The 72,089-nt window shown below is 36.8% G+C and overlaps 1 protein-coding gene across 1 annotated transcript; it reads left to right on the top strand.

The window, feature by feature from the left end:
* The first annotated feature begins 26,070 nt into the window (after positions 1 to 26,070).
* LOC117701322 (zinc finger Y-chromosomal protein 2-like) lies at positions 26,071 to 71,690 on the top strand. Its single transcript, XM_076706220.1, has 8 exons — positions 26,071 to 26,216; positions 43,870 to 43,957; positions 56,583 to 57,131; positions 61,146 to 61,292; positions 62,117 to 62,254; positions 65,383 to 65,532; positions 66,845 to 67,075; positions 68,097 to 71,690. The coding sequence occupies exons 2-8, from the start codon at positions 43,897 to 43,899 to the stop codon at positions 69,278 to 69,280; spliced, it is 2,460 nt and encodes an 819-aa protein (XP_076562335.1). The 5' UTR covers positions 26,071 to 26,216; positions 43,870 to 43,896; the 3' UTR covers positions 69,281 to 71,690.
* The last annotated feature ends 399 nt before the right edge of the window (positions 71,691 to 72,089 follow it).

The raw sequence follows: 72,089 nt of genomic DNA, 5'->3' as shown, positions 1-72,089 counted from the left end.
AAATCTGGATGAAATGGACAATTTTCTAGATAGATACCAGGTACCAAAGTTAAACGAGGAGCAGATAAATCATCTAAACAGTCGAATAACCCCTAAAGAAATAGAAGCAATCATTAAAAACCTCCCCACCAAAAAAAGTCCGGGACCAGATGGTTTTAGTGCAGAATTCTACCAGACCTTCCAGGAAGAACTAATACAAATTCTCTTCAAACTATTCCACAGAATAGAAACAGAAGGAAAAATACCCAATTAGTTCTATGAAGCTACAATTACGCTCATACCTAAACCTCACAAAGACCCAACAAAGAAAGAGAACTACAGACCAATCTCCCTTATGAATATCGATGCAAAAATACTCAATAAAATTCTTGCAAACCGAATCCAACAACACATCAAAGCAATCATCCATCATGATCAAGTAGGCTTTATCCCAGGAATGCAGGGATGGTTCAATATTCGGAAATCCATCAATGTAATCCACTACATAAATAAACTCAAAGAAAAAAAACCACATGATCATCTCACTAGATGCTGAAAAAGCATTTGACAAAATACAACATCCCTTCATGTTAAAAGTCTTGGAAAGATTAGGAATTCAAGGTCCATACCTAAACATAATAAAAGCAATATACAGCAAGCCAGTAGCCAACATCAAACTAAATGGAGAGAAACTTGAAGCAATCCCTCTAAGATCAGGGACTAGACAAGGCTGCCCACTCTCACCCTACCTATTCAATATAGTACTGGAAGTCCTAGCTAGAGCAATTAGACAACAAAAGGAAGTCAAAGGGATACAAATAGGAAAGGAAGAAGTCAAAATTTCACTATTTGCAGATGATATGATAGTATACTTAAGCGACCCTAAAAACTTCCACCAGAGAACTCCTAAACCTGATAAACAACTTCAGCAGAGTGGCTGGATATAAAATCAACTCAAACAAATCAGTAGCCTTCCTATACTCAAAAGATAAACAGGCTGAGAAAGAAATTAGGGAAATGACACCCTTCACAATAGCCACAAATAATATAAAATATCTTGGAGTGAATCTAACTAAGCAAGTGAAAGATCTGTATGACAAGAACTTCAAGTCTCTGAAGAAAGAAATTGAAGAAGATCTCAGAAGATGGAAAGACCTCCCATGCTCCTGGATTGGCAGGATTAATATAGTAAAAATGGCCATCCTGCCAAAAGCAATCTATAGATTCAATGCAATCCCCATCAAAATTCCAAATCAATTCTTCATAGAGATAGAAAGAGCAATTTGCAAATTTATTTGGAACAACAAAAAACCCAGGATAGCGAGAACTATTCTCAACAACAAAAGAACTTCTGGGGGAATCACCATCCCTGACCTCAAACTATACTACAGGCAATAGTAATAAAAACTGCATGGTATTGGTACAGAGACAGACATGAAGATCAATGGAATAGAACTGAGGATCCACAAATGAGCCCACATACCTATGGTCACTTGATCTTTGACAAAGGAGCTAAAACCATCCAGTGGAAAACGGACAGCATTTTCAGCAAATGGTGTTGGTTCATCTGGAGGTCAACATGTAAAAGGATGCAAATCAATCCATTCATATCTCCTTGTACAAAGCTCAAATCCAAGTGGATAAAAGACCTTCACTTAAAACCGGATACACTGAAACTAATAGAAGAGAAGGTGGGAAAGACCCTTGAATACCTAGGCACAGGGGAAAAGTTCCTGAACAGAACACCAATGGCTTATGCTCTAAGATCAAGAATTGACAAATGGGACCTCATCAAATTGCAAAGCTTCTGTAGGGCAAAGGACATTGTCAATAAGACAAACTGGCAACCAACAGATTGGGAAAAGATCCTAACCAATCCTACATCCGATAGAGGGCTAATATCCAAGATATACAAAGAACTCAAAAATTATACTCCAGACAACCATATAACCCTATTAAAAAATAGGGTACAGATCTAAACAAAGAATTCTCAACAGAGGAAACTCAAATGGCTGAGAAACACCTTAAGAAATGCTGCACATCCTTAGTCATCAGGGAAATGCAAATCAAAACAACCCTGAGATACCACCTCACACCAATCAGAATGGATAAGATCAAAAACTCAGGTGATAGTAGATGCTGGCGAGGATGCGGAAAAAGAGGAACACTCCTCCATTGTTGGTGGGATTGCAAGCTGGTACAACCACTCTGGAAATCAGTCTGGCGGTTCCTCAGATAGCTGGACATAGCATATACCCAGAAGATGCTCCAACATGTAATAAAGACACATGCTCCACTATGTTCATAGCAGCCTTATTTATAATAGCCAGAAGCTGGAAAGAACCAAGATGTCCCTCAACAGAGGAATGGATACAAAAAATGTGGTACATCTACACAATGGAGTATTACTCAGCTATTAAAAATAATGAATTCGAGAAATTTTTAGGTAAATGGATGGATCTAGAAATTATCATCTTGAGTGAGTTAACCCAATCCCAAAAGAACACACAGGGTATTTACTCACTGTTAAGCGGATGTTAGCCCCAAAGCTAGGATTAGCGAAGACCCAACCAGCAGACCACATGAATCTCATGAAGAAGGAAGACCAAGAGGGGATGCCTCAGTACTACTTAGAACGAGAACAAAAATGCTCAAGGGAGCAAATACCGGAAACAAAACATGGGACAGAAACTGAAGGAGGGGCTATCAGGAGACCACTCCACCTCGGTATTCATCCCATGTACAGCCACCTAAGCTAAACACTGTTGTGGATGGCTGGAAGTGCATAATCTGAGGAACATGATATAGCTGTCTCCTTAGAGGTCTGCCAAAGACTAACACACTCAGAGGACAATGCTCACAGTTAACCACTGATATGATCAGGGGTTTCCCAATAGAGAACTTAGAGAGAGGACTGAAGGAGCGGAAAGGGTTCGAGACCCCAGGAGGAAAGCAACAATACCAAAAACCAGAGCCCCCCAGGGTCTAAACCACCAGCCAGGGAACACATAGGGAGGGACCCAAGACTCCAGAGGTATATGTAGTGGAGGATGGCCTTGTCGGGCATAGGTGGGAGAGGAGATTCTTGGTCCCATTAAAAAAATAAACACAGAGTGAGGGGGAATGTGAGGGTGGGGAGGGGATAATTGGGGGGGTAGGTGCGGTCACTGCCTCATAGAAACATGAGGAGGGGGATGGGATGGGGGGTTTCTGGGTGGTGGGAGGAAGGGGGGTTAGGGGATAAAACCTGAAATGTAAATATTACAACCAATTTTAAAAAGGGGGGGGGAAAGAAAAGTTAGAACCAACATCTTTAAAAAAAATGTCAGCCCCGGGGGGGGGGGTGAATTTTTTTTTCTTTTTTTCCCTGATACTAAAACTTGTTCTGAGAATTGTATATTGCAGAATACACAGCCTTGGTGTATCTACTCATCAAGTATACAGAGCAGACCTGCCCAAACCTCCGATGTCCTGGAATTCCATCTGGATTCAGTGAAGACACAGCATCAGAGGATTATCAACTTACTCTTCCCCCCACCCCTCTTCTAATATCTCAACACCCGTAATCAGCCTGAAGAAGTTACAGAAGAGTCAGCGCCCCTATTCCCTGGGCTTGGGGACTAATGTGGTTAATAATGGTCTGTCTTTCTAGGGAAAAGTAGTGGTTTTGTTGGAACAGGGAGGATTAGTTAGGACTTATTGCACAGCCATAACCTATTGGTACAATCTGTATAATTATTATCAAGATGAAGTTATAATTTCTTAAATGGTACAAAATTTACTTTGACCTCAAATTTAAGGTTTTCATTGGTACGAGCTCCTTATTAATATAAAAGTGAGATGAATATTGATACGCTCATGGGCAATGTGCTTGTATAACACATTTAGGAATACAAGGCCTAGACCCAGTCCTTCCTTAACTTTTTAACTGATTTGGGATGGTTAACCTATGAGTTAAGGGACTATAGCAAATTTATAGTTTTGAGTTAATTGTTAGGAGGTTAACCATAGTTTATTTAGAAATAGCCAAGAGGAGTGAACAGACAACAGTCCAGGTGACCTTACATGGATAGTTGGTTTTCAAAACGTCAGAAGTCCATAGAATTGACGCTACAAAAATTTATATAAATGTCCATTCTGATTAGAGACCTGTCTGCTCCTGACAGCTTCCTGTTGTGGATTCTAAGAAGAAATTGAGCATCCTTGGAGTTATGCCAGTTGTGTGGTGACAGCCACTAGGCAAGAATTGCCTCTTTCCATCTACAGACTAACTACTGTCCTGAAGAGGACACACATGCAGAATAGTCGACTGATTATATCTGCCCAGACAGAGTAATCAGCCCTTAATAATCCTGCATCACTAAGGTCTGTCAGATGACTCTGGGCCAGAAGGCTGAAGATTTGATGCTCCAGCGTTCAGTAGTATAGGGGCTTTTCAGGTGTTCAGAGGTCTCTATAAACTGGCTAAGTTTTAGAAGCTATGTTTAGTGCTTCCTATAACTTCAGTTAACTCAGTCATTCTGGATTTCTGACGGGGTTGAAGACCCATAGTCTCATAGCCAATCCTGGCTATTTACTTTGAGAGAAAATATCTGAGTACATAGTTTTCAGCTGACATTCATTATAAAGCCAAAAAAAAAAAAAAAAAAAAAAAAAAGCCAGGATCAAAAGTAAGTGTTTTAGTTAGAAGAGATGACAGAGGTTCTGGTTAGTCAACAAAATGATGGACTGGGTATTAGAACTATCTTATACCTCACTAGTACAATTAGGAATAAGTATGCTCTAATTGTATTTTGAGAGAAAAGTTTTACTTTAACAGGAAGAGTGATATGTAGGAGGAGCTATGCGGGAAGGAGCACTGAGAGGAAGAGATGGAGTAAGGAGAGAAGATGAAGGAGAGGAGAAGCTAGGTGATGAGAGAGAGAAACAGAGAGGGGGCATGGAGGCAGATGTTCACAGGTCTCCACCAGTCAAAGATAGTCTTTATATCTAGGTTGGGTATTGGATTACCCTTCTGATTGAGCAATACCAAACTTGTAAATCCTTTGATTAACATTTAAAAAAAATTGTATAAAAGCAAAAAGGAAAGGGGGGCATGGGACAGGGGTTTTCTAGGGAGGGGAAATGGGGAAAAGGGATGGCATCTTAAATGTAAATAAAATAAAATGAAAAAAAATCAAAAAAAAAAAGAATAGAGGCCTAACAAGACCTGAAGAATGACAATATTAATTGACATGTTAACTAGGAAGGAGAAGTCATACAGAATCTCAACACTGGACACCAAATATATAATGACTTCTGCAAGTGGAACAACTACTCTTTTCTAGGAATGAGCTCCCTAATTGGTTATTCTATACAAAGTTGCCATCAATGAAATCATATACACAACACTTATAGACACACACACACACACACACATGTCTGTAAATCCTTATAAAGAAAAAAGCCATCAATTTTAGAGAAAATGAGTTATGTGAGAGAGGGTTTAGAAAGAGAATAATGGAAGAAGTGGTATAATTATATTTAAGTTAGAATGAAATAAGAATAAATGATAATAGTGAAGATAACAAAAAACATCCTCTTTTCCATTCTCTTTCTTAAACTATAAGTAGTTTTGGAAAAGCAGTTCAGAAAAAGTCTTAAAGTTGAACTGTTTATTAAGGAATATTGGAAGCTCATTCTCTATGAAGAAAGACAACTTACATTTCAGAACTCAAAATGTGAAAGCCAAAAAGAAATACATAATATAGAAGGCAATCTTCAAGATGTATTATTTATCAAATCATATTCTACTGTAATGGTTAGAAATTAGCTCCATTTCAAAGTTAGTTTCAAACGCAGTTACTGTTGCAGGTAATATTTAAAACAGTGGCTCCCAATCTTGCTTGTTCCGACTAGGCTAGGACTGAGGTCATGAGCAGCAGTGTGTTCTTGCTGCTGCCTCGGCTCAGGCCACTGGCTCAGAAACACTGGCCCTGATACCCACAAGATGCCAGCGTGGGAGATGGCTCTGCTAATCTTCCACACTGTCTCCAGAAGGTTGGGCTGAGCCCAGACCATCCCACCATCCACACAGTACCTGGTAGAAATGAGACTCTCATGGTTAAAGATTGTCCAATAGCTTTATATATTGCCAGTAGCCATCCCTGATGTGGGTGAGAGGAGAAGCAGCTTCTTCTTTCTTCTCCTCCTCTGGTTCTTCTTGAGGCAGCCCCAGGGGAGGGAGAGGTTGAAAGTGGAAGAGAGTCGTCGGGGGGCCCGGGGTGGGGGTAAGACTTGGTCTTACGAGATTCTGGGTAAAGCCTTGGGCCTTACAAGATTTTTAGGGTTGCTGTAATAAAAGTTGTACTTATGTATGCTAGAAAAGTTCACTTACTACTCTACTGTAGCTGACCTGCCATCCTGATCCTGTGGCAAGAAACTGCCATTTCCAGCACTTGCATCTCAGCCCTAAAAACAACAAAGGGTTAAGTAAATAGCCTTGTACTATCCTAAAAACCTCTCCTGAGGGCAAAAAGACCTCAGGCTTAGATGATTAACACCTGTAGCCTAACAGCAGAGGAGTAGGCAATGTGGCCTTTGTTCTATCTCAGCAGGAACTGCTGGGCTCTAACTGCTAGCCTAAGGCTACAGGAAGAAAAGATACTTAGAAAAGTTATTATATAGAGTTTATTACTAAGTGTAAAAAGTTTCCTATGAAAGCCATCTAAGGGGAAAAGCTGAAAGGTCCTAAGTGGGGAAAAAGGAAAACTTCTTTTCTATTTGGGAAAAGGGAAAAGCTATTCTATCTCTATTCTATCTTCTATTCTAACTCTATTCTCTATCTAACTATTCTTTTTTTTTCCAAAATGCTTTATTTATCAATATTTGTATAAACATATATACTTATACACGTATACATATATAACCAATAATTAAACAATAAGATGTATTCAAAAAGTATGGGGGTTGGGAAAAGTGGGAGGAAGGACAGAAATGGGAAAATTATGTAAATACAGTGCTCATATATGAAATTCTCAAAAAGGAATCCAGTTTTTTAAAATGTTCAACAGATTAACTAACATTTTACAATATGAAAATAAATATGACCTATAATTATGTTAAAGAACATTTTAACTCACTACAAACTTTGATGTTTAAAATGAGATCAATAAAGATTATTTTACCCAGCATACTAACAAAAACCACAATAACGTTTTATAATTCAAAGTGTTTCTGAGAACAAGAAAATGGATTGTCAGGACCTAAGTCAGCAGAACAGCAGAACCAGGGGAACACTGTGTGTGTGTGTGTGTGTGTGTGTGTGTGTGTGTGTGTGTGTGTTTTATCAAATCATAATTTTTACTTTTTAACACAGGGGTTATAAACACAAAAATACAAGTTGTGGGGAAGGGGATGACACAGGAGCATAGATGTTCAGGGGGAGTACAGATATCTTTCAGAACAGGGTATCAGCTGGGTGAAGGTTCAGGGGTCAGGTCACTATGACTCTGCCTATGCTTCACTTGTCCTTATCTAAGTTGGTACTATCTGCCAAAGGCTGCCCATTTACAAGGTCTATGACTACTCAGGCTGGTAGATTTCAACAAAAGCTGCCTGTTTACAATACTTTATAGCCCTCTGTTTCAGTGTTTTTTCCATAGAGACCCAAGACCTTGTGTTAGCAGGCATGTATGTCAGGCCTATTGCTGATTTTAGGCTTACGGCTGATTTTAGGCCTTCAGTATATAAGCAGGGCTGCCCCTGACATCTCCTCCCTTCTCCAAGTATAGAAGAGCTATGGAGATTCTAATCTTGCCAAGGCAGGGATAGAGGCCTGACCTCCAGTAATTAAAGGGGACCTTGTAATGGCTCCGGTCCTCCTGTTGTTGTTCAGTGAGGCATGAGGGCCATACCCGTCCCGATGTCTTTTTCCTGGAGAGGGGATACTTTTGACATCAACTCCTATGCAGTCAGGCTTGTCCCTCAGGGAACCCAGAAACATATTTTTAACTTTTTTTTTTTAATATTCCCTCACAGCCTAAGCAAGAATTCAGATCGCCAAACAGAGGGGGTTCTGGGTGGCCCCTCTCTGCTTGGTCTAGGGGTGGAAGTCCCCTCTTTTAGGTTGGGTGGAAATGGGATTTGGGAACACCCTGGATAGAGTAACAACCTCATCTTGAATCTCATGGTCTCCCATAGCTAACTTAATGTATCTGAATAGATTTTGCTATCAGATTATCTATCTTTTGTTTCACAAAGTTAGTCAGCCTATTTAAGGCCCAGGGACCAAAAGAAATAAGCAAAAATAACCCCATTAATGGTCCCATGATGGAAGGGAGTAGGGTTGACAATCATGGAGAGGTTGAAAACTAATTCTTGTACCAGCTCTCATCTTTCTCTTTCTCTCTCTGTCTTTTCTCAAGACCTTCTCTGGCCCTTTTCATGCTCTCTTTAACCATCCCCCTGTATTGTCTATGTAAAAGCAACATTCTTTAAGGGCTGTACACAGTCTAGAGCTGTACACAGTCTTTTCACTTGTAAAAGAGTAAATCAAGTCCAATAAAGTCCTTCACAATTCTTGGAGATCACTTCAGACAATGAAACGAGGGATTTCTTCAGATTAGTAATGGCAATCTCTACCTATTTGACGTCCTTGCCATTGGCCCATCGAAGGTCTGAGTAGTATAAGTCCAGAGGGCAGCATCAGGATTAGATCTTCCAACAGCAGACACGGTGGGTGATTCATTTTTACCTGGAAAGGAAAAAGAAGGGAATTCTCAGGGAAATTTCTCTTCCCTGGATGTCAATTGTTATTCATCTTATTTATAATTGGGCTTGGTTTGTGGAGGTATCTATTTAATTCATTTATCTTTTTGGCGGCCATTTAGTTGTGCCTTCTGTGGTATCAAACAGTCATATCAATCCTTGGCCCCATATATCCTGGCCATTCCATTTAAGGGTGTGAGGGTCCTTCCACATGGTTGTGGCATAGTTTTTATTGTTCTCAGAAATGCCTGAGGCAATCAACAGCAGATTTGAGGTGAGCTTTCAGTTTTAGAAAGTTAAGAGTAAACAAGGCATGCTCCTTCCACCCTCAGAGAGTCATAAAGACACTATTTAAAGAAATATAGCTCTTTTAAATGATCTCTTTTATCAAAGGACTATTATAAAACAGCCAATAATTAATCAATCTATATAATATATCAATTAGTGATAGATTCTTCTACTTTTTGTAAAATTACTCCTCTTTTGTCAATTAATTGTTGAAGGAAATTAAGATTTGCATCTCTCTTAAGAATATTAAACAGAGACTTAAATTCTTTTGTGAAGAGCTTAAAATAAGATCTTAGCCAATAATCATCTCCTGGAAGCTTTTGAAAATCGTTTGAAGTAAGTCAACTATCTTTTTTTTTTTTCCAGACCCATTATCTGTTATTTTTTTTTATCGGATATTTTACTTATTTACCTTTCCCTGTTATCTCCTGTTCCTTTCTCTCCCCAAAACCCTTTATCTTATATTCCCTCTTCCAATTTTTATGAGGGTGTCCTCCCATCATTCTCCCAATCCCGTCTCCTTGCTCTCACATTCCCCAACACCAGGGATCCAAACTTTCGGGGACCATGGCCCTCCACTTCCACTGCTGCCTAACGAGGCCACCCTCAGTTACCTATACAAGTGGAGCCATGAGTCCCTCCCTTTCTGTTCTCAGGCTGGAGTTTTAGCTCCTGGGAGCTCTGGTTGAGTATTTTGCTACTCCTTCTATAATAAAACCAAAGCACCCACATGTGTCTATGCATTGTGTCTTAGGTATTGTGAGCTTTTGGGCTAATATCCACTTATCAGTGAGTGCATGCCATGTATGTTCTTTTGTGATTGGGTTACTTCACTCAGGATGACATTCTCAAGCTCCATCCATTTGCCTAAGAATTTCATGAACTCATTGTTTTTAATAGCTGAGTAGTACTCCATTGTGTAAATATACCACATTTTCTGTATCCATTCCTCTGTTGAAGGGCATCTGGGTTCTTTCCAACTTCTGGCTATTATAAATAAGGCTGCTACGAACATAGTGGAGCATGTGTCCCTGTTGTATGTTGAAACATCTTTTGGGTATATGCCCAGGAGTGGTATAGCTGGGTCCTCAGGTAACACTATGTTCAATTTTCTGAGGTACCGCCAGACTGATTTCCATAGTGGTTGTACCAGCTTACAATCCCACCAACAATGGAGGAGTGTTCCTCTTTCTCCACATCCTCCCCAGCATCTGCTGTCACCTGTGTTTTCAATCTTAGCCATTCTGACTGGTGTGAGGTGGAATCTCAGTGTTGTTTTCATTTGCATTTCCCTGATGACTAGGGATGTTGAACACTTCTTTAGGTACTTCTCAACCATTCGAGATTCCTCAGTTGAGAATTCTTTGTTCAGGTCTGTACCCCATTTTTTAATAGGGTTATTTGATATTCTAGATAATTTCTTCAGTTCTTTGTATACCTTGGATATTAGCCCTCTATCAGTTGTAGAATTGGTAAAGATCTTTTCCCACTCAATTGGTTGCTGCTTTGTCCTATTGACAGTGTCCTTTGCTTTGCAGAAGCTTTGCAGTTTTATTAGGTCCCATTTGTTAATTCTTGATCTTAGAGCACAAGCCATTGGTGTTCTGTTCAGTAACTTGTCCCCTATGCCCATGTGTTTGAGGCTTTTCCCCATTTTCTCTTCTATTAGTTTCACTGTAGCTGGTTTTATGTGGAGGTCCTTGATCCACTTGGAGTTGAGCTTTGAACAAGGAAATAAGTATGGATCAATTTGCATTCTTCTACATGTTGACCTCCAGTTGGACCAGCACCATTTCTTGAAAATGCTGTCTTTTTTTCACTGGGTGGTTTTAGCTCCTTTGTCAAAGATCAAGTGACCAAAGGTGTGTGGGTTCATTTCTGGGTCTTCAATTCTATTCCATTGATCTTCCTACCTGTCTCTGTACCAATACCATGCAGTTTTTAACACTATTACTTTGTAGTATAGCTTGAAATCAGGGATGGTGATTCCCCCAGAAGTTCTTAAATTGTTGAGAGTAGTTTTTGCTATCCTGGGTTTTTTGTTATTCCAAATAAATTTTAGAATTGCTCTTTCTATCTCTGTGAAGAATTGAGTAGGAATTTTGATGGGCATTGCATTAAATCTGTAGATTGCTTTCCGCAAGATGGCCATTTTTACTATATTAATCCTGCCAATCCAGGAGCATGGGAGATCTTTCCATCTTCTGAGATCTGTTTCAATTTCTTTCCTCAGGGGGCTTGAAGTTTTTGTCATACAGATCTTTCACTTGCTTGGTTAGTGTCACACCAAGGTATTTTATATTATTTGAGACTATAGTGAAGGGCGTCACTTCCATAATTTCTTTCTCAGCCTGTTTATCCTTTAAATAGAGGAAGGCTACTGATTTGTTTGAGTTGATTTTATATCCAGCCACTTTGCTGAAGTTGTTTATCAGGTTTAGGAGTTCTCTGGTGGAAGTTTTAGGTTCACTTAAGTATACTATCATATCATCTGCAAATAGTGAAATTTTGACTTCTTCCTTTCCTATTTGTATCCCTTTGACTTCCTTTTGTTGCCTAATTGCTCTGGCTAGGACTTCCAGTACTATATTGAATAGGTAAGGTTAGAGTGGACAGCCTTGTCTAGTCCCTGATCTTAGTGGGATTGCTTCAAGTTTCTCTCCATTTAGTTTGATGTTGGCTACTGGCTTGCTGTATATTGCTTTCACGATGTTTAGGTATGGACCTTGAATTCCTAATCTTTCCAAGACTTTTATCATGAAGGGGTGCTGAATTTTGTCAAATGCTTTTTCAGCATCTAGTGAGATGATCATGTGGTTATTTTCTTTGAGTTGATTAATATAGTGGATTACATTGATGGACTTCCGTATATTGACTTCTTCCTTTCCTATTTGTATCCCTTTGACTTCCTTTTGTTGCCTAATTGCTCTGGCTAGGACTTCCAGTACTATATTGAATAGGTAGGGGGAGTCATCCCTGCATTTCTGGAATAAAGCCTACTTGATCATGATGGATAATTGTTTTAGTGTGTTCTTGAATTCTGTTCACAAGAATTTTATTGAGTATTTTTGCATCGATATTCATTAGGGAAATTGGTCTGAAGTTCTCTTTCGTTGTTGGGTCTTTGTGTGGTTTAGGTATGAGCGTGATTGTAGCCTCATAGAATGAATTGGGTAGTGTTCCTTCTGTTTCTACTTTGTGGAATAGTTTGAAAAGTATTGGTATTAGGTCTTCCTTGAAGGTCTGATAGAATTCTGCACTGAAACCATCTGGTCCCGGACTTTTTTTTGGTGGGTAGACTTTTAATGACTGCTTCTATTTCTTTCAGGGTTATGGGACTGTTTAGATGGTTTATCTACTCCTGATTTAACATTGGTAACTGGTACTTGTCTAGAAAATTGTCCATTTCACCCAGATTATCCAATTGTGTTGAGTATAGGTCTTTGTAGTAAGATCTGATGATTTTTTTAGATTTCCTCGGGTTCTGTTGTTATGTCCCCCATTTTCAGTTCTGATTCTATTAATTTGAATATTGTCTCTCTGCCCTCTGATTAGTCTGGCTAAGGGTTTATCTATCTTGTTGATTTTCTCAAAGAACCAGCTCCTGGTTTTATTGATTCTTTGTATAGTCCTTTTTGTTTCTATTTGGTTGATTTCAGCCCTGAGTTTAATTATTTCCTCCCGTCTACTCCTCTTGGGTGTATTTGCTTCTTTTTGTTCTAGAGCTTTCAGGTGTGTTGTCAAACTGCTAGTGTATGCCCTCTCCAGTTTCTTTTTGTAAGCACTTAGAGCTATGAGTTTTCCTCTTAGCACTGCTTTCATTGTGTCTCATAGGTTTTGATATGATGTGTCCTCATTTTCATTAAATTCTAAAAAGTCTTTAATTTCTTTCCTTATTTCTTCCCTGACCACATTATCATTGAGTAGAGTATTGTTCAATTTCCATGTGAGTGTGGGCTTTCCCTTGTCTTTGTCATTATTGAAAACCAGCCTTAGACCATGGTGATCTGATAAGATGCAGGGGATTATTTCGATTTTTTAATATCTGTTGAGGCCTGTTTTGTGAACAATTATATGGTCTATTTTGGAGAAGGTACCATGAGGTGGTGAGAAAAACATATATTCTTTTGTTTTAGGATGAAATGTTCTATAGATGTCTGTTAAGTCCATTTGGTTCATAACTTCTGTTAGTTTCACTGTATCTCTGTTTAATTTCTCTTTCCTTGATCTATCCATTGCTGAGAGTGGGGTGTTGAAATCTCCCACTATTATTGTGTGAGGTGCAATGTGTGCTTTGAGCTTTAGTAAGGTTTCTTTTATGAAAGTGGGTGCTCTTTTATTTGACGCATAGATGTTCAGTATTGAGAGTTCATGTTGGCTGACTTTTCCTTTAATGAGTATGAAATGTCTTTCCTTATCCTTTTTGATAGCTTTAAGTTGAAAGTTGATTTTATTAGGTATTAGAATACCTAATACCTAATACCTCCAGCTTGTTTCTTAGGACCATTTGCTTGAAAAAATTGTTTTCCAGCCTTTTACTCTAAGGTAGTGTCTGTCTTTGTTACTGAGGTGGGTTTCCTGTATGCAGCAAAATGCTGGGTCCTGTTTGCGTATCCAGCCCATTAGCCTATGTCTTTTTATTGGGGAATTGAGTCCATTGATGTTAAGAGATACTAAGGAGAGGAGATTGTTGCTTCCTGTTATTTTTGTTAACAGTGGAGGTGTTGTTTGTGAGGTTATTTTCTTTTGGGTTTGTTGAAAGAGGCTTACTATCTTGCTCATTCTGGGGTATAATTGCCTTCCTTGTAATTAGTGCTTTCCTGATATTATTCTTTGTAGTGCTGGGTTTGTGGAACGATATTGTGTAAATTTGGTTTTGTCGTGGAATATCTTGATTTCTCCATCTATGGTAACTGAGAGTTTTGCGGGTATAGTAGCACGGGCTGGCATTTAGGGTTCTCTTAGAGTCTGTATGACATCTGTCCAGGATCTTCTAGCTTTTATAGTCTCTGGTGAGAAGTCTGATGTAATTCTGATAGGTCTGCCTTTATATGTTATTTGGCCTTTTTCCCTTGCTGCTTTTAAAATTCTTTGTTTTGTGCATTTTGTGTTTTGATTATTATGTGACAGGAGGTATTTCTTTTCTGGTCTAGTCTATTTGGCATTCTGTAGGCTTCTTGTATGATTATGGGCAACTCATTCTTTAGATTAGGGAAGTTTTCTTCTATAATTTTGTTGAAGATATTTATTGGCCCTTTAAGATGGGAATCCTCACTTTCTTCTATACCTATTATCTTTAGGTTTGGTCTTCTCATTGTGCCCTGAATTTCCTGGATGTTTTGTGTTAAGAACTTTTTACATTTTGTGTTTTCTTTGACAGTTGTGTTAATATTTTCTATGGTATCTTCTGCACCTGAGATTCTCTCTTCTATCTCGTGTATTCTATTGGTGATGCCTGTATCTATGACTCCTGATTTCTTTCCCAGTCTCCCTTTGTAATTTCTTGATTGTCTCTACTTACATTTTTATATCCTGGATGGTTTTGTTCAATTCCTTCACCTGTTTGGTTGTGTTCTCTTGTAATTCTTTAAGGGTTTTTTGTGTTTCCTCTTTAAGGGCTTTCGCCTGTTTATCTGTGTTCTCCTCAATTTCTTTGAGGGTGTTACTTATGTCCTTCTTAAAGTTTTCTATCATCGTCATTAGAAGTGATTTTAGATCTGACTCTTGCTTTCCTGGTGATATGGGTAATTCAGGACTTTCTAATGTGGGAGAACTAGGTTCTGATGAAACCAAGTACCCTGGGTTGCTCATGCTTGTGTTCTTGCGCTTGCCTTTAGCCATCTGGATCTCCTTGGTGCTACCTGAGCTGCCTCTGGCTGGAGCCTTATTTTTCCTACTATCTTGGTTGTGTCAGAACTGTTTGGGATGGGTTTTGCTGCTGGGGTTAGAGCTGAGGTCCAAGATCTGCTCCATGCTCAGGCGGAAACAGGAAGGAACCAGTGCTCTGGGCCAAGAGTGAATTCCTGGGTCCCTGAGGGTCCTGATTACTCCCTATTTGGGTAGAGTATTGATGTCTCCTGACCTGAGATATTGTCCAGGTTAGAACTCCTGGGTGCCCTGCCACCTCTGGATTTTGGAGGTTGGGTACAGAGCTATCTCCTGGGATCTGCTCTGTGCTCGGGGGCCCAAACAGGAAGGAACCGGTACTCCTGCCCAGGAGTGAATTCCTGGTTCCCAGTGAGTACCAGTTACTTTCTATTTGGTGTGAGTGTTGCTGCCTCCTTACCCAAGACACTGCCCGGGTTAGAGCTCCTGAGAACCCTGTTTCCTCTGGGTTCTGTGAGATTGGGTGCAGAGCTATCTCCCGGGATCTGCTGAGCACTCAGGTCCAGACCGGAAAGTACCAGTGCTCCGGGCCAGGAGTGAATTCCTGGGTCCCTGTGTGTCCCGGTTACTCCCTGTTTGGGGAGAGTGTTGCTGAATCCTTACCTTAGATACTGCCCAGGTTAGAGCTCCTGATAGCCCCGCTTCATCTAGGTTTTGTGAGGTTGGGTGCAGAGCTGCCGCTGGTAATACCACTCAGTGCTCAGGCCCAGACCTATCTAACTATTCTAACTCTCTCTCATCTCTTTGTCGTCAGAACTTATACATCTTTCAGAGTACATGATCACATGTTACAAAGTTCATCACAAGTTCACACAAAAATTCAAATCATATAATTTGAAATAGAAGTTTACAACAGAGAAGGTTTACATGAATAGCCACTAGGAGTAATTATCTAGCTAGACATTCTGTCTCAGCTCCACAGGTTTGTGGAAAGTTTGAAACTATAACTTAAGAAATTAGTGAAGTTTTGAATAGATAAACCCAGGCAATATTTTCTCTTCTGTCCTAGTACCTATAATAAATCTTGAGTTCCCTTTTAGTGACCTTAAGTTAATTGTTTTACAACCTCTTGGAATGCACTCTGAGCAGGAGAATTTCTGGTTATTATCTACGGGTAATAAACTGTTAACACTTGGGAGACTGACAGAGTTCTCATTGCAGTTTTGACTATTGGAGAGGGACCTAATAGCAGTCCCGTTATAAAAGAGCTTAATAATCATTGATATAATTTTACGAATTCTTATAGGGTCATCATTAAGACTTAAGAAGTCATCTATTTGTCTATATAGCATCATTACAAGACAGTACATCTGTGTGGATCTGCAGAGATCTGCTACAAAGGGGTATGCTACTGCTTAGTGATTGTTGCATATGTATAATAATAATAATAATAATAATAATAATAATAATAATAATAGGAAAAGCATATTAATAGCAGAAAATTTTCTTAAAATACATCCGCCACAGCCTTGCTGAATGGGGCACACTTGTCACAGATTACATAATAATCTGAGGCAAGCCTTTCAGGATGATCACCTGCTAATTATTAGCTTTTCCCATTATGGCTTCTGGCAATATATTTGGTAATGCTCAAATACCAAGATGCCCACAAAATTAGGGGTGTTTCCCAATTAGCTAACCTAAATATAAGTTGTTAACCAGGACTGTGCATGGCCATCCATGGCGCTGCATCTCTCTTCTTTAGCTTCTCCTCTTCCTCTCCTTACTCCTCCCACCTTTGCTCCTCCCAACTTTCGGGGTGGGGGTGGGAGAAATATGCTGCTACATATCACCATTCCTGTTAAAATAAAAAAAAATCTTTCTCTCAAAATACAATTACAGCACAACTATACCAATTTGTATCAGTAAGGTACAAGATAGACCTAATACCCAGTCCATCATTTTGTTAACTAAGTAGAACCTCTGACATCTCTCCTAACTAGAAGACTTAGTTCTGAACCTAGCTTATGTCCTGGGTTTAGAATGAGTGTCAGCTAAAAACCATCCTCTAAAATCTTTTCTCTCAAAGTAAATAGCCTGGGTTGGCTATGAGACTATAAGTCTTCAACCCCATCAGAAATCCAGAATGACTGAATTAATTGAAATTATGGGAAGCACAAACCATGGCTTCTAAAACTTAGCCAATTTATAGAGACCGCTTATTACCTGGACAGTCCCTTATTTCAAAATGTTGGAGCAACTGATCTTCAGACTTCTGGCCCAGGATCATCTGACAGACCTTAGTGATGCAGAATTATTAAGGGCTGATTACTCTGTCTTGGCAGATATAATCAGTCGACTATTCTGCAAGTATGTCGTTTTCTGGACAGTAATTTGTCTGTAGATGGAAAGAGGCAATTCTTGCCTAGTGGCTGTCTCACCACAACTGGAGTAACTCCAAGGATGCTCAATTTCTTCTTAGAATGCAATACAGGGAAGCTTTCAGGTCTCTAATTAAAATGAACACTAATAAAGAAATGTTTGTAACGTCAATTCTGTGGACTTCTGACGTTTTGAAAACCAACTATCTGTATAAGGCAATCTAAACTGTTGTCCATTAACTCCTCTCAGCTACTTGTAATTAAAATCTAGAAAACACCCTAACAATAAACTCAGAGCCATGAATTTGCTATAGGATTAAAATCTAGAAAACACCCTAACAATAAACTCAGAGCCATGAATTTGCTATAGGACCTTAACTCACAGGCTAACCATCTCAGATAAGGTAAAAAATAAATAAATAAATAAAGAAGGACCGGGTGTAAGCTTTGTACCCACCAATTTTGACTTAATAGAAGAAAATATACCAATGAAACCTTTGAATTTGAAATCAAAATAAATTTTGTACCATTTAAGAAATTATAACTTCAGCTTAATAACAATTATACAGATTTCTACCAAACAGGTCATGGCTATGTGATCAATCCTAGATCTTCCTCCCTGTTTCAATAAAACCATTACTTTCCCCTAGAAAGACAGCTTCATATTAAGCACCTCAGTCCCCAAGCCTAGGGAATAGGGGCACCGACTCTTCATTAACTTCTTCAAGCTGAATTTGGGCGATGAGATATTAGAAGACGGGCAGGGGGAAGAGTAAATTGATAAGCCTCTGACAATGTGTCTTCACTGAATCCAGCTGGAATTCCAGGACATCAGAGGTTTGAGCAGGTCTGCTCAGCTTGCTTGATGAGTAGATACTGTGTATTCTGCAATATACAATTCTTAAAACAAATTTTAACATCAAAATAATTTTTTGTTTGAATTCTGGAATCTAGTCTTCTGGCAGCCTGCCTCTGTCATCCATATAATTCTGGGAGGTAGAAATATCTTAATCGTCTCTTCTGAAAACACACAGACAAAACCTTTTTTCCCAAAACAGATTATCCTTGAGCCAGTAACCAGAAAAACCTTTATCTTGACCTCTTCCCCAGAGGAAAAGTAAAACCACAAAACTGAAAATCATACCCATCGTGAAAATAAAATCAATTTAATTACTAAAATACTGTATGTGCCTACTCTTAGGCTTTCCCTATTTTGCCAAGCAGGAAATGAACCCAGAATTCCCGTGGGGCCCGTGCTAGACAGAACCCGCGTCTCCTGTGAGGCAATATAACTTCATATCATCTGAATACACCTGATTTACACTATCCTTCTGTTCGGCCCTCTGCCAGAACTGTTTTTTATTTCTACCATCTGTCTGTTTGGCTCTGTACTCCAGAGCAGCTTCCACTTATACACTGTACTCCGTAGTCTAGAGTCAGTGACAACTTTCCCTAAGTTCCAAACCTCGGGCAATAATCCCCACATGACTCAGACAAATCTGTTTATAAATCTTTCCTAAAAGTAAATAATCCCTATATTGTAACTTTATACTTAAATCAGTAACTGCTCCACAACGGAGGCTTATTTACTTAGCTCTCTTGACTCAGAGAAGCTAATAAAGCATACCTGTCTAGGCACAGAGCCACAGACAAATTTTCTCTACCTATCTTTATTCTGAACCTCAGGTGAGATTCCCCACATGAACTGGACAAAACTGTTTCTAAGTCTATCTTAAAAAAACAAATAATCTCAATTTAAATCACAGTTCAAATCTCTCTGTTCTAAATGTAAGCTACTTTCCTCTTTTCTTAACAAAAAGCAACCTGCTTTTCCTCACAGCAGGGGAGTTCAGCTGCAGGTTTTGTTGTTGTTGTTGTTGTTGTTGTTGTTGTTGTTGTTGTTGTTGTTCAGTGTTCCTGTGCAATTAGTCACATGATTTATCTCAGCACTTACTCACTTTTTTTTTTTTTTTTTTGAAAAAAATTACTCTCGGGTAAAAGAGACTTAAATTTCTAGTGAATTCATGTCAGACATTGGTCGCCACTTTGTTATGGGACCCAATCTGTCTTGTGGTACGGGCCATGATCTTCTGGACTAGGCAAGGCCTTGGCTACAAGCATTGGCCAGAGACACCAGCTCTGCCACCCACAAGACACCAGCATGGGAGAAGGCTCTGCCAATGTTTCACGATGTTTCCACAAGGTTGGGCTGAGCCCAGACCATCCCACCATCCAAGCGGTACCCGGTAGAAATGAGACTCTAATGGTTAAAGATTATTCAATAGCTTTATATATTTGGTAATGCTCAAATATCAAGATGTCCACACAATTGGAAGTGTTAACTAATTAACTAACCTAGATATAAGTTGTTACCCAGGACTGCTCTCTGTACATGCATGGTCATCCATGGAGCTGCATCTCTGCCTCCTCAGCTCCTCCTCTTCCTTCTTGTCTTCCTCTTTTTACTCCTCCTTTTCCTCTCCTTACTCCTCCCACCTTAGCTCCTCTCAACTTGGGGGGAAAATATGCTGCTACAAGTTACTATGTGAAAAAGGAAAACCTAGGAGTCTGTAAGACCTGATTCTTATCCTGAAGATTGTTAACCACAGGATGTCTGGACCATGAACCTAAGGGCAGGTCCATAAGGAGTTGAGTCTTCACAGCAATCTAAAGAAGAGATTGATCCTTTAGAGACACTTACTGTGTGTTATCCTAACATATTAACCAGATTTTTATTCTGAATCTGTTATTTTGACTGTGTCTTGCTCAGAAACTAAAAACAAAACAAAACAACACCCCCAAACATAATGCCTTACACAGCCAAAAAAATAAAAAAATAAAAAAAAAAATCCCTGATTTGAGACAATTGTCCTTTTTGCTTTTAAAAACTCCAATCCCAGCACCTCTTGCAAAAAAAAAAAAAAAAAAAAAAAAAAAGGACTGTCAGAACAATGTTTAAAAGAAATAAACTTTTTTTCAAGACAGGATTTCTTTTGTGATATCCTGGATGTCTTAGACCTTGCTCTTTAGCCAGGCTGGCCTGCTCTAGAACTCAGAGATTAATTAACCTATCTTTGCCTCTGCTTCCAGAGTGCTGGAATTAAAAGTATGTGCCACTATTGCCAAGCCATATACTTGTTTTTTATCTTCACACTGAAAGAAATTTTGTCTGGTGGGGTCTTTCCCTGGTGGTCTGGAACTCTGCAGCATTTTGGAAGTCCCAGAGATATATGCCTGGTAGACCAGATTCAGGTTCAAGGATTATGGGGATGCCTGAGATTTAGGATCCCAAGGAGCCTGCAATAGTGACTTCTGGAAGTGAAAGAACAGGTGTTTTCTAGCAAGCCCCCTAACTGGCTATAGGAAGACAGGACTGGAGTTTTTAAAAGGAAAAAAACAACCATTGTCTCAATTTTGGAACTTTTTGGCTGTGTGAGACAATATCATGTTTTTGTTTTGTTGTTGTTGTTGTTTTGTTTTCCCTTTTTGTTTCTGAGCAAGAAACAGCTAAGTGAGATAACAGATTCAGAAGAAGAATCTGGTTAATATTTTAGGATAACACATAATAGACATCCAAATGGGAGCAAGTCCAAGCTGGACTTAATAAATTCTATGTTGGAACCTAGTCTGTGACTATCAAAATTTGCTAACTGGAAGCAAAACAAAAGTAAGAACTGCTGGTCGATATTTATCTGAAAATTAGACTGATTGGAATGATGTATTTTTCTGTTTTGAAGTCTGGAAAATGTGGACAGATCCCCAGTCTCTGGGCAGAAAAGAAGTTGTTATCTTGTAATCTTGTTTAGGAACAGTTGGGTGTATGAAATAGGGTAGTTACCTGTTTGTGTTTATCTTACCTCCTGTGACTGCAGGAACATTCTTTACTTTTACTATTTAAATACTGTAGATCTGTGTTTTCTGGTATGCCATAAATTTGTGTCAGTTGTGGGAACAAGCACGGAAGAGAGTGAGGGAGTTATTGCAGCTGCAGCATGCATGCTCTTTAACAGCAAGTCTCTCAGTTCCCTCCTGCATCATCTTATGTCTCTTCCCTGGTCTCCAGCTTTCACCACTTCCATATCACCAGAGTGGGACAATCAATGCTGGTGTCCCATCATGCTGTCCCTATGGGTACTATAACCCCTGACTGTGAGAAGTCTTGCACACTCCTGCCTCACCCAGACCTAGAATCCTATATCCATAGTAGCTACTACCACAGCTGCAGCCACTGTCACTGGCTGTGACCTTAGCTGCTGCTTGCAATCTCCTACTTCCTTTTAGCCAGGGCAAAGAATTTTTCATCTCTAAGCCTTCTTTTTACTCCACTTTCTCTGGTCCCTCTCCATTGTTATTGGACTCGGTTTTACAGGGATTCAGCATCTTTTAGGTGTGCATACTACTAGGTATCATGTATTATTTTTATACTGCTCTACTTTATTAAAAGCTGACTCTAGGGTAGGATTATGGCCACCTGATCTATAACAGAAAGACAAAACAAAATGAAAAAAAAAAAACAAGTAAATAGTGTACTATTCCCAATGGAGATTATTGTCACTCATCTCATATTCTATTTGGTTTTATTTACCTCTTCAAGACCTTTGCTGAAGCATATACTTTATCTTGAGATTTTTTTAAATTAAATTTTTATGTAAGTTTATTGTATATGGCTAAAAGTCTGTAAAATCTTCAACAAAGATTAGCTTCAAATTTATGACAAAAAGATAATTAAAAATCTTTACATAGGTAATCATAGTTTACTATAGAGCCTGTTGGATACATAACTTGTGAGAACAGACTTTTGCTAAGGCTCATAGATGTCCCACTTGTCTACAGATACCTGTTAACTGCATTTCTAAAGTGGAGATTTTAGTACAGATTATAAACAACAATAATAATGATGTCCTTTGTAAGTTAGAACAAATCATGTAAACTTCAAGGAGTCATGACTTGGACTCACTTGTCAGAGGTCAAAAGTACTCCTGTCATGTCTATTAACAGCTTAAGTTTCCCTGACTATTGCCGATTCCTGAAGGGGAAGATCCAAATGTAAGACTTTCTTTTAAGTTGCTTCACTTTACCTTCTGTTTCTACTCTGTATCTATTCCAAAGATTTTCACTCAGCTGATTGACACCACTCAGGAATCAGCTAGACTACAAACTGCTCCAAAATGGTCACCAGCCGTGGACTTGCCGAAAGCTGATATAAGCTAGTCCAGCCAATGTGACTGTACCTTGTCTCATCAAGCTGTATCAATAAAACAGATGCTTCTGATGGAATTTCCTACCAGCTTGAGCTTCTGCTTTAGGCAAGCATTCTAGACTGTTCCAACATTTCCTACACTTCACTAGCCCTTAGATGGTCTGTCGGAACCTGGGTAGTGAAGCAGATGTGTTTTGCGCCTCCCACCCTTAGCTAGCATTTCAGCCTTCCTAGACCCTAAAACAATGATGTCCTAATTTCAGTTGAGAAGCAGTTACAGAAGAGAATATGCCACCCCTTATCTTCCACAAAGGCTGGAATTTTTGGCCAAATGAATCTAGTTCCCCTCTGCCTGAGAAAACTGCTCCATTTTCTTTGTGTGTGCCTGTTGGCATAGCAGGACCCATATAGGCTTCCAGGTATCTTTAGTATAACAAACATCTGTTAAAAATCAAAGATTTACAAATGCTGCAAAAAGGGACTACTGAGATTGGAGGCTAAGATATAATTCAATGGGCTAACTCCAGGTTACCAAGTTTTACCTGGATAGGACATGTTTGTTTGTTTGTTTAATATCTAGCTCAATTTGCTATGTATCAAACACTGACATCCTTAAACTTAAATTTCCCAGATTGAAGTCATTCTCCTAGAACCAATATAAGGAAGTACTAAATATTAGCTCTGCCTTAAATATTAACAAGAACCAATAATTTAATTCTGATGACAAAATCACAGTAGGGAATGTAATGGTTAAAAACTAGGTCCATTTCGACATGTGCCTCAAAGTAAGTTACTGTGTAAAAGAGAAAAACCTAGGAATCAAGAGGACCTTATTCTTCGCTAATGATTGTTAATCACAGTATGTCTAGACCATGATGACTCTAAGGTGAGGTCCATCAGCAGTTGAGTCTTGAGAGCAATCTAGAACACTGATTTTAAGGGTCCCTTCTCTTTAGTATGTAATTGTTATGCAAAAAATATTAACCTGATGCTCATTTTGCTTCTGTCATCTCACTTGACAACACTGCATATAATATATAAAAGTAATTTTAATATAATTATTTTTATTTATTATTTTATTATATTTTGACATAATATTTTTATATAATACATACGTATATTATTTTTATATAGTATACATTTTATTGAGATATATATATATATATTATGCATATATGTATATATGCATTATATATATAAAATCACCGAACAAGCAGTGGTTAAATGAGATGGCAGAATATACATATAAATTATATGTGTAATGTACGCCTTCAGAAGCAGAAGAAAACTCAGAGTCCATTATTGCTACAGTGGTATTTAAGAGTTAGGCAATACCCTCCTGCTCCTGCCGGCATTTGAAGTTGCAGCACAAGACAGGGAGCCAAGGATCTAAGCGGCAAGGAAGCGAAAGAGGGGGAGGTGCATGGGGAGTGGGACGTAGTGCGTGGGGCAGGGTACGTGGGACGTTGGGCGTGGGGCGTAGGGCGTGAGACGTGGAGCGTAGGGCGTGGCAGGGGTCCGTGTGGGTGGGGCATGGAGAGAAAACGCAAGGACCGGTGAGCTTCAAACGGTCGTTCTTCATTTTCTGGCGTTCTGGGCAGGACGGTGAGTTTAAGGTTTAACGGTTGGTTGTTTGCCAACACTCTGAGAGTGGGGCTGCTTTTTTGTTAGCTACTAAGTCCCTCTTCCTTCTTTCCTTCCATCAGCTAGAGCCGGGGTCCAGTACTCTGAGGAAAGGTTGGCCTGCAGCACTTGCCGTCAATGCTTACCCCTTTACAGTGGTCTGGTGAGTTCTGGGTTTGGTCACAGCCTTGGGCCTAGTGTGAACTCTGTACCAGGTTTCTGGCCTGTTCTCTGGTATAGTACATAAGTTGGCGTTCCCTGCTAGGTCTCTTAATTGTGTAGGCTGGAGAAGGCTGCAGTTAGGTCGTGCTGCAGCAACGGCCACAGCAAGTGGCAGTAAACAGGCAGCGGTTGGGGCAAAAGAGGTCTGGTAGATGTACAGGGGTCCTACTTTCCCAGTTATGGTACAGGAGTGAGGTCTGATGAAGAGTGCCAGCCAGGAGGTAAAGGCCCCGGCCCCCGCCTGGTTGCTACAGGCATGCGTGGGAAATCGGTGGTCGCGAGGCAAGATGGCGGCTGTTTGGTACCTGTTGGTTCAGGAGAAAGGAAGTCACCATTTTTAATGTCGGCTTAAGACGGAAAACCCCTCTGTAGGCTGGATGTAGTAGAGCTTGCTGCAACAAGGGATACTGTATACCTGGTACTTTAGGAACGAATGGATTTCTTGGCTGTGTCATCTTTATGGCAGCACCATCATACTGGTTCAGCCTGTTTACTACCAGGCGAATGTAGCTAGCTTCTAACACTAAAAGTAGAACTTTATAAAAACAATATTATTGCTTTTGTTCTCTAAAACAGAAAGCACAAACACAAACAGGAAAGCACAAGATGAGGGAGAGTAAAACTCAGCTTTCCAGTTTATTCGAAACTACTTTCAGTAGGGCTGTCGAAAGTCTTACTGTTTGAAGGAAGTCTTTGGGGAAAACATGTGTTTTCAGAACTTAAAGTAATGAATATATATGTGGTTTAATGCTAGAGTGTTTATTTTCATTTTTAAAGTCTTAACTTTACTCAAAGCATTTTTTTTCTTTTACATACTTACATATTTTGCTGGAAAACCGGAATCCTGTGTTTGTTCACTATGAAAAAAGATTCAGCATCTGTCTGTCTTCCAAAGTTCTGTGCTGAAATTTCATCGGAAAAGAAATCTCCCATCAAGGAAATGGTTCTGAAATAGGATGGCCTTTTCATAAGCTTACTTAAAGGATGGGAAAGGTTTTGTCAAGTAGACAAAGGAATAGAGGAAATAATTTAACAAACAGAAATCTCTTCTGAGAACAAATCTAGTCTGTCTAGAGTTGATTTATAGGTAGGAGTACTGTATAAATTTAGACCAGAAAAGCCTGTAGTTAGGAAAGACTTAATGTCCGCAGGCTTGTTTGATATTCACATAGTTCGTGCTAAAACCATTTCTGGATCCATTGCAGGTGTGACAAAGTTGAGTGATAACGGGAGCTAGTAGTAAATTGCTATTATTGTTAAGTTTTTTTCCCTAAGAATATTGCTTTTTAAGTGGTGATCTTTCTTAGAGGTTAACTCTGTTTTTTTTTTTTTTCTAAAGTAGTATAAGTGAAGTACCATAAGTATTTCATACTTGAAATAGTAAGAGTTTATCTTTGTTGAAAATACAGGGATGATTTGGAAAGTTTTTTTAATTGTTGAGAAATAAGTTAGAAAAAACAATGTTTCATTGTACTTTAAAGTCTCACTGATCTTATAATCATTTATTACTTTTCACTTATATTTTTAGATGCTTTAAGGATGACCTAGGTGTTGAAGTTTCAAAAAAAAAAATAATGTGAATGAGTGCTTATTTCATACAATTTGTGATTTAAAAAAAAAGTTTTCTGTTTTCTTAGGTTGCAGGGTTAAAGTAATGCTTCATGAGATAATTCAAGTAAAACAGAATTCTTAAGTCATTCAAATCATGGTTTAGAAGAGGGCATTGCAAAGGGCAGACTAGAAGCAAGTTACAAATGTGTTATTCGTTGGCACTTGCTAATTTATTCTGTTTGTTGACTGTAGAAGTAGTTTCTTGATATCTTGGCAGCTGAAGAAGCTTAAACAGAAGAATTTCATGTTGCACAGTACAAAAGCAAAAGGTGTTTCCAGTACAGCCATTATGAGTATGCAAGATTAAGATAAAATTAAAAGCATACTTTTTATGTCAGGTAAGAGTTTTAAAAGATATCTACAGAAATGCTTACATGTTTATTTTAATTGTTCTTGTTGTTGTTTAAATTATAAATGTTTTTCGATCAGGTTGGGGGGCCTTAATAATTGGGAGAAATTACTGATGAATTAGTTCATTAGACATTGATCTTGTTAATTGGTGATTTGTAACTGTGTGCATTTGCAGGTGCATATGTGCATGGAAACATGTGAATGGATATGGCCTGTGTGTATAGAGAGATAGAGTATAACTCAGGTGTTGTTTCATTATCTTGCTTTTTTCTTTGATCTCTCATAGTCTTTCCAAGTAGGCCAGACTAGCTAATTTAAGCCCCACTTTTCCAGCTCTGGTATCACAAATGTGTGCCATGTAGTCTCTTACTATTTTAAGGTAGATCTAGGACTCAAACTCTCAAGGCAAACACTTAACGGAATGAGTGATCTCTCCAGGTGCCATTTTTCACTTTTTATTTAGATTATTTTAAAACATGCTCATTTACTGGTTTTGAAGTAGTTTGTGCTTTTTATAATGGCCTATACACCAACTCTTAAAATAAATTTCAAGACCATTACTTTTCCATATCTCCCTAATTAAAATAATTTTTTTAGGAAAGCAGAATTTGAGGCTGGCTTCAAAAATGAGTAAGAAAAAGGGAAATTTTTCTTACAACCTAGTAAATTTGTTGTTAGTATAGTTTAAGCTACCTATATTTGATTAAACAGCATCTACATTTTATTATTTACTTATTTTTGGTCCAACTTAAAATGTTCTTTAGCATTATGTAGTTAAATTGCATATGGGGCAGAAAAAGGAGATAACCTCAAGCCCACTGTTTTCATTAGGTGGCTACATAAATTGGGTATGATTAGCAAATAAATATTTCAAGTTTGTATTGCCTGTTTGGTTACTTAATTTCACTTGGAGAGCTGTTTAAGTTATATTTAACCTTCTCCTGGTCTCCAAGGTTAAATAAATAATTAAGAATCTAATAATTATTTGACCTTCTTAGTTGTTTATATTTGTTTGGGTTTTTTTTCACTATAGTGTTTGCTGTCTCTAATTCATTATGTAAATTATGCTGGTCTCAAAATTGAGGCTTTCCTGCCTGTAATATGCTGAAAGTATTTTTTATAAGCATTTTGCTTTCCTCTACAGTCTTTAAACTGCCAGGACTTAAATGAACATTTACACGGTGTGAAATAAATCAATAGCTGTGTAGGATTTGAAACAAGAGAGTAAAAAGTATATAATTTTAAATGTACAAGAGAAGACCAATTTATGGACTTTTGGTATTTTACTACATCCATGTACTTAAGCATATTTATTAGCTCTTAAAGCTTTAATATCGTTAATGAAAATTGAATTGGTAATATCTTAGGTGAAAATGAAAGAGAATTTATGCATATTGTTTAATATGGATTTTCCCACATAGATAGAAAGTGACAGCTGTTTTTTTCTTTTTAAGATTATTATATGCATTACTCCTTCCTCTTTCCTTCCTTCAAACTCTACATTTACCCCATCTGTTAGCCTTCAAATTAATTTTTCATTGTTTGTGTGTGTGTGTGGGGTGTGTGTGTGTCTATGTCTGTGTCTGTGTCTATGTAACTTCTGATGTTACTAGAAGACACAGTTTCTGAGCAAACTCTATGATTCTCAAGCCCTTACTTAGGCTGTCTTCCACAATATTTCCAAAACAGGTGTGAAAGTGTTTTGAAGATGGATCCATTGGGATTAGAATCCATGACTGCATCTTGATTGGTTCTGGTTTTCTGATTTATTCTGGTAGTAATTTCTTGATTTATTCTGGTAGTAATATCCTTCTGTTGTAAAATGAACTCTTCTTGATGAGAGTTAAAGGCTACACTTGTTTGTATTATAAAGACAGAAGTTCATAGATTGTTGTAGAGATAATGCTGGTGTAGTAAGTTAACAGAGAACTCCTCTAATAACTATGATTTTGCTACCACTTTGTACGATACCTAGATTTCTAGTATCAGTAGTCTCATTCATCAGGTCATAAGGTCAAGTAGAGTACTGTTGATTTCCCACAAGATATTTGTTCCACTATTGCCTCCATAGAGTTACCATGTCATGATAGCAACTTGATGTGGTTCAGATCACCTTAGCTGGGTAGGACCTTTTGAAGTTTGCATGGCTCCTTCAGATATGTATCAGTGAATACGTACCATGCATGTCCTTTTGGGTCTGAGTTACCTCACTTAGGATAATATTTTCTAGTTTCATCCATTTGCCTGCAAAACTCAGGATATCTTTGTTTTTAATAGCTGAGCAGTATTCCAGTGTGTTAATGTATCACATTTTCTGTATCCATTCTTTTATTGTAGGACATCTGGGTTGTTTCCATCTTCTGGCTATCACAAATAAGGCTGCCATGAACATAGTGGAGCAGGAGCCCCTGTGGCATGGTGGGGAATCTTTTGAGTATATTCCCAAGAGTGGTATAGCTGAGTCTTCAGGTAGATATGTTTCCAACTTTCTGAGGAACCTCCAGATTAATTTCCAGAGTGGTTGTACCAGTTTGCAATCCCACCAGCAGTGGAGGACTGTTTCTCTTTCTCTACATCCTCGCCAGCATCTGCTGTCACCTGAGGTTTTGATCTTAGCCATTCTGGTTCTGACTGGTATAAGGTAGAATCTCAGGGTTGTTTTAATTTGCATTTCCCTGATGACTGAGGATGTTGAACATTTCTTTAACTGCTTCTCAGTTGTTTAGATCGATACCCTGGTTTTTTTTGGTTTTTTTTTTTGTTTTTGTTTTGTTTTTTGTTGGTTTTTTTTTTTTGATTGGATTGTTTGGATTTTCTGGTGGTTAGCTTCTTGAATTCTTTATATATTTTGGATATTACTCTTCTGTCAAATGTGGGGCTAGTGAAGTTTTTTTTTTTTTCACAATCTGTAAGTTGCCAATTTGTCCTATTGTCTATGTCTCTTGCCTTACAGAAGCTTTTTCAGTTTCATGAGGTCCAGTTTATCAATGGTTGATCTTAGAGCCTGAGCCATTGGAGTTCTGTTTAGGAAATTCCTTGCCTCCCCCAACTCTCTGTGCCCGTGAATTTGATAAACAATTTCTCACTTTCTCTTCTATTAGATTCAGTGTATCTGGTTGTATATTGAGGTCCTTGATCCACTTGGATTTGAGCTTTGTACAATGTGAGAAATACGGATCTATTTTCATTTTTCTATATACTGATTGCCAATTAGACCAGCACCATTTATTGAAGATAACTTTCTTTTTTCTATTTGTATTTTTTTTGGCTTCTTTGCAGAAATCAAGTATCCATAGGTGTGTGGGTTCATTTATGGGTCTTCAGTTGTATTCCATTGATCTACCTGTACCAATACCTGTACCAATATCATGCAGTTTTTATCACTATTGCTTTGTATTACAGCTGGAGGTCAGGGATGGTGATTTCCCCCAGAAGTTCTTTTATTGTAGATAGAAATAGTTTAAATTTGATTTTGTCATAGAATATCCTTTTCTCCATCTATGTTAATTGAGAGTTTTGCATGGTATAATAGCCTGGGTTGTCATTTGTGTTCTCTTTTAGGGTCTGTATGACCTCTGTCTAGGCTCTTCTGGCTTTTAGGGTCTCTGTTTAGACTCTGGTGTAATTATGATACACCTTTATATGTGACTTTGCCTGTTTTCTTACAGCTTTTAAGATTCTTTCTTCATTCTGTGCATTTAGTGTTTGGATTATTATGTGATGAGAGAATTTTCTGGTCCAATCTATGTGGTGTTCTGTAGGCTTCTTGCACAGTTACGGCCATGACTTTTTTTATGTTGTGGACGTTTTCTTCTTCAGTTTTGCTGAAGATATTTTCTCATCCTTTGAGATGAGAATCTTTGCTCTCTTCCATTCCTGTTATTCTTAGGTTTGGTCTTTTCTTTGTGTCCTGCATTTCCTAGATGTTTTGGGTTAGTTGTTGTTGTATGTTTTGAATTTTCTTTGACAGTTTTGTAAAGTATCTTCTGCAGCTGAAATTCTCTTTTCCATCTACTTTTTGTTGTTATTGTTGTTGTTTTTTCAAGACGGTTTCTCTGTGTATCCCTGGGTGTCTTGAAACTCACTCTGTAGACCAGGCTGGCCTCGAACTCAGAAATCCGCCTGCTTCTGACTCCCTAGTGCTGGGATTAAAGGCATGTGACACCACTGCCTGGCTCTTCCATCCCTTGTATTCTGTGGATGATGCTTTTTTAATCAGTAGCTTCTGACACCTTTCCTAGGTTTTTCCATTTCCAAGGTTGCCTCTCTTTTGTGATTTCTTTATTGTTTCTACTTCCACTTGTAGGTCTTGGACCACTTTGTTCAATTTCTGCACCTGATTGATTGTGTTTCCCTGTATTTCTTTAAGGGATTCGTTTCCTATTTAAGAATTGATTTGGAATTTTGATGGGGATTGCATTGAATCTGTAGATTGCTTTTGGCAAGATGGCCATTTTTACTAAGTTAATCCTGCCAATCCAGGAGCATGGGAGATCTTTCCACCTTCTGAAATCTTCTTCTATTTCTTTCTTCAGAGACTTGAGGTTCTTGTCATACAGATCTTTCATTTGCTTGGTTAGATTTACACCAAAGTATTTTATATTATTTGTGACTATTTTGAAGGGTGTCATTTCCCTAATTTCTTTCTCAGCCTGTTTTCCTTGGAGTAGAGGAAGGCTACTGATTTGTTTGAGTTGATTTTATATCCAGCCACTCTGCTGAAGTTGTTTATCAGGTTTAGGAGTTCTCTGGTTGAAGTTTTGGGGTGACTTAAGTATACTATCATATCATCTGCAAATAGTGAAATATTGACTTCTTCCTTTCCTATCTTATCCCTTTGACTTCCTTTTGTTGTCTAATCGCTCTGGCTAGGACTTCCAGTACTGTATTGAATAGGTAGGGTGAGAGTGGGCAGCCTTGTCTAGTCCCTGACCTTAGTGGGATTGCTTCAAGTTTCTCTCCATTTAGTTTGCTGTTGGCTACTGGCTTGCTGTATATTGATGCTTTTACTATGTTTAGGTGTGGGCCTTGAATTTCTGACCTTCCCAAGACTTTTACCATGAAGGGATGTTGAATTTTGTCAAATGCTTTCTCAGCATCTAGTGAGATGATCATGTGGTTTTTTTCTTTGAGTTTGTTTATATGGTGGATTACATTGATGGATTTCCGTATACTGAACCATCCCTGCATTCCTGGGATAGAGCATACTTGATTATGAAGGAATCTGATTGTTTTGATGTGTTTTTGGATTTGGTTTATAAGAATTTTATTGAGTATTTTTGCATCGATACTCATAAGGGAGATTGGTCTGAAGTGCTCTTTCTTTGTTGGGTCTTTGTGAGGTTTAGGTATGAGCGTGTTTGTAGCCTCATAGAGTAAACTGGTTAGTGTTCCCTCTGTTTCTGAAGAGAATTGATATTAGGTCTTTCTGGAAGGTCTGATAGAATTCTGCACTAAAACCATCTGGTCCCGGACTTTTTTTGGTTGGGAGACTTTTAATGACTGCTGCTATTTCTTTAGGGATTATGGGACTGTTTAGATGGTTTATCTGGTCCTGATTTAACTTTGGTACCTGGTATCTGTCTAGAAAATAGTCCATTTCATCCAGATTTTCCAATTTTGTTGAGTATAGGCCTTTGTAGTAGGATCTGATGGGTTTTTTTTTTTTAATTTCCTCAGTTTCTGTTGTTATGTCTCCCTTTTCAGTTCTGATTTTTATTCATTTGGATACTTTCTGTGTGCCCTCTGGTAAGTCTGGCTAAGGGTTTAATGTATCTTGTTGATTTTCTCAAAGAACCAGCTCCTGGCTTTGTTGATATTTTGTATAGTTCTTTCTGTTTCGACTTGGTTGATTTCAGCCCTGAGTTTGATTATTTCCTGCTGTCTACTCCTCTTGTGTGTTCTAAAGCTTTCAAGTGTACTGTCAAGTGTACTGTTAGCATGCGCTGTCTCCATGTTTTTGTAGGCCCTTAGCGGTGCTTTCAGTAAGTCCCACAAGTTTTGGTCTGACGTGTCCTCATTTTAATTAAATTCTACAAAGTCTTTAATTTCTTCATTTCTTCCTTGACCAAGTTACCATTGAGTAGAGCACTGTTCAGTTTCCACATGTATGTGAGCTTTCAATTGTTTTTGCCATTATTGAAGACCAGCCTTATTCCATGGTGATCTGATAGGGTGCAAGGGATTATTTCAGTCTTTTTGTATCTGTTGAGGCCTGCTTTGTGACCAATTACATGGTCTGTTTTGGAGAAGGTACCATGAGGTGGTGAGAAAAAGGTATGTTCTTTTGTTTTAGGATGAAATGTTCTGTAGATACCAGTTAAATCCATTTGGTTCATAACTTCTGTTACTTTCATTGTGTCTCTGTTTAGTTTCTGTTTCCATGATCTGTCCATTGCTGAGAGTGGGGTGTTGAAATCCCCCAGTATTATTGTGTGAGGCACAATGTATGCTTTGAGCTTTAGTAAAGTTTCTTTTATGTAGGTGGGTGCCCTTGCATTTGGAACATAGATGTGCAGAATTGACAGTTCATCTTGGTAGATTTTTTTCTTTGATGGGTATGAAGTGTCCTTCCTTATCTTTTTTGATAACTTCTGGTTGAAAGTCGATTTTATTTGATATTAGAATGGCTATTTCAGCTTGTTTCTTGGGACCATTTGCTTGGAAGAATGTTTTCCATCCTTTTACTCTGAGACAGTGTCTGTCTTTGTTGCACAGGTGCATTTCCTGTATGCAGCAAAATTCTGGGTCCTGTTTATGTATCCAGTCTGATAGTCTGCGTCTTTTTATTGGAGAATTGAGTCCATTGATGTTAAGAGATATTAAGGAAAAATGATTGTTGCTTCCTGTTATCTTTGTTATTAGAGGTGGAATTGTGTTTGTGTAGCTGTCTTCTTTTGGAGTTGTTGGAAGAATATTTTTTTGCTTTTTCTAGGTTGTAGTTTCCCTCCTTGTGTTGGAGTTTTCCATCAATTATTCCTTGAAGTGCTGGGTTTGTGGAAAGATATTGTGTAATTTTGATTTTGATTTTGTCATGGAATATCTTGGTTTCTCCATCAGTAGTGATTGAAAGTTTTGCTTGCTATAGTACTCTGAGCTGGCATTTGTGTTCTCTTAGGGTCTGTATGATAGCAGTCCAGAATCTTCTGGCTTTTATAATCTCTGGTGAGTAGTAGTCTGGTGTAATTCTTACAGGTCTGCTTTTATATGTTACTTTACCTTTTTCCCTTACTGCTTTTAGTATTTTTTTCTTTGTTTTGTGCATTTGATGTTTTGATTATTATGTGACGGGAGGTATTTCTTTTCTGGTCTAGTCTATTAGGAGTTCTGTAGGCTTCTTGTATATTTATGGACATCTGTTTCTGTAGGTTAGGAAAGTTTTCCTCTATACTTTTGTTGACTGTGTCTACTGACCCTTTAAGCTGGGAGTCTTCCCCCTCATCTATACCTATTATCCTTAGGTTTGGTCTTCTCATTGTGTCCTGGATTCCCTGGATGTTTTGGGTTAGGAGCTTTTTGCATTTTTCATTTTCTTTGACAGTTGTGCTGATGTTTTCTATGGTATCTTCTGCACCTGAGATTCTGTCTTCTATCTCTTTGTAGTCTGTTGGTGATGCTTGCATCTGTGACTCCTGATTTCTTTTCCAGGTTTTCTATCTCCAGGGTAGTCTCCCTTTGAGATTTCTTTATTGTTTCTACTTCCATTTTTAGATGCTGGATGGTTTTGTTTAATTTCTTCACCTGTTTGGTTGTGTTTTCTTGCAATTTTTAAATGGATTTTTGTGTTTCCTCTTTAAGGGCTTCTACCTGTTTACCTGTGTTCTCCTGTACCTCTTTAAGGGAGTTATTTATGTCCTTCTTAAAGTCCTCTATCATCGTCATGAGAAGTGATTTTAATTCTGAATCCTGTTTTTCTCGTGTGATGGTGTGTTTAGGACTTGCTGTGGTGGGAGAACTGGGTTTTGATGATGCCAAGTAACTTTGATTTCTGTTGCTTATGTTCTTGTGCTTGCCTTTCACCATGTGGTTAACTCTATTGCTACCTGTACTCACTGGTTCTGACTGGAGCCTGTCTCTCCAGTTATCTTGCTTGTGTCTGAACTCCTCAGGGTCCAGATGTCTATGTGATCCTGTGTGCCTGAGCTCTTGGTTGGAAGAACTGCTGGGACTCAGGCCACCTCTGGGATCCTGAAATCCTGCTGTTGGGAGTGCAGTGGTTCCTCTAGGATGGCTCAGGATATGGTGTCTTCATGGGAAAAGACCATCTAGGTGTCTGCCCCAGCCACAGGGACCAAGCGAGGGGTCGAGGGGGAGTGGTATTTCTCAGGGGATTTGGGTGCCTTGTGGGTCCTGAGCACCCGCTGCTCCCAGTTGTAGCTCTGGGGCGTAGTGTAGTGGGAGAGTGTTCCTACCCATTGCTCTGAGTGCAGTGGCACCTCTAGGGTGTCTCAGGATATGGTGTCTTCATGGGAGCAGATCAGCTAGGTGTTTGCCCCAGCCACAAGGCAAGAATTGCTCTTTCAAGGTCTGTAAAAATTGTGTTGTAATTTTAATGGGGACTGCATTAAATCTGTAGATTGCTTTTTAGTAAGATGGCCATTTTTACTATGCTAATCCTACCTATCCATGTGAATGGGAGCTCTTTCCAGCTTCTGATATATCTTTGTGAATTTCTTCCTTCAGGGACTTTGAAGTTTTTGTCATACAGATCTTTTACTTGGTTATTTATAGTTAACACCAAGATATTTTATGTTATTCATGGATATTGTTGTTTCTCTAATTTCTTTCTAAACTCATTTGACATTTGCACAAAGCAGGACTATTTTTTTTTTTTTTAGTTTATCTTATATCCAGCCACTTTGCTGATATTTGAGGTATTTATCAGCTATAAAAGTTCTCTGGTAGAAATTTTGGGGTTGCTTATGTATATACTATTATATTATCTGCAAATATCAAATCTTTGACTTCTTCCTTTCCAATTTGTTTCTCCTTAATGTCTTTTAGTTGTCTTATTGCTCTAGGTAGGACTTCAAGTATTATATTAAATAGATAGTGAGAAAGTGGACAGCCTTGTCTCTTATTTTAGTAGAATTTATCTTTAAGTTTCTCTCCATTTAATTTGATGTTGGCTGTAACATCTTGCTGTATATTGCTTTTTATTGTGTTACTTATGTGTCTTGTATCCTTGATCTCTCTAATACTTCTAACATAAAAGGAGTATTGGATTTTGTCAGACTTTTTCAGTATCTAATGAGATGATCATATCATTTTTTCTTTTGTTTGTTTGTATGGTAGATTAAGTTGATAGATTTTTCATATATTGAACCATCCCTGAATCCCTGTGAAGACGCCTACTTGATGTTTTTTTATGTGTTCCTGGATTCAGTTTGAGAGGATTTTATGGAGTACTTTTGCATTAATGTTCCTAAGAGAGATCTGTCTGAAGTTCTCTTTCTCCGTTGAATCTTTGTGTGGTTTAGGTATCAGGGTGAGTGTAGCTTCATAGAATGAGTTTGGCCATGTTTCTATTTTGTGGAATATTTTAAGGAGTGTTAGTATTAGCTCTTCTTTGGATGTCTGGTAGAATTCTGCATTAAAACCGTCTGACCCTGAGCTTATTTTGGTTGGGAGACTTTTAATGATGCTTCTATTTAGGGGTTACAGGGATGGTTAAATAGTTCATGTGATCTTGATTTAAATTTGGTAAGTGGTACCTATCTCCCTCTGTCTAGAAAATCATCCATTTCATTAAGATTTCTTCAATTTTGTGGAATATAGGTTTTTGAAGTAAGACCTAATGATTCTTTGAATTTTCTCATTGTCTGTTTTATATCTCCCTTTTATGTCTGATTTTGTTAATCTATCTGTTGGTCAGATTAGCTAAGTATTTGTCTATCTTGTTGATTTTCTCAAAGAACCAGTTCTTGTCACTTCTTGTTAATTCTTTGTATTGTTTTGTTTGTTTGTTTGTTTGTTTGTTTGTTTCTAACTGATTGATTTCAGCCCTGATTTTATTTTCTGCACTCTACTCCTCTTTGATGTGCTTTCTGCTGCTTTTTTTTCCCCTAGAGCTTTCAGGTGTACTTTTAGATTGTTGTATGAGTACTTTCTAATTTCTTTATGGAGGCTCTTAGTGCTATGATCTTTCCTCTTAGCGCTGCTTTTATTGTGTCCCATAGTTTGGGTATGCTGTGCCTTCATTTTCATTGAATTCTAGAAAGTCTTTAATTTCTTTATATTTTCCCCCTGACACAGAGATCATTGACTAAAGAGTTGAACAATTTCCATGCATGTGTAGGCTTTCTGGTGTTTCTATGGTTGTTGAATTCCAGCTTCAATCCATAGTGGTCTGATAACATGCAAGGTGTTATTTCAATTTTCTTGTATTTTTGAGGCTTGCTTTGTGACCATCTATATGGTTTATCTTGGAGAGTGAACTATGTAGTGGTGAGAAGAAAGTATATTCTTTTGTGTTTGGACGAAATATTTTGTCAGTGTCTATTAGGTCCATTTGATTCATAATGTTTGTTTCATTATTTCTCTGTTTAGTTTTTGTCTGGCTGACCTGTTGATTAGTGAGAATCTAGTGTTGAGTCTTCCATTACTAATGTTTGATGTGTGATTTCAGCTTTAGAACTATTCTTCCTTTTTACAAATGTGGGTGCCCTTGTGTTGGGGCATAGATGTTCAGAATTAATATATCATCTTGGGGCCAGGCAGTGGTGGTGCACGCCTTTAATCCCAGCACTTGGGAGGCAGAGGCAGGTGGGTTTCTGAGTTTGAGGCCAGCCTGGTCTACAGAGTGAGTTCCAGGACAGCCAGGGCTACACAGAGAAACCCTGTCTGGAAAAAACAAAACAAAACAAAAAAATATCATCTTGGTAGATTTTTCCTTTCATCAGTATGAAGTGTCCTTCCCATAAAACCATGAATGGACTAAAAGAATAGTAAATAATAAATTGAATAATAGATATTGTGAAAAGATCACATCCTCAGTAATAAATGGAGGTTGCATTAACCACCATATGTCCAAAAATTGTAAATATATCAGACATAAGTAAATATATCAATAGGTTTCAAAACAGATAAAATTTATTTGAAATATACACAAACCATATAAGTGTCACAGATTATATATATTCAGTTTCTAGTAAGATTGATTACAATTAAAAAGGGAACATCATAGCAAAAATTAATTTTTAAAAAATCAGTGTTTGAAATTGTTTTGGGCAGAATATGGTGTCTCACAAATTTTATCTTAGCACTTGGGATGTAAAGGCAGACAGATTTTTGTGAGTTTGAGCCAGCTTTAATCTTCTACCAAGTTCCAGGCCAACCAGGCATACATAGTATGAACTTGTGTTAAAAACAACAACAACAACAACAAGAACAACAAAATTGTTCTTTGGCTCTACAGTAATTTTGGTCATAAGTGTAGCTTTTAGCAGCTGAGCCATCTCTCCAATCCTGGCTGTACAATAATTTACTTAACTATTTTAATTAAGTGTTTGCTAACTCTTATTTATTCCTCTACTATATTTACTTCTAATGTGTAGTACTAGAGATAGATCCATGTATCTTATGTATATACTAGCCAAATATTTTTCAACTAAGCTACATTAAGTGACCTTATTTTTCCCCCTCATACTTTTATTTTCCAGAAAAGTAAGCAAGCTCTTTATGTTATTTTTAGATTATTTGAATAATGATGTAGCTACAACAATCAGCATTGACTTGGTAACAAACCATAGTGATGATACTTAATTGCAATAGAGCTTATCTTAATTCCTTGGTATGAAAAATGAGGAATTAATCTCAGGATTAATTAATTAATTAATTAAAAGAGATTAACTAATTAATCTCTTTAGTCTTAATAGCAAGAATTGTGTAGGTGATTTATTAATAACACAGAAGCCCTCATACCAATCAGCTCTTTATTTCAAGAAGGAATCCCACTATTAAAACTTTTATTTACCCTCACTTTAGTTTTAAACTGTTTTGATCAGTACAAAAATAGAACTTATTGTTACAATTTTTTTGTCTTTCTTAAAAGTGACAGTATGTCTGGGAGGATTTACTAAAGTCTAAGGCCAATTTACACACAACAGGGAAACTTGTTTCAAAAAGAAAGAGGAAAGAATACACTAGATCATTGAGTTCAGTTTTATCTAATTTCTATTAAGTCCCCTAAACTCTTGCCAAATTCATGTTGTCTCCTAATTTCTGTTAAGTTTCCTAATCTCTGTTAAATTCTAGCAAGTTAAACTTTTATGTACTTAACAGTAACATGGATATCAATGTGCAAAACCATGTACAAGTGTGTTCTGTAGTAGAATACAACTACCAACAAACATAAAAAAAACTAACATTTTTTACTATCATGACATTACTATCATTTTTTACTATATACCTGACATCATTCTGTAAATATATGTTCTAGTAGTCTGCATTTCTAGTCCATTTTCTGTTTTCTGTTGAAATAGCAAATAAAGAATCTAATCAAATGCACTTTTGCTCGTGCTTTTAAAAATAATATAGCAATAATTTCACACACTAGCATTTGTATTAGCCTGTATGCAAATAAAGTAAAATTATAGCTGACTTTTGGATTTAAAGTTTACAGAGAGTTGGTCTTTTTTTGCTGAGTAAAATCTTGTAGTAATTGGTCTCTTGCTGAAGTTTATCTTTCTGTGTGTGTGGTTTTTTTTTTTTTACATGAATAAGTATTAAACTATCTGGGCACTTACTAATGAATAAATATTAATCTGAAACTTCATTAATCTAGTTCCACCAATAACTTGCCAGTGTCACATCTCTTGGTTAGAGATACCTACCTGCAGAACCTTCCTGTAGTTATCAGACACAGTAATGACAAAAATGTATGCCAGACTTCTCTTTACAGCCATCATCTACCAAGTCTGTGCCAAAGTAGAGTGGGAAGGAAATACACTGTCTTGTTGGAGTAGTAATATACTTAGAATAAAAAAAATTAAGAAATGCTGAAATTTCTGAACAGTAGATTCCTCCCTATGATTTTGGAGAGCTAATCTGCCTATAAAGTGTGAAATATCTTGTTCATACCATTAATTTGTATAGGATCCCCAGTTACTTGTGGATGTCATTGAAAAGTATAATATTTGAGAGATTATTTTCTCTCTAGAGAAATAGAAGAAATAAAGTTGAAAGCAAATAGTTGTGATGAAAATAAAGCAAAAGAGAAATTGTGAAGAAGGGCTTAATAGAATTTGTCAACTCCAGTTGTAGAGATGGAGGAAAAGCTGGCTTTTATTCAGGTCAAATATTTAGCATCATGTTGGCTATATTAGGACTTTGTGATCATGTTCATATAGCTGATGATTTGTTGTTGTTGTTGTTGTTGTTGCAGTTCTGCCCCAAGTGTTGATATTACAAAAGTATCATACCATTTTCTGCTCTACTTTTAAGTCCCTTAAAGAACTCAGTGACAATTGTTACATTAGTTATCTGCAGTTCATATAATTTTTATTTAAGTTGAGCAAACTGAGGATATAAATTTGGTTTATTGCTGTATAAGTAACATCTTAAAAGACAAAGTAAAGGAAATAACAGCAATTTGGAGTTTTCTTGTTACAAAATATTTTTAAAGATTTTACATTTTTTTTCAATATGTGTACTTGTTTATCTTGCAATCCAAATCATCATACGGGTGATTCTGAGCCTCCTGATAAGTGGCTCACTTTCAAGAGCAGTACATGTTCTTAATAACTGAGCCATTGCTCTAGCTGCAACAAATATTAACATTATAATCCAGAACTTTTTATTTGAAGGTATTGGATTTCATAAAACATAATTTTTCTGGAAAACGAATAAAATCAATATTTTAAAACCCCTTTGTTATATAAACTACAGTTAATTTTGTTCTATTAATTTCATACTATTTTCTTAAAGATCATTTAACTTATGTCTGCTGATATCATGTTAAGAAATGAAAAATGAGCCACCATCTTCTTCCAGTAGTTGAGACCAAGAGCAAACCCAAATTTGAATTCTCTTATTTTTCTGTGTGTTTGTCTTCTGTCTATGAATTGTGGTTTGTAACCTTATCTCTAATCTATTGTGTGTATGTTTGACCCTTTGGTCTATTTATTGAACAGCACAGAACACATGGTGTGGGAAAGGGATGGGGATACTTTTTACAGAACTCTTTATAGAGTCTTTCAAGAGAAGTTACTGATTGAGACTAATGCTCAAAACTTAAAACAGATGTTATTAACACATATTCAGGTTTCTTCCAATATTGATGGGAAATTTGTTTTGTTTTATTATTGATTACAACCTTTTGGCTAACTCCAGCAAATGATTACCACAATCACATACAGTATAGTGAGTCGTGGGCATTGAAGAGCAAATTTAATTAATTTAAAATTAATGCTATGCATTTACATAGTTATAAAAACTTGTTGCATGGGAAATCCAAGGCATATGGTTGTTTTTTTTTAAGGCAGGTTAAACGTCTATTGAGTGTACAATAAACTAGCAGGTTGATTATACAGATTTGTTTTTTTTTTAAAGGTTTATTACTTAATTTTCCATGCACATATGTCTTATTATGGGTATTTTCACATGTGTGAAGATGGTCAAGGAGCCTGTAAGAGGGTAATAGATGCCGGAGTAACAGCTGTGAACCACCACTCCCGACTTAGTTTCTGGGAACCAAACTGGAATCCTTTGAAAGTATAAATACATGCTTTTAACCACTAAACTGTCACTCCATTTCCAAACATATAGTTTAAAGTGATATCAAAGTATATATTATTTACATGATGGCAGTATCTGGGAAAAGTTTAGTTTCTGGAGGTAAAAAGTATTTAGAAAGGCTTTTACCGTTTTCAACATTTGTAACCAAGGAGAATTCTATTAAATAAACTTAAGACATGGTTAGTTGCTGTGGAAACTCAGAAGAAAGAAAATTTTTATTAGCAGTTTTTATTGTTTGTGTAGAGGAGGAAAAAACATGTTGGAGGATGGGAATTAATGCCATATAATAAGGCAGGCTTTTTATTAAAAAAGAATTGTGAATTTAGAGAGATACCATATTTCAATTTTTAAAAGATTTATATTATTTTTAATTATCTGTTATTGAAGAGTGTTTGCACAGAAGTTCATATGTCTGCAGAAGCCAGAGGAGGAATCAGATCTCCTAGAGCTGAAATTAATAGGCAGTTTTCATATCAGGACCTTAAGTCAGGTCCTTTGCAAAAGCAGTATGCGGTCTTATTACTGAGCCTTTTTCAATCTCGCTTATTTATTTTGAAATTTATTTGTATGAGTATGTTCACACAAACCCATGTGTTGCATATAAGTCTGTGCATGCCATTGTAAATACACATATTAAGGTCAAGGTGTAACATACAAGAGTCAGCTCTCCTTTTATCATGTAGGTCCTGAGATCAAATTCAGTCTTCATACTTGGAATCGTGGTAATAACTTTTGTATCCTGAGCAGTCTTGGCAACCCCTCTTTTTTTCTTTTTTGGCAGCTCCTTGACACCTACATTTTTTCTTTTTTTCTTTTTTCTTTTTTTCTTCTTTCTGTTTCTCTGAAGAGTAAGAGGCAACAAAACACAGTTATTGGAACTATGGTAAATGATTTGAGGATACATCTCAGAATACTACAGGCTACAGAGTCTGAGGCTGAATTAAGTTATCAGGATACCAGTAAACATTTTAAATGGAAAATTGTCATTATTTAAATTTTGTTTTAGAAAATTTGCTCACTTTTATATGTATTTTACATTATATTACATACAGAATTTATAAGATACAGACTGGAAATAATTATCATGGAGAGTAGTATAAGATCCCCCAAAATATGAAGTACAAAGTGTATTAGATAAGACCTTATAAGAAAGTACAAGGGATAGTCATGAGGCACTAGAAAGGAGAGGATAGCCCAAGTCTGGTTTTTAGAGGGCAGAATGCATGAGAAAAAGTACATGAATAAATTTGAGTTTTCATAGTTTGATTTTTTTTCAGGCTTTGTGTTATAGTCTCTAGAAGTATTAAGAATCTAGCTCTAAAGCTGGATGGTGGAGGTGCATACCTTTAATCCCAGCACTCAGCAAGCAAAGGCATACAGAACTCTGTGAGTTCAAGGCCAGCCTTGTCTGCAGAGTGAATTCCAGGACAGTCAGGACTCCACAGAGAAACCCTGACTTAAAAGGAAAATAAAATGGCTCTAAATAAGTTAGAGCAAAGAACATTTTATTTGTAACAAAAGCATAATAACAGTGTTTGATATTTCTAAAATTAGTCCTAGTTTATAAAACAAGGTTTTCTGAGAGGATTGATAGTTCATACAAAAAGATTATCATGCTTTCAGTTTTAAACAGAAACATACATTTGAGCTGCTGATGCAGTTTATTTGGTAAAGTGCTTGCCTAACATCCATAAGGCCCTGGGAATAATAATGACTTATGCCTGAAAATTCCCGCACCACAGAATTTGATACCAGAGGATGAGAAGATCAAGGTAATTTGGTCACTGTGTAACTAATAGGAAGATAGCCTTAGATTTATAAAGCACTATCTTAGAAAACCAAACAACAACAATAACAAAAACCTGAATCTAAATGTATTACTAAAGGTTTTTATAAGATACAGTGGCTCATTCTATAAGTTCCCTTGACACCAACCCTAGCGACCTGAGTCCAGTCCCTGGCACTAACATGATAGAAAGCGAGAACCACCTTTTACAAGTTTTCCTCTGGCCTGAACACTAATGCTTTGGTACTTATGCCTATATAAGACATATAAAAATTAAAAATTTTAAGCTAAATATTGGGTAAATATAAGAAAGTTAATAATGTATTTGCATAAAAATAAAGACATCTACTTTATATTAAAACAAAATATAAAGAAAATTTGTGTTTAATTTTTGTCTAGGTAAACTGGCTGTTTCTCATACTAGTCTCAACCAAATTTAGAAAATTACTCCAAGCATTAAAGTGACACTTAGGTAAATAGGCATAAATAGGACATTATTGTCTTTATTCTTTTAGTCATGAATTTGTATCATACCTGGTATCAGTCCATTTATGGTCCAGATAATTAAAGCAAAAGCAGAGACTCTTACAAACATACTTTTTCTGTAATCAGAAGGTCAATTAGGATAAATTATGTACACATACCTTAAATTTGAATTTTACCATTTATAATGTAAAATTTATAATTAAATTTATAATTTAGCAAGACTATTGTAAATTTATAGTAGTAATAAAATCTTGTCAGAACTTCCTGGAAATATACAAAGTGGGTTTAAGATTGAGTTGCCATAGGTAGGCAAGAGGAACTTTCTCAGACTAAGAGATGTTTGTATAACTTATTTGAAAAATGTAATATTTGTTTCTGTGTAAAATTTGAAGTTTACTTAAGTTTGAAGTTTAAAAAAAATCCTCAGAACTTACTTGCTGGAATGTTAAAACAGCAAAGTCATAAAGAGTAAATTAGCTTCACTTCTAATTATAATGCTTTCCTATGTGTTCCTTTTTTATTGAAGTTGATAGGTTATTGAAAATGAATGCTTCAGAGATGCAAATATGATGACATTTTAATATTTAATATAAAAGAAATCAGTATTTGGTATTTGTTGTTCCCTGGTTTAGGAGCTGACTTTCTAAGAACTGAAGGCCATGGATGAAGATGAAATTGAATTGACCCCACAAGAAGAAAACTCATTGTTTGGTGGAATAGGTATAATATTTCTTGATTATTCTGATTCTTACTTACTAAACTTAGAGTTATTTCACAAAATAATCAGATTTCATATCATTTCATAGAAACTTACATTAGTATCTGGCCAAATTTTTAATGCTAATTCTGTGAGTTACACTATCAGTAACCAAGTGTTACTGCTAATTTTAATTGTTCTGTTTATTATTATTATTTTTTTTTACTTACTATGGGTATGCCATGGCATGTGTGGTACAGAGACAAGAAGCAGCAGGATTGTCTGCTTGTGCCAAATGGGTCTCAGGGCTCCCAGGTAGTCAAGCTTGGTAGCAGATGGTTTTCTCTGGTACACTGGTTCAGTTTGACTTACTCTGATACATTGAAGTTATACAAGTAAATCCTATTGGTTCTGATTTAATTAAGGTGTTTTATTTATTGCAGTGGTATATTTCTACAATTTGTTATCTTACAAAGAAAATTTATTGTAGAATTATTTTCTGTTTTTTAAATGATTTATTTCTTTTTTGCTTCTTTTTTATTGGATATTTTATTTACATTTCAGATGTAATCCCCTTTCACCATTTCCCCGCACCCAGGAACCCCCTATTACATCCCCCCTCCTCCTGCTTCTTTGAGGATATGCCCCCACCCACCTTCCCACCTCCCCAGACCCATGATTTCTCCCACACTGAGGCGTCCAGCCTTCACTGGACCAAGGACTTCCTCTCCCACCTATGCCCAACAAAGCCATCCTCCCCTACATATACAGCTGGAGCCATGGGTCCCTCTCTATGTGCTCCCAGGCTGGTGGTTTAGAACCTGGGAGCTCTGGTTGGTTGGTATTGTTGCTCTCCTCATGGGATTGCAGACCCTTTCAGCTCCTTCAGTCTTCTCTCTAACTCCTCCATTGAGAGTCCCATGATCAGTTAAGTGGTTAGCTGTGAGCATCCTCTGCATAATTCAGGCTTTGCCAGACCTCTAAGGAGACAGCTATATCAGGCTCCTGTCAGCATGCACTTCTTGGCATCCACATCAGCGTCCACCTTTGGTGACTGCATAAGGGATGGATACCAAGGAGCAGTCTCCAGACAGCCCCTCCTTCAGTTTCTGTCCCATGCTTTGTCTCCATATTTGTTCCCATGAGTATTTTGTTACTCCTTCTAAGAAGGGCCAAATCACCCATGCTTGTTCTTCCTTGTTGATGAGCTCCATGTGGTCTGTGAGTTGTATCTTGGATATTGCAAGCTTTTGGGCTAATATCCAATTATCAGTGAGTGCATCCCAAGTGTGTTCTTTTGAGCTTGGGTTACCTCACTCAGGATATTTTCTAGTTCTAGCTTTGTACAAGGAGATAAGTACAGATCAATTTGCATTCTCCTACATGTTGACCTCCAGTTGAATCAGTACAATTTGTTGAAAATGCTGTCCTTTTTCCCACTGGATGGTTTTAGCTCCTTTATCAAAGATTAAGTGACCATAGGTGTGTGAGTTCATTTCTGGATCTTCAATTCTATTCCATTGATCTTCCTGCCTGTCTCTGTACCAATACCATGCAGGTTTTTTATCACTATTGTATTGTAGTACAGCTTGAGGTCAGGGATGGTGATTCCCCCAGAAGTTCTTTTATTGTTGAGAATAGTTATCACTATCCTGGGTTTTTTGTTATTCCAAATGAATTTGCAAATTGCTCTATCTCTATGAAGGATTGATTTAAATTTTTGTTGGGGATTGCATTGAATCTGTAGATTGCTTTTGACAAGATGGCCATTTTTACTATTTTAATCCAGCCAATTCATGAGCATGGGAGATCTTTCCATCTTCTGAGATCTTCTTCGATTCCTTTCTTCAGACCAGCCTTAGTCCATGGTGATCTGATAGGGTGCAAGGGATTATTTCAGTCTTTTTGTATCTGTTGAGGCCTGCTTTGTGACCAATTACATGGTCTGTTTTGGAGAAGGTACCATGAGGTGGTGAGAAAAAGGTATGTTCTTTTGTTTTAGGATGAAATGTTCTGTAGATACCAGTTAAATCCATTTGGTTCATAACTTCTGTTACTTTCATTGTGTCTCTGTTTAGTTTCTGTTTCCATGATCTGTCCATTGCTGAGAGTGGGGTGTTGAAATCCCCCAGTATTATTGTGTGAGGCACAATGTATGCTTTGAGCTTTAGTAAAGTTTCTTTTATGTAGGTGGGTGCCCTTGCATTTGGAACATAGATGTGCAGAATTGACAGTTCATCTTGGTAGATTTTTTTCTTTGATGGGTATGAAGTGTCCTTCCTTATCTTTTTTGATAACTTCTGGTTGAAAGTCGATTTTATTTGATATTAGAATGGCTATTTCAGCTTGTTTCTTGGGACCATTTGCTTGGAAGAATGTTTTCCATCCTTTTACTCTGAGACAGTGTCTGTCTTTGTTGCACAGGTGCATTTCCTGTATGCAGCAAAATTCTGGGTCCTGTTTATGTATCCAGTCTGATAGTCTGCGTCTTTTTATTGGAGAATTGAGTCCATTGATGTTAAGAGATATTAAGGAAAAATGATTGTTGCTTCCTGTTATCTTTGTTATTAGAGGTGGAATTGTGTTTGTGTAGCTGTCTTCTTTTGGAGTTGTTGGAAGAATATTTTTTTGCTTTTTCTAGGTTGTAGTTTCCCTCCTTGTGTTGGAGTTTTCCATCAATTATTCCTTGAAGTGCTGGGTTTGTGGAAAGATATTGTGTAATTTTGATTTTGATTTTGTCATGGAATATCTTGGTTTCTCCATCAGTAGTGATTGAAAGTTTTGCTTGCTATAGTACTCTGAGCTGGCATTTGTGTTCTCTTAGGGTCTGTATGATAGCAGTCCAGAATCTTCTGGCTTTTATAATCTCTGGTGAGTAGTAGTCTGGTGTAATTCTTACAGGTCTGCTTTTATATGTTACTTTACCTTTTTCCCTCACTGCTTTTAGTATTTTTTTCTTTGTTTTGTGCATTTGATGTTTTGATTATTATGTGACGGGAGGTATTTCTTTTCTGGTCTAGTCTATTAGGAGTTCTGTAGGCTTCTTGTATATTTATGGACATCTGTTTCTGTAGGTTAGGAAAGTTTTCCTCTATACTTTTGTTGACTGTGTCTACTGACCCTTTAAGCTGGGAGTCTTCCCCCTCATCTATACCTATTATCCTTAGGTTTGGTCTTCTCATTGTGTCCTGGATTCCCTGGATGTTTTGGGTTAGGAGCTTTTTGCATTTTTCATTTTCTTTGACAGTTGTGCTGATGTTTTCTATGGTATCTTCTGCACCTGAGATTCTGTCTTCTATCTCTTTGTAGTCTGTTGGTGATGCTTGCATCTGTGACTCCTGATTTCTTTTCCAGGTTTTCTATCTTCAGGGTAGTCTCCCTTTGAGATTTCTTTATTGTTTCTACTTCCATTTTTAGATGCTGGATGGTTTTGTTTAATTTCTTCACCTGTTTGGTTGTGTTTTCTTGCAATTTTTAAATGGATTTTTGTGTTTCCTCTTTAAGGGCTTCTACCTGTTTACCTGTGTTCTCCTGTACCTCTTTAAGGGAGTTATTTATGTCCTTCTTAAAGTCCTCTATCATCGTCATGAGAAGTGATTTTAATTCTGAATCCTGTTTTTCTCGTGTGATGGTGTGTTTAGGACTTGCTGTGGTGGGAGAACTGGGTTTTGATGATGCCAAGTAACTTTGATTTCTGTTGCTTATGTTCTTGTGCTTGCCTTTCACCATGTGGTTAACTCTATTGCTACCTGTACTCACTGGTTCTGACTGGAGCCTGTCTCTCCAGTTATCTTGCTTGTGTCTGAACTCCTCAGGGTCCAGATGTCTATGTGATCCTGTGTGCCTGAGCTCTTGGTTGGAAGAACTGCTGGGACTCAGGCCACCTCTGGGATCCTGAAATCCTGCTGTTGGGAGTGCAGTGGTTCCTCTAGGATGGCTCAGGATATGGTGTCTTCATGGGAAAAGACCATCTAGGTGTCTGCCCCAGTCAAAAGGCTATTGTAGAATTCTTTGGGTTGAAAATACAAATTTCAGTTAACTCAGTCATTCTGGATTTCTGTCAGGGTTGAACACCTATGGTCTCATAGCCAATCCTGGCTATTTACATTGAAAGAAAAGATCTGAGTGGATGGTTTTCAGCTGACATTCATTCTAAAGCCAAGAAAAAAAGCCAGGTTCAAAACTAAGTGCTTTAGGTAGGACAGATGACAAAGGTTTGGTTAGTCAACAAAATGATGGACTGAGTATTAGGACTATCTTGTACCTCACTGGTTCAGTTAGGAATAACTATGTTCTAATTGCATTTTGAGAGAAAAGTTTTATTTTATCAGGAAGGGTGAAGCTAGGTGATGAGAGAGAGAAAGGTGGGGTCATGGAGGCAGATGTTCACGTGTCTCCACCAGTCAAAGATAGTTTATATATCTAGGTTGGGTAGTGGGTTACCCTTCTGATTGAGCATTACCAAACTTATAAAGCCTTTGATTAACATTTTTAAAAAATGTATAAAAGCAAAAAAGGAAAAGGGGGCATGGGATAGGGGTTTTCTAGGGAGGGGAATTGGGGAAAGGGGATGGCATCTGAAATGTAAATAGAATATAAAAAAAATAAAAAAGAAAATACAAATTTCAGTTGTAATTGACAAATTAACTGTAGTTTAACACATGTAAACACTGTATCAACATTATTCCTGGAGAAATTAGAGAAAGAAGTAGGAAGACATACATTGATCATTTATAGTTCTTTGTGATTATGAAACAAAGTACTATTTCTTTGCAATTTAACGTCCAGTTGATTATTTCCCGGGGAAGCTCCCATTCCTTTACTTGCTTTGCAAAGGAAGTGGACCTTGTCTCAATCTTCTGACTCTCCACCCTATCATCAATACCATCAGCCCTAACCCTAATTCTAAGAACTGATCTGATTAGATTGGATCAAATAAGTAATTTAAAATTCCATTTTAGATCTGTATCTTAATTACATTAGTCAAACTTTTCATTTTATATCCTATACAATATATGTCAAGAATGAAAATGCATGCATACATCTGTGTGTGTACACAGCATCATCATACACAGCAATCTTAAAACTTAACTAAGCAGTATATAAACAAAAGCAAAACTCCTGAGACACATGTGCAGTAGTAGAGATTGAGTCAAAACTCTCCTGAGACACATGTGCAATAGTAGAAATTGAGTAATAGTAAAAGAGAAATAAAAAAATGCTTAAGAATGAATTCTGAATTCATCTGCCCCAAATTGAAATATGAAAGTTCTCAGATCTCTGTGGCACTAGCAGACTACATATTATAATGGGGTTGAGAGAAGCCAAGTGAGAGCTCTGGGGCTTTGCAGTCTTGTTGTTCCCTGGTGTACTAATGACATAGCAAGGGAAGATTTGTAAATTCTTTTCTGGTAGTTCTTTGCACTTCTGCAGCTTACTCTTCTTGTCCTAGGAGTCTAGTGTATTTGATTAGCAACATCTCCCTTGCAGGTTGTATTACCCACTGCCCCCCAAATAGCTTTCATTCAGCTTCATGGTATGAGTTCAGTTTAAGAGTGCTTGTAACTAGAGCCAGACTTTCAGATCTCTATCAGGCTTTTCCTTATAGATCTTCTCTAACTGAATAAATTTATGTGTAAGGCTTGTCAGTGTTACTTTTCACCATTTATAATGAAGTCTAAGCTGAACAATTTTAACATTCTCCCCATGTCTTTTGAGACTTAATACGTTCTTTGTTCTTTTCAGCCTATACTAACTTCCTTTTTGTCACAGTAAGTTTCTCAATGATTTTATATTGTTTATTACATATTACTTATTATTTATAATCCAGGAGGCTTATCTACAAAGATTTTCCAAATCTACTTCTGTTTTTTTTTTATTTCTAAGAAAGTAGTTGAAAGACTATTTTTTCATAAATACCATGGTTTATTGAGGTACCTCCATATCAGAACATGAGCTTCATTAAAGAGACTGACTAACCTTTTTATGTTTATGGAGTTTCAGGAGATAATCTCCTAAGCACATTCTGGATTTGTTCAAAACAAATCATCTTAGATGAGTGTGATAGGACATCTGCCTTTTTCTTCTACATTACTGTATGGTGTATGGTGTATTAAAATATCTTAATATACAATAAAATAAATTCTGATCATGGTTTTCCCCTCCCTCATAGTCTTTCCATCCCGCTAAGTTCATGACTCCTTTCTCCCTCTTTGGAAAACAGGTAGACAAACTACCCCCCTCCCCCAGACAAACCAGGCTTTTAAAAAGAGAATGCAGAAGAAACATAACACTCAAAGACACTGACACACAAAACCCATTAAAGCATAAAATTGGAAATCATGATATATGAGCCAAAGTCCAGTGAGATAATAAATGTAAAATAAATACACAATCAGAGTAATATGAAACAATAAAATTTACAGATATACCACATACAGCATTTTACATAGGGTCTAGAGGTCTTAATTAAGGTCTTAATACTTACTACAAGTACTTACTAAATGAGCCATTCCCCTAGCCTATTCTTTTCATGCAATACCAAATTAATGTCTTTCTGATTTTTGCATTATCTTTTTAAAATTAGCTGTGGGAAGTCTATGCCTTGAGGTTCATACTGTGAGGCTGAAATACCCATCCTATCCAGGCTAATCATCTCAAATTCATAATATTGAAATTACATTGAAAATTTTTGTGTAGGATAAGCCATAACTTCTCATAATCACAAGCTATAGTGATTTTTATTTTAAGAACATATTTGCATCATGGAATGGAATGTGTTGGGTAGATAGTAGAGGAGGTTTGCTTACCATAGTAAATTTTCTCACTTCAGTGGCAGCAAGTAGCTCAGTTCTTACCTCATTATGGATGTATAACAACAAAATCTTTTTCACAGTCTTAATCTTAGATCATATATCATAATTTAGTTATTCTCCTACTATTCCCGTATGCAGTTTAGATATTTTCAAAGTCCTTTTGTGTTTATCTCATACTACTTTTGCAACCTTCTCATTCATATGCATCCCTATAAAAGAGAAAAGCATCAGGAGTATAGTTTATCCTCAGTCCCAAAATTGCATATGGAAAATTACTTACGAAGTTCTAGCAATGCAGTTTCAGATAACTACTTTTGTTACATTTGCAATATTATGAAATGCTTTGTAAGAAAATACATAAGAATTCTTGTTGATAAGGTAAATTTATACTGATTTTATAAATTTAATTTTAGTAACCCTTATTATTTTCTATGTGTATTTCTGCTTAATTTGTCATAGTCCTTTGATTCACTTTTTGGTGGCTTAATTTTGTGATAGCTAATGTAAAGTTATAATTGATTCTTTAAAACATACTGAAACATAATTAATATGACAAAAAGTGGAGATAGAGTCTTTGAAGAAAAAACTCAGAACTTGCTTTGTTTTACCATATATAATCTTGGAACTTGGGCTAAGTAGCAGATTGGAGGGCATTTGAGTAAAGATGATTATTACTTAATGCTATTTCTCAGGATGTTTTCTTTACCATCATTATAATAATAATAATTCTCTTTACAGTATATACATTTCCATTTGAACATTATCACACTCCTATGACTTGCATGGCAGGTACTACTATCCTCATTGAAAGAGGAGACTGAAATTCAGAGGTTAAGTGGCTTGTCCAAGGTTACAAATTTAAGTGTACACCTGATCTTTAAATTTGAGTTGTTTTATCTAGTTCCTATATGTAATCTATAATATGAATGATTTTAATGTACCCTAAGCCACACATTTAATTTTCTATAGGAATTGTCACAATACCTAATTTTTATATTACAATGTCTTGTTTTATACGTATTCCCCCCATAACTATGAATTGTGTTTCAACTTATGACTTTCTCACATCTGATTTTATTTTTTCTTAATTATTTTATTTATTTACATTCCAAATGTTGCTTCCTTTCTGGTCCCCCCTCCCCTCTGAGAGTTATTTATACCATTCCCCTTCGCTTTCCCTCTGAGAGAGTGTTCCTCCCTCCCTTCCAGGGTATTCTCCTTCCATGGAGCATCAGTTATCTACAGGATAATTCTCTACATCAAATATCTACAGGCACATTCTCTCCCACTTAAACCAGACAAGGCAGTCCTCTTCTAAATATGTGCCGGGGCCGTGTATGCTCTTTGGTTGGTGGCTTAGTCTCTGGGAGCTCTGAGGGATCCAGGTTAGTTGAGACTGTTAGTCTTCCTATGGGGTTGCAATCCCCTTCAGTTCATTTAATCCTTCCCCTAACTCTTCCATAGGGGTCCCTGACCTCAGTCCAGTAGCTGGCTGTGAGTATCTGCATCTGTTTCAGTCAGCAACTGAGGGCCTCTCAAGAGGACACCGCTACTAGGCTCCTGTCTGCGAGCATCAATAATAGTGTCAAGGTTTCCTACCTACCCACGGGGATGGATCCCAAGTTGGGCCCAGGCACTGGATGTCCTATCCTTCCTTCAGTCTCTTCTCCACTTTTGCCCCTGCATTTCCTTTAGACAGGAACAACTCTGGGTCAAAAGTTTTGAAGATGGGTGGGTGGCCCCATGTCTCCACTGGTAGCTGTGTCTATCTGCTGGATGTGGTCTCTTCAGTTCCATCTCCCTACTGGAGATGGAGATTGGGCCTTTCGGGTATTGTCATGAACATTGAGTCCTGGAAGCCTCTCGCCTCTCTGGGACTTTGTAGAGGTTCCCCTGCCCCAACCCCACGCTGCTTCATATTCCCATTCATTCATTCTTCTGGCCCTCTGGGCTTCTCTTTTGTCTCCCCTCATACCTCATTGGGGGGGCCCCCTCCCCTCTCTGACCTAGGTCCCTCCCTCCCTCTGCCTCTGGTGATTATTTGGTTCCCCCATCCTAGTGGGTTTTAAATATTCACAGTTGGTCTTAAGCTTCCTACAGACTGTGAGTTGTATCATGAGTATTCTGAAATTTTTTGGCTACTAGCCACTTATCAGTGAGTACATACCTTTTGGTTCTGTGAGCATGTCCTTTTGGCTCTGGGTTACCTCATTGAGGATGATATTTTCCAGTTCCATCCATTTGCCTGCACATTTCATGTTGCCCTTGCTTTTAATAGCTGAGTAGTATTCGATTGTGCAAATGAAACACATTTTCTGTATCCATTCTTCATCTGAGGGACATCTGGGTTGTTTTCAGCTTCTAGGTATTACAAATAAGGATGCTATGAATATAGTGGTGCACGTGTCCTTGTGATAATGGTGGAGCATCTTTTGGGTATATGCCCAGGAGTGACATGGCTGGGTCTTTAGATAGAACTATGTCCAATTTTCTGGGAAACTGCCAGATTGATTTCCAGAGTGGTTGTACAAGTTTTCAATCCTACCAGCAATGGAAGAGTATTCCTCTTTCTCCACATTCTCGCCAACATGTACTGTCCCTTGAATGTTTGATCATAGCCATTCTGATTGGTATAAAAGGGGTGATTTGATTTGTATTTCTTTGATAACTAAGGATGTTGAACATTTCTTTAAGTGGTTCTCAGTCATTGGAGATTCCTCTTACTCCATTTTTAAGTTGGATTATTTGATTTTTTTTTTTAGAATTTAGTTTCTTCAGTTCTTTATGTATTTCAGATAGTAGCCCTCTATCAGATGTAAAGTTAATGAAGATCTTTTCCCAGTCTGTAGAATGCAAAGTGACAATGTCCTTTGCCTTATGGAAGCTTTTCAGTTTCATGAGGTCCCATTTGTCAGTTCTTGATCTTAGAGTCTGAGCTAATAATGTGTTCTTCAGGAAATTTTCTCCCATGCCAGTGAGTTGGAGGCTCTTTCCTATACCTTCTCTTCTTTGAGATTCAGTGTAACTGGTTTTATGTGGAGGTCTTTGATCCACTTGGACTTGAGCTTTGTACAAGGTAATACATAAGGATGAATTTGCATTCTTCTACATGGTATTAGACCAGCATCTTTTATTAAGGATGCTTTTTCTCCCACTGTATGTTTTTGGCCTCTTTGTCAGAGATCAGTATCCATAGGTGTGTGGGTTTGTGTCTGGGCTTTCAGTTCTGTTCCTTTGATCAACCTGTGTCTGTACCAATAATGTGTGGGTCTTACCACTATTGAAGTACTTCAAGATCTGTAGTACAGCGTGAAGTACGGGATGATGATTCCCCCAGAATTTCTTTTATTCTTGAGAATTGTTTTGGCTATCTTCATTTTTTTTGTTTTTTGTTTTTTGTTTGTTTTTTGGTTTTTTGGTTTTGGTTTTCCATATGAGGGTGAAGATTGCACTTTGAATTTTGATGGAGAGTGCATTGAATCTGTAGATTGGTTTTGGTTAAGATGGCTGTTTTCACTGAGTTAATACATGAACATGGGAGATGTATGCACATTCTGAGGTCTTCTTTGATTTTTTTTCCTTCAGGGACTTATCATACAGTTCTTATCATACAGATCTTTTTTCACTTACTTGGTTAGATCACTTACTTGGTTAGAGTTACAAGAAGATATTTTGTATTATTTGTGGCTTTTGTGGAGGGTGTTGTTTCCCTAATTTCTTTCTTAGTCCATTTATCATTTTTATAAAGGAAGGTTCCTGATTTGTTTGGGTTCATTTTATTTTGCTGAACTTTGCTGAAGTTGTTTATCAGCTATAGGAGTTCTGTGGTAGAATTTTGGGGGTTGTTTATGTATACTCTCATATCTTCTGCAAATAGTGATACCTTGACTTCTTTCCAATATGTATTGCCTTGATTTCCTCTAATTGCGCTAGCTAGAACTTCAAGTACTATATTTTGAATAGATATGAAGAGAGTCATATCTATAGTCTTGTCTTGGTCTTAATTTAATGGAATTGCTTCGAGTTTCTCTCCACTTAATTTGATGCTGGCAGTTGGTTTGCTGTATATTGCTTTTATTGGTTTTAGTTATGTGCCACGAATTCTGGATCTCTCCAAGACTTTTAACATGAAGGGGTGTTGTATTTTGTCAAACACTTTCTCAGCATCTGTATGAGATGATCATGTCATTATTTTCTTTGGAATTGTTTATATAGTCTGTTTTATTAATGGATTCCTGTATATTGAACCATCATCCCTGCATCCTTGTGATGGAGCCTTCGTGATTGTGGTGAATAATGGATCTGATGTGTTACTGGATTCAATTTGCTAGCATTTTATTCTGTATTTTTGCATTGATACTCGTAAGAGAAATTGGTCTGGAGTTCTCTTTGTTAGGGTTTTTAAGTGGCTTAGGTAACTGTGGCTTTATAGAATGAATTAGGTAGTGTTCCTTCTGTTTCTATTTTGTCGAATAGTTTGAGGAGTATTTGGTATTAGCTCTTCTTTGAAGGTCTGGTAGAATTCTACACTAGAGCCATCTGGCACTGAGCTTTTTCACAGGTGGACATTTTTAATGATGGTTCTATTTCCTTAAGGAGTTATGGGCCTTTTAGATAGTTTGTCATTTAAGAATTTATATCTTCATCTTGATATTAATTATACAGATTTCTACTAATAGGTTATGGCTATGCAATAAACCCTAGCTAATCCTCTCTATTCCGACAAAACCACTACTTTTCCTTAGAGAGACAGCCCAACATTTACCACCTTAGTCCCCAAGCCCAGGGAATAGGGGGCGCTGACTCTTCATTAGCTTCTTCAAGCTGATTATGGCCGTTGAGATATTAGAAGAGGAGTGGGGGGGAGAGCAAATTGACAATCCTCTGATGCTGTGTCTTTGCTGCCTCCAGATGAAATTCCCGGACCTCAGAGGTTTGAGGAGGTCTGCCCAGCTTGCTTGTTGAGTAGATACATCAAGGCTGATCATTCTGCAATATACAATTCTCAAAACAAATTTTAGTATCAAGATAGTTTTTTTTTAAGAAGGCTGACATTTTATTAAGAATGTTGGTTCTAACCGCTTTTCTATTTTTTCCCCTCTTTTATTGGATATAATATTTACATTTCAAATTTTATCCCCTTACCATATTTCCCCCACCACCCAGGAACCCCTTATCCCATCCCCCCTCCTCCTGCTTCTATGAAGGTGTTTACCCCCAGCCCCGCTCTGCTCTTGGTTTAACTTTGGGACATAATATCTGAAGTTTGTTTCATTTTACTATCCAGTCAGATACCTTTTCAGTCAATTGTCTTTTGTTCTTAACTGTGTACCTTACCTGTATACTTTTCATTTATACCTTGAGTTTTTATTTTAGTTTCACTAAGGATGATTATTTTATTGCCAGCTATCACTGACTAGGATATAAGTAAGTTACTGCACAAGAACAAGTCAGAGTAAACAATAAATGTTTTTAAAGTGATAAAATATGGTGAAGGGACTTGAAGCATGAGAAATATTTTGGTTTCTAAATTGCATTGCTTGCCTGTTCTGTTTAAGATTTTTCACTTAAAATTTCATTTAAGGTTTTAACACAGTAAGAAACATGTGTTGATGCATTAAAATTTCTTTCCTAAATATTTTTCTATGACTATTTCAAAGCTAAGGTTTTTCTTCTTAAGTTTGGCTAGTTACTTTTTGTTACATAACCTAAAAGTAGATACTCATATACATAAGTAATAACGGTCTGCTTTTCTCATAGGAACTTAAAAACATTTATTTTATTTGAGATACATGTACTTACCTGGAAATTCTTTTTAACTTTAATTTTTAAGGAGCTGATGCAGTACACATGGATGGTGACCAGATTATTGTGGAAGTACAAGAAACTGTTTTTTTATCTAATTCAGATGGAACTGTGCAAAATTTTGTTCCTGAGGATCCAGACTCAGTTATAATTCAAGATGTTATTGAAAATGTTCTTATTGAAGATGTTGACTGCTCACATACTTTAGAGGAAACAGATATATCTGACAATGTCATTATTCCTGAGCAAGTGCTCGATTTAGACACAGCTGAAGAAGTGTCTTTAGCCCAGTTTCCAATTCCAGACATTTTAGCTTCCAGTATCACATCAACCTCATTTATGCCTGAACCTGTCTTGATGAGTGAAGCTATACATGTGTCTGATGTAGGACATGTTGAACAAGTGATTCATGATAGCCTAATAGAAACAGAAGTCATCACTGATCCTCTGACAGCTGACATTTCAGACATACTGGTAGCAGATTGTGCTTCTGAAGCTGTCTTAGATTCCAGTGGGATGCCTCTGGAGCAGAAAGATGATGCCAAAATCAACGGTGAAGATTATCTAATGATTTCTTGTAAGTCTTGAGCCACGTGGCTATCAAAATATGGTTTTGTTTTTTATTTTGATTTTGTTTCAGACAAGGTCTCACGCTGAACGTGAACTTTTGATTCTCTTAATTGAACACTGATAAGTACTAGGGTTTTAAGTGTGTGCCACAGTACCTGAATTATCAAGGAAATGTTTTCTCTGTTTGTTTTGTATGTTAATCTACTTACTTGTTGGTGTATGTGTATTCAGTTTTACAAGCACAGGTGTATCCTTGAATATGGAAGCCAGAAATTAACATAGTTTTTCTTCTTGATCATTCTACCCTTATTTTCTGAGATCAAGGTCTCTCAGTGTACTTGAAGATTATCAATTCTGCTAGACTAGATGGCCAATAAACTTCAAGGATCCACCTGTCTGACAGTACAAAGGATGTGGAAAAGGGAGAATCATAATTTCTGAAGGTCCAGCTGTGTTTACATAGTAACACCCGATTTCAAAACAGTAAAAACAGAATTTCTTTTTGTATTTTGGCCAGTAAAATAATGTTGTCTTTATATTTGTTCCCTGTGAACATCTTAAAGTTTTTTGGGTCTTTTTGTTTTGTTCTGTTTCGTTTTTAATAAATCACATTTGTAGGTTTAGGGTGTTACCTTTCCATCTTCTTCATCTTATTTCTCTTTTGTCTTCTGGCATGTGGGCTTTTTAAATATTATAAACTGTATAGCATTTCACAAGTCAATTCATGTGGCTGTCACTTAGAACAAATTTATTATCATATAGTTAAATGTGAGACCATTTACATTTGTATTATTGTTTTCAGCCAAAAATTTTAGCTAATAGTGTGCAATTTTAGGTATTTGTCATTTGTCATGACCAGAAGCAAGCTAGAGAGGAAAGGATTTATTTGGCTTAGAATTCACAACACTTTTTTAATCACTGAAAGAAATCAGGACAGGAACTACTACAAGCCAGGAACCTGGAGGCAGGAGCTGATGCAGAGGCCATAGAGGGATGCTGCTTACTGGCTCGCTCCCCATGGTTGGCTCAGCTTGCTTTCTTATAGGACTCAGGACTACCAGCCCAGGGATGGCTTCACTCACAATGGGTCAGGCCTTCTCATGTGTATCTGTTTTTCTTAAAAGGTTCCCTGTTTTCAGATGATTTCAGTTTTTGTCAAGTTGGCATAAAAGTATCCTGTAGAGTAGTAAAATAAAAATTTTAGTAAGTAGGTAGGTGTGTGAATCTGCTTTCTAGGTTTGCAAGAATGAAAGCAGAGCATTGAGAAATTGATAAGATTTACAAGCTAATAGAATGATTATTATAAAAATATATGTGTGTGTTTTATTATTGCAGATATTACAAATTTTATCTCAAAATAACATTTATCTTTTAACATTTCTATATTTTTTTTACTTGTGTGAAAATACATAGGGCATATTATGTTTCTTTTGATAGTTAAAAGTAATTCAATTATAAGCAATTAATAAAGTTTACTTTAAAGGCTTTTTAAAATAAGAAGTTATAACATCTCAGCAAAGTTTCTTTTTGTTTTTTCAGGAAAGTTAAAGATACATAGGCTACAAAGGACTACATATAGAGCTAAGTACTGCAGTACTTATCTACCAAGCACAAGGCCTGGATTCTATTATCAGCACTGCAGTTTGATTTTTGTTCTGTTTTTTAAAGAACTTGATAATTTTTTAAATTATTAGTGTATACATATGGGTGTTTTGCCTCCAGATATGTCTGTATACTGTGTGCTCTGGTGCCCAAGGAGGCCAGAAGTGTGTGGTCAGATTGTCATATTTTATTTCCCATGTAAATACATATATGTGTGTGGACATATAATGTATATATGTGCATATATATGTTATAAAATACATATTATATGTTATATGCAACATATATTTTGTCTCTTGTTAGTGTGTATACCAAGTATACATACATAAAACACACCCAAATATAGTACTTGAGAGTAGATTATAAAACTAGAAACTGAGCTACAAAGAAGAAAAAACAGTGTCTTAAATGGGAAATTAGAGAGAGAATTTTAAAAAGGATGGTGTAATAGATGTTTTGAAAGGAGAAAGATAGCTAGAAAGAAATGGGAGCAGCAGGAGGACAGGAAAGTGAAGGTGTGGAGGGGCTGACAAGATAGCTTAATGTTTAGGAACACTTGTTCCTACAGAGTACATAAGTTCAGTTCTCAGCATTCAGTTGGTAACTCACAACCACCCATAACTTCTGTTCAGGGTTTTCAGTACCCTCTTCTGATCTCTGCAGGTATATATCTACCTGGTACAAATATATACATGCAAGCAAAATACTATACCTATAAAGTGAGTCTTTAAATTTTTTGAAGGAGGTGGAGTATGAAGTAAGGAAAGGAGAAAAAGTACTTATGAAATACCACAATTAAACTCTCTAATGATATTTTAACTAAATTAAAAACATAAAAAATAAAGCAGTTAGTGGTATAATATCCATGATAAAAAGATGGTTTTAAAATTCACTGTAAGCAGTGATACCTAATAAGCAATTAAATTTAATGTCACTTTATTTTTGCCTTTTAATGTTCACTTGTGAAATAACTACATTCATTGATATGAAATGATTCTAATTTGATAAATAAAGCTACAGAACTCTTTTTAGAAGTTCAGAGACTTCAAAATCTTTGTCTCTGTCTATAAACCTTGTAAAATAAGCATTTAAAACTTTACTTTGATCATACTTGTACTTAAGCAATATTTTCTGTGCTGAACTTAACACATTGTCTGTTGTCACTGCTTGGTACTTTTCTGATAACCATACTTTGATACTTTTTAAAAAGTGTCATTTGTTTATTTATAGTGAGTCAGTTTTAGCCCAGGCTTGTCTCAAACTCATCTTGTAGCAAGGGCTTCTGATTATTACTACTTTTGCCTGCACTGGCTGGTGTTGGCATAACAGTTATAGAAGTCACTAGCAAAATTAATGCAGTGCTAAGGACGAAACCCAAGGATTTGTTCATGTTAGGTAAGCACTCTTCTGAGACACATTTCTAAACTAAAATTTTCATAGAAATACAAGTGATTAAATTGTATTTAAAGATAAATATTAGGTAGAGCCAAGAAAATAGTACTTTAAAGAGTACTGTTGGCTGACTTTACCGTGTTGCTACTTTTATTTATAGATGAGTCAGTGAGAAAATATGCTCTTTCTTTAGTCTTCATAAGTTTTGGAGCTATATAAGAGTTTAGTTGTTCTAAATCATTTTTAGCTTAGTATTTATTACTTCTATACTTATTTGCATGTGGCTACATAGTCTAGTGATGTAGTACCTACCTACTATGTATAAGCCCCTGAGTTAATTATATTCACGTAGAGTACTGAAGAAAAGGAAAAGGTGTTTTGCATCTAATATTTCCAGAAATAACCCAATTTTATTTGTCACATTTGAGGGTTTATTTCTAAGAAGAAACTTATTTTTTAAGATTTACTTTCCTTTATGTATTTTAGTATTTTGCCTGCTTCTACTTTGTCTGTCTGCCTCTGTCTCTGTCTGTCTGTCTGTCTGTCTGTCTGTCTGTCGCTCTCACTCTCGCTCTCGCTCTGTGTGTATGTGTACATACCAGAGTATGTACATGCCCATGGAAGAAGGCATCCCCTGGAATGAAGATAGTGGTGGTTGTGAGTTGCCTATCTGGGTATTGGGAACCTTGGTCCTGTGCAAGAACAGCAAGTGTTCTTAACCAGATCTCTTGCCCCAGGTAAAATAGGATTCTCTTTGGAAATTTACCCAATAGTGTGTGTATAGGGTGTATATGAGAACAATTACAGGGAAAAGATGACAGAGGAGAAGTCAAATTTTAGAAGTCACTTCTCTCCTGTATTGGTTCTGAGAATCAAATCAAGGTTTTAGACTCCAGAGCAAATACTTGAATCAAATACTGAGCAATCTAGTCATCCCCTTTTTATCTCTGTTTCAAAAAAAGAAAAAAAAGTGCCATATTTTGTTTTTATATCTACTGTAAAGGTTTATAATACATTTCCTATTTAGTGGGTGATGCTGGCAAAACCGACGAAGGTTCCTCTGAAGTTACCATGAATGCAAAGTCAGAAACTGATCCTTGTAAATCGGATGGAACATCTCCTGAAGTTATCAAGGTATACATTTTTAAAGCTGACTCTGAAGAGGACAATGTAGGTAAGGAAGAAAACTTTTAATTTATAAATAAATATTTATGTTTGTTATAACTATATACTATTTATATATTTCATATAATTTATAAATTTGTATATATTTATATGTATTTTTCTACATTATTGTGATTGTTTCTGTTTTTGTTTTGTTTGTGCAGATGTATGATATTACTTAGATTTTTAAAAGCTATTTAATTTGGAAATTTTGAAAGCGTCTTTGATGATAACTTTAAGACATTTGTAATGTAATTTGCAGATAGTGTAAAAGGTAAACCTAGTAAATTAAATAAGTTCCAAGTTAATTTTCTTTTTTTTTAATCTTTTTTCTTCCTTTTTTTATTAGATATTTTATTTATACTTCAGATGCCATCCCCTTTCCCCATTCCCCGCCCCCCCCTTAGAAAACCCCTATCCCATGGCCCCTTTTCCTTTTTGCATTTATACATTTTTTTAAAGTAATGTTAATCATAGGCTTTATAAGTTTGGAATTGTTCAATCAGAGATGTAACCCACTGACCAACCTAGATATAACAACTATCTTTGACTGGTGGAGATACATGAATATCTGCCTTCCTGTCTCCCCCCTCTTTCTCTCTTTCATCACCTAGCTTCTTCTCTCCTTCTTCTTCTCCTCTTCTTACTCCTTTTCTTCCTCTCAGTACTCCTCCTACCTTGGCTCCTCCTACACATCACCCTTCCTGTTAAAATGAAACTTTTCTCTCAAAATACAATTAGAGCATAATTATGCCAATTTGTACCAGTGAGGTACAGGATAGTCCTAATACCCAGTTCATCCTTTTCCAATTTTCATAATTTGTTTTCTTACAGGAGAAACTATAGATGTTGTAGAGAGTGAGATTGACAATGGTAATGAAGCTGAAGTCACTGATCAGTGCAGCAGTATTCATGTTCCCAGAGACAGCACATGTATGCCAGCCAGTGATTCTCAAAAGGAAGAAGATATTAGTAAGTAGATGGCTTACTTTGAATGGAGATAATTTTGTTTCTATAAACTCTAATATTTTTAGGAGCAAGCAGTATAATAGCAGCCCTATATGGAGATTATTATATGCTACCATATAACAAAGGACATGAGTATATTTTTTAAAGGAAAGAATGTGTATTTATTTAACTTTCTGTTTGATTTTTAAAACCTAGTATTAAGTGTATATACATATAATATACATGCACATATATATTTATATACCTATACATTATATATACATACATGTATATATACATGTGCATACACACACACACACACACACACATATATATATCTGTTATTTTATTTATTTACATTTTAAATGTTATCCCCCTTCCTGGTTTCCCCTCCACAAACCCACTGTCGCATCCCCCTTTCCTCCTTCCTCTATGAGGGAGCTCCCCCAACTTACCCACTCCCACCTCACCACCCTAGCATTTTCCTGTGCTGGGGCTTCAAATCTCTACAGGACCAAGGACCTCCTCTCCCAGTGATATCAGATAAGGAAATCCTCTGGTATATATGCAGCTGGAGCCATTGGTCCCTCCTTCTGTTAGGGGTTTAGTACCTGGAAGCTCTGGGGGTCTGGTTGGTTGATACTGTTATTCTTCCTGTGGAAAACCCCTTCAGCTTTTTCTGTCCTTCCCCTACCTCCTCCATTGGGGTTCCCTGGCTCAATCCAATGGTTGGCTGTGAACATCTGCATCTGTCTTGGTCAGGCTCTGGCAGAGCCTCTCAGATGACAGTTACATCAGGCTCCCATCAGCAATCACTTCCTGGCATCAGCAATAGTGTCTGGGTTTGGTGACTGCATATGGGATGGATTCCTAGGTAAGACAGTCTCTAGATGGCCTTTCCTTCAGTCTGTGCTCCTCTCTTTGTCCCTATATTTCCTTTAGACAGGCACAATTGTGGATTAATATTTTTGAGATGAGTGGGAGGCCCCATCTCCTCAACCAGGGGTAATGACTATACACTGGATATAGTCTCTATGTGCTTTCTCTCCCCTTTGATGGGTATTTCAGCTAAGATCATCCCCATTGGGTCATTCCTCCCTGGCATCAGGGACTTTCTAGGAGCTACCCCCAGTTCTTCATCCACCACTGCTGCACACCTCTGTTCAATGTTGTGATCTTCTGTACTTATTATCCCCATCTCCCACACCTGATCATCACCCCCCCTCTTTACCTCCCCCTTCTCTCTCCCTCCCAGGTATCTACAACCTGTGATTATTTTATTCCCCCTTTATTCAGTCTAAGTAGGACTGAAGTATTCATACTTTGGTCTTCCTTCTTCTTGAGCTTCATAAGGTCTGTGAGTTGTATCTTGGGTATTCTGAGCTTTTGGCTAATATCTGCTTATCAGTGAGTACATACCTACCATGTGTGCTCTTTTGTGATTGGGTTACCTCACTCAGGATATGTTCTAGTTCCATCCATTTGCCTGTGAATTTCATGAAGTCATTGTTTTTAATAGCTGAGTAATACCCATTGTGTAAATGGTACCACATTTTCTATATCCATTCCTCTTTGAAGGACATCTGGATTCTTTTCAGCTTCTATATAAGGCTGCTATGAACATAGTGGAGCACATGTCCTTGTGATAATGGTGGAGCATCTTTTGGATATATACCCAGTAGTGATATAGCTGGGTATTCAGGTAGAACTATTTCCAGTTTTCTGAGGAACCGCCAGACTTGACTTCCAGAGTGGTTGTACTAGCTTTCACTCACACCAACAATGGAAGGGTGTTCCTCTTTCTCTACATCGTTGCCAGCATCTGCTGTCACCTGAGTTTTTGATCTTAGCCACACTGACTGGTGTGGGGTGGAATCTCAGGATCATTTTGATTTGCATTTCCCTGATGACTAAGGACGTTTAACATTTCTTTAGGTGCTTCTTGGTCATTCAAGATACCTCAGTTGATGTTTAGCTCTGTACCCCATTTTTTATAGAGGCATTTGGTTTTCTGGAGTCTAATTTCTTGAGTTCTTTGTATATATTGAATATTAGCCCTCTATCAGATTTAGGGTTGGTAAAGACCTTTTCCAGTCTGTGGGTTGCCATTTTGTCCTATTGACCGTGTCCTTTGCCCAACAGAAGCTTTTCAATGTTATAAGGTCCCATTTGTTAGTTCTTGATCTTCGAGCATGAGCCATTGGTGTTCTGTTGAGGAAAATTTTTCCTGTGCCAATGTGTTTGAAGCTCTTCCCCACTTTTTCTTCTATTAAATTATGTTTTATGTGGAGGTTCTTGATGCACTTGGACTTGAGCTTTGTACAAGGAGATAAGAATGAATCAATTTTCTTTCTTCTACATGCTGACCTCCAGTTGAATCAGCACCATTTGTTGAATATGCTTTTTTCCACTGGATTGTTTAGCTCTTTTGCAAAGATCAAGTGACCATAGGTGTGTGGGTTCATTTCTGGGTCTTCAGTTCTATTCCATCGATCTATCTGCATGTCACTGTACCAACACCATGCTGTCTTTATCACTATTGCTCTGTAGTACAGTTTGAAATTAGGGATGGTGATTCCCCAGGAAGTTCTCTTACAGTTAAGAATAGTTGTCACTATCCTGGGTTTTTGTTATTCCAGGTAAATTTGAGAATTGCTCTTTCTATCTCTGTGAAGAATTGAGTTGGGATTTTAATGGGGATTGCATTGAATCTGTAGGTTGCTTTTGGCCAGATGGCTATTTTTACTATATTAATCCTGCCAGTCCATGAGCATGGGAGATCTTTTCATCTTCTGAGGCCTTCAGTTTCTTTCTTCAGAGACTTGAAGTTCTTGTCATGTTTAAATTGTTGCTTTAAAAAAAATAAAAAAAGAAAGAAACCAAGACATGGTGGTATATACTTGTAAACCTAGCACTTTCAAGGCTGAAATAGGGGAATTTTGAGTGGTAAATTGAATTTCAGAATAGCCTAGGATTATTATGTAAGACTTTTGCTTGAAAATCAAATAAAAATAAATTATTGAAAGTAAAAAGTGGAATGTACTCCTTTTCATTGAATATTTTTCATAAAATAAAATAATTTTATGGAAGGAAGTTTACTTTTTGCTGAGATTATTATAAACATAGTCATAAAAAGTATCATTTGTGTATAGATGTGGCTAAAATAACAAATGAGTTTTATGTAAAAGCAGGAGATGAAAATGCTGGTGGCCCACCTGCAGGTACTCCTGAGCATGAACAACAGATGGATGACAGTGAAATAAAAGCAGCTTTCCTGCCAATTGCGTGGACAGCAGCTTGTGGTAAGCATAGCTTGAAATTTTAATACTTATTAGTTATTCTTGTTTGAGGTATGGGGTACATGTATGTGAGGATGTGTATGAATGTGAGGATGTGTATGAATGTGAGTGCATGTATGTGCTCATGTATGTAGAGACAGTTGTGTAGCATTAGTCCTGGGGAGATGTTAAGGCATGTCTAGACATTCCAGATACAGAAACAATGACAGAGACCAAAGTATGGATACCACCGAAGTCCAACTTGGAGAGTCCTTGAGTTTATTGAGATTATTTTTAGGAATCTGGGTTCACTTACAGGAACAGAAATGATCCAAAGACAGATAATTGCACTACTAGAACCTATTCCAACATGGCAAATGAAATCTGGAAACCTGGATATTACTGTGTAAGCATTTTGACAAGTTGGAAGACTGTTTTAGGCAATTCAGGTGGTGTTTCTCACTTCCAGGTAGCATTCCTACATTGAACTTCTTCAAGTTGCCTGACAGTTCTTTTCTGCCTTTCCTACTGCTTAATATGTTTAAGGAGAAAGGGATACAGTGTGACTCATCAGTTCCAGGGATTTCCTGAAGCTTTTGTTTTGTGTTACTTCCTGAGCTTCAAGAGCTTCACCTCAGTACAGAAAGTTTTGCCTCTGTTTAAAAGATCCTATGTCTTCACAGACTTCTTTCTAAGATAGTAACTGCTTCACAATGGACGCCAAAGGACAGCCTTTTGTGTTGTTTCTCAGGAGATACAATCTATTTTGATTTTTGAGACAGGGGCTTTTCTTTGGCCTGAAGCTCACTAGGCTAAATCTACCTGTCCCTGCTTTCCCAGTGCCAGGATTACAAAATGTATCTCTGTATTCAGCCTTTTTTAAAAAGCCAAAAACATATTTATCGGTTTCAAACTCAAGTCCTCATGTACACTTTATCAACTAAGACTAAGCTGTCTTTCCAACCTCTTACCCATTTATTAAGAAATGGTTTCTGAGATGGTAAGATCTTACAAATATGTGGGTTTTTTTTTAAGTTTAGTAAATTATTGAAAAATAGGGAACTCAGAATATGTAGTTCAAAATTTCTTTTAACTTTTACCTAATTAAAATTACATATATTTTCTACCCAGAATTTGCTTTCTTTTGTATTAGCTTATAACTACAGTTTTGGCAAACTGCCAAAATATCATGTTAGGTAGTTTTCAATTAAATATATTCTTAATTCCATTTTATAAAATAGGTGTTATCAATTGGGTCTTTTCATTGTTTTAGTAGTCAATAAATAATTTCTAATATCTTGTGATATTATATCATGTTTTTGATGTACATTGCTAGATAATGATTCTGATGAAATTGAAGACTATAATGTTACTGCAAGTGCTGTCTTACAACAAGATGAATCTGGTGGCCTTGACAGTGTAGCTAAACATAAAACAAAAAAGAAAAAAGATCATAATGTTACTGCAAGTGCTGTCTTGCAACAGGATGAATCTGGTGGCCTTGACAGAGTACCTAAACATAAAACAAAAAAGAAAAAAAGACCTAAATCCAAACAGTACCAAGCAGGTAAGGAAGAAATAATTATAGTGTGTAGAGTATTCTAAAATTATATGAGGAAAGGCTGTTGCATGTTCACATGGGTATAATGATAGGTTTTTTTGGTTTTGTTTTTTGGTTTTTTTTGGGTTTGGGTTTGGGTTTGTTTTGTTTTGTTGTAACTGTTCAACTCCAGGTAGCTTTTGTGCATTGAATTTGAAAATACTAGTTTGCAATCACTGACAGTCTTGAATAGCTTGCTTTGGTAAAAAAAAAACAAAAAACAAAAAACAAAAACAAAAACCAACCAGGCTCTCTGGTTGTTTTGTTTAAACAAAAAATAAAACCATAAATGTGTTATCCTTTTTTTAATGGAATCTCACGTTTTCGCCAAGACTAACCTCACACTAGTGGCAATCCAGCTTCCTCAAAGTGTTGTTATTGTTGCTTAATGTGAAGCTAAAACAATCAGTCTTTTCTTTCTTTGTCCTTGTTTTGAAGACATATTCTTCCTTTGCAGGTCAAGTTGGCAATGAATTTGTGATCCTCCTGCCTCTCTCCCCTCAATACTTGGAATTATAAGCCTTTACTACCACCATACCATTTAAACAAACATATCTTAGAGAGACAGGAGAGCAGACGTGACTCTTTTAACAAGACGTGACTCTTCTCTGAATTGATTTTGAGATGTGTATTTAGGGAGAATATAGCTGTGTGTATTACATTTTTATAAGCACTGTTGAAGAATGTCAAAGGTCACTGAAAGTTCAGGTTATAGTGAACCTAATTAAGTATTTAGCTTTACTTGCAAATTATTTTCTACACGTCTCTAATTTGATGATGCGTCATTAATTTTTTTTTAAAGTGGAAGGGATGAAATTAATCCAGTCATAGTGGGCCACATTCTTTCCTTATGGTTGAAATATAGGTGTTGAAAATCAGTGACAAGAATATTAAAAACTGATAAAGTTCAGAAAATGTACATTAAACTTAATGAAGAAACAAAAAGGAATGTAGTTTTGATTATTTGCCTTTTTCTTTCCCTTTTCAGCAATAATTGTTGCTCCTGATGAACAAACTTTAATAGTCTATCCTTGCATGTTTTGTGGGAAACAATTTAAAACCAAAAGTTTCTTGAAAAGACACATAAAAAACCACCCTGAATACCTTGCTAAGAAAAAATACCACTGTACTGACTGTGATTACAGTACCAACAAGAAGATGAGCTTACATAATCACATGGAGAGCCACAGGCTAACCATTAAGACAGAAAAGACCGCAGAATGCAATGACTGTGGGAAGCATCTTTCTCATGCTGGGACTTTGTGTACTCACAAAACAATGCATAAAGAAAAAGGAGCCAACAAAACATATAAGTGTAAGTTCTGTGACTACGAAACAGCTGAGCAGACACTATTGAATCACCACCTTTTGATGGTCCACAGAAAGAAATTTCCTCACATTTGTGTAGAATGTGGCAAAGGTTTCCGTCACCCATCAGAACTCAAAAAGCACATACGAGTTCACACTGGAGAGAAGCCCTATGAGTGTCAGTATTGTGAGTACAAGTCTGCTGACTCTTCTAACTTGAAAACACATATAAAAACTAAGCATAATAGAGAGATACCTCTGAAGTGTGGCATCTGTCTCCTGACTTTCTCAGACACCAGAGAGGCTCAGCAACATGCTGTTACACACCAAGAAAACAGAACACATCAGTGTTCACATTGCAGCCATAAAAGTTCAAACTCAAGTGATTTAAAGCGACACATAATTTCAGTTCATACAAAGGACTATCCTCATAAGTGTGACATGTGCAGCAAAGGGTTTCATAGGCCTTCAGAACTCAAGAAGCATGTGGCTACCCACAAAAGTAAAAAAATGCACCAATGTAGACACTGTGAGTTTAAGAGTCCAGATCCATTTCTGCTGAGTCACCATATTCTCTCAGTTCACACAAAGAATGTTCCATTTAAGTGTAAGAGATGTAAAAAGGGATTTCAACAACAGTGTGAGCTTCAAAAGCATATGAAGACCCACAGTGGCCGGAAGGTGTATCAGTGTGAGTACTGTGAATATAGCACCACAGATGCCTCAGGCTTTAAGCGGCACGTTATCTCCATTCATACAAAAGACTATCCTCACCGCTGTGAGTACTGCAAGAAAGGATTCCGGAGACCTTCAGAAAAGAATCAACACATAATGCGGCATCATAAAGAAGTTGGCCTGCCCTAAGTGTATAGTGCTAACCTATAGAGATGTTGGCTTTGAAGCAGGAAATTGATTTTAAAAACCAGTCATTCTTGTTCACTTCCAATATTATGAAATTGTTAAGTGAATATAAATATGGAATTGCTCCCATTTGACTTTATGTTTTATTAAATAGCATATTCTGTATATCCTTTAAGACTTACGAAGTGAGAGAAACACATTTTCTTTTAACAATATAATCCCTGATTCTGTGTTGAGATTTTAGTCTTAGAAACCTAACTATCATACCTTACTCATCTTGGTGGTGGTATTTTTCTAAGAAAAAAGTAATATAAGTAACATGAAAAGAAACATTGATAGAAAATACAGGCATCGGAGATACTGCTAACATAAATGAGATCTTTTTCTGATATATCTCACTATGAAAACAGGGAAATAATTTCCTTGTCTTAGTATTTTCAGATTTTTGACAATGCAACTCATTATTTGAGTATCTGCCACTGCTGATTATAAGGTGCTGCCTGGGTTTGGCTTTGTTTCATTTTTGTTTATTCATCATTTTCATTTGGCTTGTAGTATTTACTGTTTTCCTCCTATAATACAGCAGAATTTTAGAAAATACATACTTTTTCTTGTTTTGTAAAGTTCTGTAGTTTGTCTTGCAGTTTTGTTCTATAAACAAGAACTACTGTAGATTAAGTTATGCAGATTTGTAGAAGTTCATTGTGGCTTGTGGAGTGCTTTATAAGTTTGGAATTGAAATGCAATTTAAATTTTAGGTATATCTGTTTCTTCCTTAAAATAACAAATCTTTGATGAAATTATTTAAATTACAATAACCTGAACAACCCAGAGACATATGTTATCATTTGTATACTTGGTGTTCAGAAAAACTAAAACTCAGGTGGAGAATTAGAGAGAAAATAAGGAGCTTAGTAAAAGTAATGGTATAATTTTTTTTGGGGGGGGGTCGTCAAGACAGGGTTTCTCTGTGCAGCCCTGGCTGTCCTGGAACTCACTCTGTAGACCAGGCTGTCCTTGAACTCAGAAATCCACCTGCCTCTGCCTCCCAAGTGCTGAGATCAAAGGCATGCGCCACCACTGCGTGGCAGTGGTATAATTCTTAACCTTGATAGTTGAAAAAGAAAAGTTAAGGCTTTTTATAGACAGAATATTTTAATACAATTTCAGGATTGTACTTGATTTTTCTAGAAAGCATTGAAATCCAGGTCTTTATTTTTGTCTGAATATTGTCTTTTAATGAAAAGGAAAACATGGAGGAAGTTATGATATTTTATAAACTGAGTAAGTTCTCTAAGAATATAGAATTGGCATTTTCAACCACCTTTTATTCTTCTCAGCTTGTTTTTTCTTTGGTAGCATATATATTGTTATTTGCTAGAAAATAAAAATTGGTTATTTTAATTTTTGAGAAGTAACATTTTAAAGGCATTCCTACTTGTAAGACATATAAAATGAGTCCAGCTCATTGGATTTGACAAGTTTTGAAGAAAACAGTCATTTTGTTTCTTTTATAAGCTACTGGTATGTGGGAAGAACTTTCTTAAGATAAGCAGCACCTTTGGCTCTTATGGCACTTCATATTTGTTTCTGCTGCTACTTTTATTTTTTGTGCCAGTGATACTTATTATAAGATGTTATATTCATAGGATTAGAATTTTACATGCTCTGAGATATGCTAGATTCAATGCTAACATAGTTTAGAATCATAGGAATCCAGTTAGAACTGTTAAGTAATTGGTGCTTTACATCCTCTGAGATATGCTAGATTTAAGTTTAATGCTAAAATAGTTTAGATACATAGGAATTTAGTTATTCCTAAGCAAAGGTCAGACTGGATTTTGAAACCTCCTTTACATTCTAACACCTTTTTTTATCCTGTTCAGACTTTAATTGCCATTCAATGTAGTGTACTGTAAAACTCTGTTCTTTACACCTTTAAGAATTTTGCTTTTTCCTGAAGTAATATAAAATTTATGTTTAAGTGAAAATCTTAACTATAAGAATTTAAATAAAATAAACTTAATGCTTTTTAAACTTTGTGTTTCTCATAGTTACCCTTAACTATTATTTATTATTTTTAAGTATACTAGACTTTTGAAAAGTAATAATTAAAAGCTTGGTAAAGTAAATGTGATATATTTACATAGAAATGGATTATACTTAAATAATTTACTGTGACAGTATTTTTTTTAATGATTACCAAAGCTGGAAGAGTTGTTCTAGCCAAACCTTTATTTAAAAAATACAAAGTCTTAAAGGAAATGAATTTGAAATCTGAAATTGCCTGTTAACTATTCTGTCTTTTCTTTGTACACATTATAAAATACACCAAAATGCTTAAAGGAAGTGATCCTGTAAAAGTGTGCTTGAGAATAACATACAGAAATAAAATAAGGTTACTTTGCTATTCATAAGTGTTTGTTGTATTTGATTCCAAACAATAACAACAGTTATTGGGGAGAAAGTGCATCATTTTTTGAAAAGTATATTTTTGTTTGTATGTATGCCAGGCAGAGCATATATGCAGAGATCAGGGGACATCTTGTAGTTTGTTTGGGTTTTTCTTTTCTTTTTTTTTTTTTTTGGTCATTGTTTGATTATTGTTTTATTTTGTTTATTTGTTTTAGGGGACTGGGTTTCTCTGTGTAGTCTTGGTTGACCTAGAACTCATTCTGTAGACCAGGGTGGCCTTGAACTCAGAGGTCTACCTGCCTCTGTCTTACAGGTTACAGAGGATAACTTGTAAACATAAATTCTGTTTCTATTATTGGTGTTCAGAGAAATTTGTCAGAGAGAAATGCCTCAAATC

Source organism: Arvicanthis niloticus (genome assembly GCF_011762505.2).
Source record: "Arvicanthis niloticus isolate mArvNil1 chromosome Y unlocalized genomic scaffold, mArvNil1.pat.X SUPER_Y_unloc_4, whole genome shotgun sequence".
In the NCBI taxonomy this organism is placed as follows: domain Eukaryota; kingdom Metazoa; phylum Chordata; class Mammalia; order Rodentia; family Muridae; genus Arvicanthis; species Arvicanthis niloticus.
This window is presented reverse-complemented; position numbering and strand designations above follow the sequence as displayed.

Excerpts from the sequence above, each read along its gene's own strand:
- LOC117701322 (XM_076706220.1), top strand. The coding sequence starts at position 43,897 with ATGGATGAAGATGAAATTGAATTGACCCCACAAGAAGAAAACTCATTG. Across the intron at positions 65,533-66,844 it reads TGCGTGGACAGCAGCTTGTG|ATAATGATTCTGATGAAATT; the intron begins GTAAGCATAGCT and ends GTACATTGCTAG. Across the intron at positions 67,076-68,096 it reads ATCCAAACAGTACCAAGCAG|CAATAATTGTTGCTCCTGAT; the intron begins GTAAGGAAGAAA and ends TTCCCTTTTCAG.